The 71,002-nt window shown below is 43.9% G+C and overlaps 2 protein-coding genes across 2 annotated transcripts; both read right to left on the bottom strand.

Annotated features, from left to right (window-relative positions):
* Positions 1 to 23,390: 23,390 nt before the first annotated feature.
* On the bottom strand, positions 23,391 to 25,000 carry LOC136521314 (uncharacterized). The gene is made up of 3 exons (XM_066515027.1): positions 24,598 to 25,000; positions 23,983 to 24,455; positions 23,391 to 23,844 (listed from the first exon to the last, which is right to left on the bottom strand). The coding sequence occupies exons 1-3, from the start codon at positions 24,998 to 25,000 to the stop codon at positions 23,431 to 23,433; spliced, it is 1,290 nt and encodes a 429-aa protein (XP_066371124.1). The 3' UTR covers positions 23,391 to 23,430.
* Positions 25,001 to 34,393: 9,393 nt separating this feature from the next.
* Positions 34,394 to 41,782, bottom strand: LOC136520917 (ubiquitin carboxyl-terminal hydrolase 23-like). The gene is made up of 11 exons (XM_066514595.1): positions 41,302 to 41,782; positions 40,924 to 41,038; positions 39,511 to 39,621; positions 39,225 to 39,397; positions 38,808 to 39,134; positions 38,572 to 38,697; positions 36,118 to 36,792; positions 35,912 to 36,037; positions 35,228 to 35,789; positions 35,029 to 35,122; positions 34,394 to 34,866 (listed from the first exon to the last, which is right to left on the bottom strand). The coding sequence occupies exons 1-11, from the start codon at positions 41,563 to 41,565 to the stop codon at positions 34,689 to 34,691; spliced, it is 2,751 nt and encodes a 916-aa protein (XP_066370692.1). The 5' UTR covers positions 41,566 to 41,782; the 3' UTR covers positions 34,394 to 34,688.
* Positions 41,783 to 71,002: the final 29,220 nt, after the last annotated feature.

The following is a 71,002-nucleotide window of genomic DNA, read 5'->3' as shown; positions in this document are numbered from 1 at the left end:
AGCCATAGCAGTAGATAGAGCAGACAAAGCAGGTAGAGCAGACAGAGCAGGCACCTCAGCTTCACCGCTCTAGTCGCACCCATACTCAGGTGACACCGAGGACAGAGACATAGCGGAGGGGTTCTCATCCACCTCCTAGACCACAGGGTCCGCCTCCAGTGACTCATCTAGATTTGAGGGCCGCCATGGCCAAGCAAATGCAGCAGCTTAGATTTGTGCAGTTTGAGGAGTGGTTCCCGCCTAGGAGGGATGAGCGTGCATCTAAGGGGTTCTATACATCACTGCAGCAGGATTTCTATAATGCATATCTTAACAGTGGGGTTGCATTCTGGTCTTAGAGGGTTTGCTCCATTGAGTCCATTATAGCAGCAGTAGGAGAGTAGATTCGCCCTTACCTATCTTACTTGCCAGGGCTAACAGACTTACTCAGACGGACGTGTAGATATGTTCCATCATGGGTCCGTGAGTTCTATGCTACACTTTAGATTGACCCATAGCATAGATTTATACATTTTACATTTAGAGACAGAGACTATAGGCTGAGGAGCTTTGGGGTTAGAGAGATACTCAGGCTTTAGGAGCAACCCATCCAGCTACATAAGGCTTGCTATGGTCAGACAACGCCTCCAAGATGCCCTCACGGTGGTCTTGTGCCTCCTATAGATCTGGTCTACCATTGCTTCATAGAACCATTTAGTGAGGGGTCGAGCAGGACACCTAGAGACCTCACTCCTACAGCTAGACTACTTGATGCTATCATGAGGAGGACCCTGCTTCCGAGGATGGGATATCGCAAGGGCTTGACTCGCATACAGCTGTGGCTACTAAACTCTCTGATGCAGTAGACTGTATTTGATATTTGGGATCTCATACTATCAGAGATGGAGGATACTCTTGCAGAGGGTTTTAGGGGTCATCGTCAGCTGTCTTATGCTCACTGGATTACATTTCTAATTCATAGGGTAGTTATAGTGAGGCCTCTAGAGATGTTGGCAAAGTATTCTGGTGCTATTACTGAGTTTCCTGCATATAACATGACCTAGATGCTCCATCACAGTAGGCCGAGTGCACCTAGCTAGCCGCATCGTCGCCTAGAGTTGCCTGAGACTGCAGCCTAGCAGGATGAGACTATCAGGGGCATTGCAGCTATAGAGGAGGAGCAGTTAGATGCTCAATAGGAGGGTATGGTAGAGAGCGACCCCAATGATAGTTCAGATGATGACTACTAGGATATCCCTCAAATGCCTCCTCGATGACATGACCATGAGGCCGGTAGCTCTAGTTTAGCTCCACCTGTACCACAAATAGATCCCGCTCTACTTGCTATCCTTGAGTGGATGAGGTAGGATCAGGCTCGCCAAGCCTAGGAGACTGCAACTACATTTGCATAGTTTTAGGCCAGACATGATGAGTTCTAGCGACAGTAGCAGGCCATACAGTAGTAGCAATAGGCCATGTAGTAGCAGCAGCTTCTGATGCAGCAGCAGTTACTTGGATTTATGCAGCATGTAGTTACTGCTATTGGGGCTCCACCACCATAGCCTTCACCTCAGATTGGCCAGCCTGCCACCACTTCTATGACTCCAACTTTACAACCTAGTGGGCTTTATAGTCAGGGACAGCCAGTGACATAGTTTCCTTCACCTACAGAGCAGGTGTCCTAGTGGGTTGCCTCGCCAGTGATAGCCTCGCAGTTCACACCTCTTCATATGGGCTTCACACAGGCTCAGAGTTCGTCGTTGCTTGTGCTAGATACCCAGTCTCCAGGAGCCTTAGTGCAACATTTAGTGAGTTGATAGGGCAGCCTACTCCACCAGATCTACATGTCCCTAGTCCTTCCATAGTTGCTCCTATCACTGGGACTACAGAGATGCTCCCTTCTTCAATTGCATCATCAGAGCCGCTTGCTTCAATGATACCTACAGAGTCACAGGCCGCACCAGTACCAGATCTGACCTAGATCACTTTAGAGTCACTTCTAGTGATAGAGGGTCAAACTGCATAGAGCTCAAGATCATATGATGATGCTGCCCAGTTCCAGATCGATCATCACACCTCAGTGCCCGACTCATCCGCTGCAGCCCCACCGACCGGCCCTTAGGATTTGGTGTTTGACGCCAAAGGGGGAGAGGGATCGAGTATGATAGACTTAGGGGGAGCAACATATCTAGGGGGAGCTTAGCTTATCTATTATATTTGGCTTTTTATGTGTGGTACACTATTATGCATTCATGTTTACTTTCATGCATCGAACGATATTTATGTGATAGTGATATCTACGTGATGTGATATTTATGTGATATGTGACATGTGTGCTCTCTACTTTGAATTATTTATATGTCATGTCACTTGGTTATGCTCATTTGCTTTGCTTCCACATTTTACTAAGATGCAAATGAGCTTTATTTCTTGTACTCACGCTTATTTCATATCTATTGAGTACATCATGTTGGCTTGGGTCATATATGCTTGTCTAACTCTTTTGTTCTTATTGTCAAAAGCTTATATGAACCAAGCATGTTGAAAACCTTATCTCTTTTACATACTTGAGGTTGTATTGTCATCAATAACTAAAAAGGGGGAGATTGAAAGCATCTAGGCCCCTAGTTGGGTTTCGGTGATTAATGATAATATGAGATTATTGTGACTAACATGTGTTTTGCAGATGCAATTAAGTTAGGTCATGGTAATAGGAATTGATTGGGCAATCATGGTTGTCATGCCCCTATGATGCAAATTATTTTGGTTTTCAAAGGATGGACAACAAGGTTAAGGATAGACTAATTCTAAGTGTCGTTTGGTGTTGAAGAGACACTTAGAGTAGTTTAGGACTTTGTTTTTTTCCTTTGGCCATACTATTAAGGGGGGTATGGATGGGTAGCTTGACCTAGGTGAGTCTAGTGGGTTAGGTGTGGTGCACACTTGTCAAATCTAGCACTAGGTAGCTCCTAAATAGCCCTAAGATCAATTGGAGCAAACTTCATTCACATATGATTGCGAGTTGGAAGTGAATGAGAGTCAAATGTTCACTAGACGTTGGTTCTAGTATGACCGAACACTGGCGTAGAGTCCGATCAGTTCATTTGATCAAGGTGAAGTCGTCTGGTTGCGACCAAACGCTGAGAGAAATATGACCGGACGCTGGGTGCCAGAGTCCGGTCAACTCTAGTAAGGTTCCAAAGAGGGAGAATCCTAATCGGACGCGTTCGGTCAATGCTGATCGAACGCTGGTCAGGTTTTGGCTACTGATCGAACACTGAGCAGTAAAATGACCGGACACTAGGTGCCAGAGTCTAGTCAACATTAGTAAGGTTTCAAAGGGCAGTTTTCGTGACCGGACGTGTCTGATCAGTGCTGACCGGACGCTGGTCAGTGTCCGGTGACAACTTAACTGCTCGGTGGCGGGGAGAATTGACCGAAGCATCCGATCACCCCGCAGAGGCACATAATGGTTTGTTTTGAATGATGGGTTATAAATACTTCCTCTATTCATTCAAGGGATCACTTTTGCTCATTTTAACAGCTGAGAAACACCCTTGAGAGTACCAAGGAGAGCAAGGTCCTAGTGAGGTGATTGAGATATGAGAATCCAAGAGAGAGGCCTCATTAGTGAAAGCAAGAGTAGCAAAGTGTGCATCCACCCTTCTCATTAGGCTTGTCATGGTCAAGTGAGAGTTTGTGCTTGTTACTCTTGGTGATCGCCATTACCTAGATGGCTTGGTGGTGATTGAGAGTTTGGTGATCATCCGACGGAGCTTGTGGATGACCCAACTCAAGTTGTGAGCGGTTGTGGGTGATTCACCGCGATGGAGTGTTGAAGAATCAACCCGTAGAGAGCACTTGATCCTTGCGTGGATCAAGGGGGAGCTACACCCTTGCGGGTGCTCCAACAAGGACTAGTGGGGAGTGGCAACTCTCCGATACCTCGGCAAAACATCGCCTCGTTCCTTCTTCTCTCTTTACTTTAAGCATTTACTTTGAGCAATTTAATTCTTATCTTTATATTCATAGAATTGCCATGCTAGAGTAGGATTGGAACTTAGGTTGTAAAACTTTTGTGCGGTAGAACATTAGAAACATATTCTAGGCACAAGGGGTGAAGTTGGCTAAGTATAGGGTTTAATTATTGCAAAGAATTTTAGAATTAGCCCAATTTACCCCCCTTTTGGGCATTTTGATCCTTTCAGAGGCTATGAGAAAGGAGATTGCTAGGCTCAATGAAATCATTGGAAAAGGATGGATGGGTGGGACCCAATCTAATGACAAGAAGAATGATGAATCAAAAGGGCCACAATTCAAGCAAGGAAGGCATTCCTCAATCAAGCATGGGCTTGGACACACAAAAGGAGCCAAGACAAATGGAAGAAGGATAGTGAATGGCTATGAGTGTGTGTAGTTTGAGAGGAAGGGAAAAATTGGTACAGATCAGCCTACATAGATCATGGCAGTGTAGTGTCTCTGAGCGGCAGTGCCACGCAGTGGTAGTACCATGGTGAAGGGCGGCAGTGCCATGCCCCTCAAAAATGGAAAGGCTACCAATTTTGTTCCTGATAAAACTAAGCCCAAGAAGAAGGTGTTTCAACAGAAACAGATTTTCCAGAAGCCTAAGCAATCAATGTGGGGCAACAAGAACAAGTATGCCTATCAACCAAAGATCTATGCGCCTTGACAAAGCTTGACATCATGCTTTGTTTTGAAGAGCAACAACCGTGGAAAAGTGGTTGCCAAATATGTTGGAAAGGAAATCAACATATATAGGAATACTTTTACTTGGGTTCCTAAGTTTCTTATGACTAACATGCGAGGCCCCAAGTCAAATTAGGGACCTAAATCTAGCAACTAAACTTGTTTTGTAGGCATACTCCTCCGGTGAATCAAGTTGGGTGCTTGATAGCGGATGTACAAATCACATGACCAGAGAAAGGAGTATGTTCTCATCATATTCTTCGATGACGCACTCAAATGAAAATATTGTCTTTGGAGATAATTCAAAGGGGGGTGTGATTGGTCTTGGTAAAGTTGCTATAACCCTTGAGCATTCAATTACAAATGTATTACATGTTGATTCATTAAGTTACAACTTGTTGTCCATTTCTCAATTGTGTGAGATGGGCTATAATTGTCTCTTTACTGATAAGGGTTTGGAAGTCTTTAGAAGAGAGGATTCCTCTATTGTCTTTATGGGCCGATTAAAGAACAAACTTTACTTAGTTGATTTCAACAAATGTAAAGCTAAGCTTGAGACTTGTTTAGTGGCAAAATCTAGCATGGGTTGGCTTTGGCATCACCGACTAGCTCATGTTGGGATGAGGATATTAGCCAAACTTCTAAAAGATGAACACATCCTTGGACTAATAAATGTTCACTTTGAGAAAGATAGGATTTGTAGCTCTTGTCAAGCCAGAAAGCAAGTTGGCGTACCTCACCCACCAAAGAGCATCATGACCACCAAGCAACCATTAGAGCTAATACATATGGATCTTTTTGGACCGATCTCCTATCTAAGTATCGGGGGTAACAAATATGGTCTTGTTATTGTTGATGACTATTCCTATTTTACTTGGATATTTTTCTTGCATGACAAGTGCCAAGTTCAAGAGAAGGTCAAGATATTTGTTAGAAGAGCTCAAAAGGAGTTCGGTCTTCCCATCAAGAAAGTGAGAAGCGACAATGGGACCAAATTCAAGAATACTCTAGTTGAGGAATTTCTTAATGAAGAGGGCATCAAGCATGAGTTTTTAACTCCATACACCCCTCAACAAAATGGTGTAATAGAGAGGAAGAATCGTACACTCATTGACATGTCAAGGACAATGCTAGATGAGTACAAGACGTCGGACATCTTTTGGTGCGAGGCCGTCAACACCACTTGCCATGCCATCAACCGCCTCTACCTACACAAGAAGTTGAAGAAAACTTTATATGAGCTTCTAACCGGTAACAAGCCTAAGGTGTCTTACTTTAGAGTGTTTGGGTGCAAGTGTTTCATACTTAACAAGAAACCCAAAACCTCTAAGTTTGCACCTAAAGTTGATGAAGGTGTTCTTCTTAGTTATGGATCAAATGAGCATGCCTACCATGTCTTCAACAAAACCTCTAGGAGAGTTGAGATTGCGATAGACGTGACATTTGTTGAATCTAATGGCTCTCAAGTGGAGCAAGTTGATTCAAGTGTTGTAGGAAAGGAGGATCCACCATGTGAAGCAATCAAGCAATTGGCTATTGGTGATATTAGACTACAAGAAGATAAAGTCACTGAAGTGGAGGTTCCTCAAGTTGCTGCTACACCTATTTCCGCTGATGTACCAGATGCTAAAACAACAGCAGACACCTGCTGCAACACCTGCACATGGTAGTGCCACACTTGAGAGCAGCAGTGCCGCACCTACATAGTCAGCAGCAGCTGATTTGACTCTTGCTCGTGGACAAGATCTACAACCCATATTTTAGTAAGAAAATGATGAAGGTCTAGAAGATGAACAAGAGGTCTTTGAGCATCCAAGGCTAAGGCAAATAATACAATGGGATCATCCCATTGACAACATCCTTGAGAGACTTCGAAAGGGGGTAAAAACTCGTTCATATTTAGCAATTTTTTGCCAATATTACTCGTTTGTTTCCTCTTTGGAACCTCTTAAGGTAGAACAAGCACTTGGAGACCTAGATTGGGTGATGGCCATGCAAGAAGAGCTCAACAACTTTGAAAGAAACCAAGTGCGGACCTTGGTGGAATGACCCAATACCAATGTCATTGGCACCAAGTGGGTCTTCCGCAACAAGCAAGATGAGAATATAGTGGTGACAAGGAACAAAGCAAGATTGGTTTCTCAAGGTTTCACTCAAGTAGAGGGCTTGGACTTTGAAGAAACATATGCACCGATGGCAAGGCTTGAAGCAATTTGAATGCTTCTAGCCTATGCCACCCATCACAACTTTAAGCTATATCAAATGGATGTGAAGAGTGCATTTCTCAATGGCCCTATCCAAGAACTTGTCTGTGTTGAGCAACCACTGGGCTTTGAAGATCACAAGTTTCCTAGCCTGTCCACACACTCCAAAAGGCGCTCTATGGGCTTAAGCAAGCACAAAGAGCATGGTATGAATGCTTTAAGGAATTCTTGCTTAAACAAGGCTTTGAAATAGGCAAAGCCGATCCTACCCTTTTCACTCATAAAGTCGACAAAGATATATTTGTGTGCCAAATATATGTCGATGACATAATATTTGGTAGTACTAATCATTATTTTTGTGAGGAATTTAGTAGGATCATGATCAAGAGATTTGAGATGTCCATAATGGGTGAATTAAAGTTCTTCCTCGGATTTCAAATCAAGCAAGTTAAGGATGGAACTTTCATTAGTCAAATGAAGTACACCCATGATATGCTCAAGAAGTTTGACATGGTGAATGTCAAGCCTATCAAAACTCCCATGCCAACCAACGGACATCTAGATCTCAATGATGAAGGAAAATCCGTGGATACTAAGGTATATCGCTCTATGACCGGCTCTCTACTTTATTTGTGCGTATCTAGGCCCGATATTATGCTTAGTGTGTGCATGTGTGCTAGATTTCAAGCTAACCCAAAAGAGTGCCACTTAGTGGCCATTAAGAGAATCTTGAGATAATAGTACACACTCCTAACCTTGCTCGTGGTATCCTAAGGGCTCTAAGTTTGATCTACTTGGGTATTCGAATTCCGATTACGCCGATTGCAAAGTAGATCGAAAAAGCACCTCAGGGACATGTCAATTCCTTAGATGGTCCCTAGTGTCTTGGAGTTCTCAAAAGCAAAATTGTGTATCCCTTTTCACCGCCGAGGCTGAGTATGTTGCAGTCGGTGCATGTTGTGCTCAACTACTTTAGATGAGACAAACTCTTCAAGATTTCAGATGTCACTTCACCGAAATCCCACTCTTATGTGACAATGAAAGTGTCATAAAGCTCACCAATAATCCCATAAGCCACTCAAGAACTAAGCACATAGACATCAGATATTATTTCTTGAGAGACCACAAAACCAAAGGAGATATCGAAATTCATCATGTGAGCACCAAAAAGCAACTAGCCGATATCTTCACTAAGCCACTCGATGAGTCAATGTTTTGTGCTTTGCGTAGTGAGCTAAATATACTTGATTCTCGTAATGTGGTTTGAACTATAGCACACCTTGATTGATGAACTAGCATGGATAGGAGAAATGAATTAGAAAGGTTTAAATATTGTGCTTCAAAATGATTTATCATAAGAAACAAGTGCATTATGATCATTGCTTGTATTGATTACTTGCTGCTGATCATAATGTGCTTGAGATATGTGCCCATATCCTATATGTATATAGATATTTAGTTAGTAGCTAAATCTTGCTGTTTTGGGGAGTGCGGCTGTATCGCACTGTGGCAATGCCATGTGTGGCGAGCGGTAGTGCCGCAATTTGAATTCCAACTAGAATTCGGCCCACAATAGCCTATTACCATGGGGCCATCTCTCCTTCTCTTTTCATCTGGCCCCAAAGTAACCCTCTCCTCGCTTTTCACCCGACACTATCGCCCTTCTCTTCCTCTCACGCGCGACAGCGCCGCTGCCGCCTCTGTCCAGCGCCGCCGCTACCTCCGGCTATGCCGCGCGCCGTCCACCGGTTCCCTCCCATGTCATCGGTGGCCGCTCGAAGCTCTTGGGTGGAGCTGTTTCATCTCTTTCCTCCTCAATCTGCGTAAATCAAAGGTGAAACCCTAATCCTTCCTGATCTATGCAATGTGTCGATTCTAGTTATCATCAATGGTTGATTGGAAAGTAGATAGTAGTTTGGATGGTGCTTTGAGGATTGATTGAAGTTGAAATTGTGATTCAACCTTGGAGCCAAATTAACAGCTGTGGTAGTGCCGCACCCTCAGCGCGGCAGTGCCGCACCTCTGTGGCAAAGCTGGCAGTGCTAAACTCTTGGTTCGATGGTTGACTCACTTTATCTATTTCACTCAGCTCCCAATGCTAATATTCATGATTACTAGGCTTTCTCTCAATCATATCTAGATGAATCGATGACATAGACATGTTTATGCTTGCTAAAATTGTATAGTGGGCTGGGAGTTAAAATATAAAGTAAGTTCAGTAGACAAGAAGATACAAAATGCAGTCTTCTTGAGTACTTAACTTGCTTTATAGGGTAGTGCCACATGTCTAGGGGTTGTACCAGCTGGTGCGACAGTGCCGCTCCTAGGCGCAGCGGTGCCACATGTCTAGGGTTAGTACCACATCAGCTACTTTCCTCGCTTGCATGTTGACTCTTCTTGAGTACTTAACTTGCTTTATAGGGTAACTTCTACTCTCTATTTGTATAGTTTCTCATTTTGGTCTATGTTTTTGCGTAGATGCCTCCAGAGGTGAAGATGACCGGAGGGGGAAGAGGAAGATGACCGAGCCTCGTGACAAGCAAATGCCTCATCATGGTCGTGGCAGAACCATAGGGGGCAGTAGTAGTGCAGTAGGCAGAGGGGATGCTAGTGATAGGGGGAGAAGGGATCAGTTGATCCAGGAGGAGAACTTGGAGAGGGCTAGCCGCACCATTCCTCTAGGTGCTGGCCTAGATACTCCACCTCACCTTGAGGAGTTTTACAGAGGTTACATCAGAGAGTATTCTAAGGAAGTGATCATGAGGCGTCCCATTGACACACATGCTCATCCCATGCTCAACTATGCGGGAAAGCTAAAGATGGTAGAAGAAGCATGTGAGAACAATCTTTATGAGCAACCAAAGGATTTGGGGGTGGACTACAGGTTTTGGAATGAGTTTCATTCCAACTTTTATGCCTCAGTGATTTTCAACTCCAAAAAGTAAAAGATTGTCAAGATGTAGTATGTTGACTGGGAGGAGATGAAGGGGAAGAATGAGCCTGACTTCAACAAAGTGATCAAGGCTTGTGAGCTATTTGGCCTCACTGATATCATGAGCTTTTGGTATAATTGGAATGAGGAAGTGCTAGCCTAGTTTCATGCCACCTTCGTCTATGACATCTACACTGATGAGATTCACTGGATGACTAAGGGACGTCATTATAGGATTGACTTTGTGACTTTTAGCCAGATCCTTAGTTTTGGAGAGGAGAAGCGGGGCTTCACTTATATTCATGATGAGGCTAGAGCTGAGATCCATGACATTGCATATATGTGTATTGACAGAAGAAGTGTAGATGGTAAGGTCAGTGGCTTGAAGAGCTACTACTACATTCTGAACAATTTGATCAGGCACACAATAAATCCCAAGGATGGAGTAGCTTCAGATCTTAATGGCTATGTGAGGAATGTGCTTGCTAGGTTTGCTCCTAGAGGTGATAGGTTCAATGATCCTTGCTTCATGTGGCGTGAGCTGAGGAATACCATGGAGGATGGGAGAAAGGGGATGCCCCATGCCCCTATCTCATGTTTATGATTGAGAGGGTCTCTGGTTACAGGTTTGATAAAGATGGTCTCCACACCGTCTACAAGATTGAGAAGACCCAAGCCTCAGGTGCTAGCAGGGCAGTGAGACACTCTCCATCAGTTGAGGACGTGCCTGAGTTGTCTCGCTCTAGGCCTCGCAAGGAAAAGAAGATGGAGAAGTTTGGGAAATAGATCAAGGCCATTTTCACCATATGCACCTATGCAGTGAGGACCGCATATGAGGACTAGTTGGAGAACCATGAAGCCAAACGAGAGGCTAGAGAACATGCAGGGCTACCACCTCTTTCTCCAGTACTATCACCGTCGAGGTTTGACAACCTCCCTAGCCTATCTAACACATATTTAGAGGATGAGGAGGAGGAGGAGCAGGAGCAGCCAGAGCTTGACCCTCACACGAGGTTGAGCTCCACCTTGTAGTCCATGAGGAGAAGCACTAGGCATGAGTGTCACACTTCTACCACACATCGCCAAGGGAGGGCGGTGGTGTCCTCTTCCTCCTCTGATGATGACGATGATGATGGTGGTGAGGAGGATGTTGTAGGTGCTAGTGGAGCTGTTGGTGCAGATGATGTCGATTGGGACACCATCCAAGAAGATGAGGAGTGAGTGTTGGTCTTTCTTCATTTCTTCTCTTTTTGGTGCTTTATGCCAAAGGAGGAGAAAATTGGAGGGGTCAACAACTTTTTCATCACCATGGAGAGGAGGTTGCTACACCTAGAGCTTCATGTTCTTATCCATTTAGAGTAGACTTCGTTAGGTTGGGAGTTTGAGAGACAATTCAAAACTCTATTTATGTAATAATGCTACCTAAGTACTTTATATGTGTGGGATATGGACATGAATTAATCTGCACTACAGCTAATGATAAAATTGTGCTAGAATGTATATCTTTATATGTGTTACATGTTGTGTGGTGCCTGTTCTTATCTATGCTGTTACAGCAAGTGCGGTAGTCCCACACCTAGCTGTTATAGCAAAACTTGTGCATGAACTATCATTCACATCACATCTACATACCTGACACAGTATGCAGCATTCCACAGGAGCATGGATGTATGAGGAACCCCATTACTTTCACTAAAATATGAATCTTGGCTTCTTATGACAATTTCAAAATTCAATTCTCTATTCACATATTTAGGGGGAGGCTCTACACCCATGGCTTCAAAATCTCAGTATTCATTTCATATCTTTTGTAAGCTCTAATTGGGTTGTCATCAATCACCAAAAAAGAGGAGATTGAAAGTGCAATCAAGCCATAATTATGGGTTTTGGTGATAATGACCACACAATTAGAGAAATAATGAGATTTATCAAGATGACAAGCAGGGAATCTATATTTAAGGATGTTACACGAAACGGAGGAGCCCCCAATTACAAATGTTGATGGCTTTAAACTCAAAGGAGGTTTAAATTCTTTTATATTTTGAATTTGGGTATAAGAAAAGCCGTACTATAAAGGGTACACAATGCTTAAGCTAACATGTGCTACCAAGTGCTCAATATTACACATACATCCTTAGTTACTCAGCCAAGATAGCCAACACTTCACTCTTACCCTTGCTATCTTGCCTGGTGCGGCAGTGCCACACCTAGAAAGAGGCCCTGCCGCACTTGAGCCGTGACTTAAGTGACCGTTGGGGCTAGGGGTACTTATACCTTTTCCCTTCCTCTCCAACGTCTCTCTTCTCTCCCCACTCATTTAGCTCATCTAAGAACAGAAGAGTGCCCTTCTCTATCTTCTCCATTGGTGACCTTGAGCTCCCAAGCATTCTCCTTTGATTTCCCCATCAATCATTGAGAGAAAAAGGTCCCAAACTCAATTGGAGAGCAGATCATTTGATTCCCCAACTCAAAAGAGCACTTGGTTCACGTTTTGGCCAACAGTTGTGTTTATTACTCTTGAAGCTTTGCTCCTAGCCGGCTAGAGTGTCACCCATGGAGCTTGTCAACTTGTGTGGCAGCCTCGAGAGGTTTATAACCACCTCTTGAAGCTAGTAAACTCACTTCTCATCTCAAAAGTTGAGTCTCTTGACTTAAGAACGAGGAAGGGTTACAAAGCCCTAAGCCTTAGTGGCTAACCTCAACAACATGGACGTAGGCAAGCCTTAGTGGCGAGCTGAACAACAGATTAAATCATCATGTCACCTTATGCTTGATTTACATCATTTTCATTTCATATTATTGTTGAGGTTATTTCAAGGGTTTGTGGTCGATCGACTTGTGTTGTGTTACTATCACTTCTAGTTCTCGATCTATGAATCTCATACCTATAGGAAGCTAAGAAATTTCTTTGATTCAAGTTTACATTCACTGATTTTGAACTATGACTCAAAGTTGTCTGCAGGTGCGGTAGTGCCGCTATTCTGGCCCGGCAGTGCCGCTGTTTGATAGTGCCGCGAGGTCAGAGCGGCAGTGTCGTAGGTTGAATTTGATGAAAGTTTGAGTGTTTATTTTGACAGGCCTATTCATCCCCCTCTAGGCTAACCAGAGATCCTACACTTGCATATGATGTACTCCTAGAAGGATTATGATTACATATCACCACTATGAAGTAGAGCATGCATGAAGCTGCTAAATGTCAAGCATAGAAGCTAAGACATGTAAGAATGGATAATAATTAGAATATTTAAGGTTTTCTTGAAGAACTTAAATCATGTGCTTACAAACTTGTTTTGTCTTTAGAATTACTATCCTGAAGTATTAGTGGTGGCGGTGCTTTAAGTTTTGATTCTCGTTAAATTAATTGGATAGATTTTGTAAACTTGTAGAAGAGTTAATGGTTATTTTATTAGCTTGAAGACTAATATGAAGCATTTAATATTCTTAGTTGCAATTCTTACTTGCAGTAATATGTGTTAACTTTGCATGGAATAAATAAGATTATATGTTTTGCATATAAACAATTGCCTATTTTTGCCTATCTAAATAAGTTTTGCATTAATTTTATGTACAAAGAAGTCTTAGTTAACCATGAAGGTTATAGTTCTTCGTGTACTACTACCATGTAGGTAGAAGGGAAAATGAATTTCCTAAAAGCACATGAACAATTGGACTATATTGACATATGAATTGATCTTAGAAGGACCAGTTTAGACAAGAGATAGTATAACCCATAAACTAATTATTTAATACTTTAGCCCAGAAACTATAAGTTTATGCCCTATCCTGAATTGTTGTACACTGAATAGTGTGCTTGATATGTGAATTTCATGCCACAACCAATGAATACTAGAAGTATGATTGGATTCTATGGAACATTAGAAATGATTATTCATAGATGATGCATGAAGCGTATTACTACCTGAAGTAATAATGGCATGAAAAGGGGGAGGAATTTTAGGTAAAGGCATAAGAAAATGTGGATAATATATATTTAAGAGGAATAGCCTTCCTAAATCTATCTTTAAGTGCATGTATTAGGATTTGAAGTCCTAGCCACGGCCCTTTCGGCCAAGTTAACTTTCTCTACATTGCACTAATTTTAAGCAAGCTTGTAGCTTTGAATTTTGTTGTTATCTATTATGTTGGATTGAATACCAACATTCCACATTACACATGAATGTGTATCACTATGTTATGCTCTCGTCGAGGTGCAACTACATATCTCCACTCCTACATCAATATTAACATAGAACCTACATTCATAGCTTGTAGCTACTACTTTTTCCCCTCGTAATCAAATTGGTTAACTAGCATGTTATGCCAAAATAGTTTTTATTGAAGTAATAAATATGTTGCTTTTTAATGCATTGTATGGATAAGCAATACGATTGGTCTAAGGTCCAGTAGCTTACGATTAGGGGGAGTGAGTTAATATGAAATTAGCTCAATGGAGACTAACTCAATTAATGGGATGAATAATTGGGAATTAAGATGGTGAATAACACACTTATGATGATTTGGGATTTAAGAAGAAAAGGTATTTAGGGATTTTTGCATTAATGACAATTAGAAAATTCTAGAAGAAATTCCATGTGAGTTTGAATGTTGCGTATTTTATACATTTGAAGTATATGATCTATTTTTTTATTATGTATGAGTAATTGGATCAATTTTTGGCTAAACTATAAAGAAGCCAGATAATAAAATAGTTCTCTAAACTATGATATGTGCAAATTAGGGGGAGAACATCTCTGAATTTATAGGAATGCTGAATATTCTTTAGTGCACTTTATGTATTCTAGCTCGCTGCATAATAACCTCCATATTTAAATATGTGCGTGGATATTTCCCATAAAATTTCATCATAGCATACAAGAATGGACCTCCGCTTGTAGTTGGAGATGCATGAATTTGATTATTTTAAGCCCATGATAGAGGATATCTTTTGAAGTATGCTATAAAGATCTAATATTGGCATTAGGGGGGAAGAAAGCCTATTTTAAATGCCAAATATTATTTCCACAGAAGGGAAATGATCTAAAGAAAATATTCCTCAAAGCTTGAAGCAGAAATATTATCACGCACTAAATCAAATAATAGTTTGACAAATGCTCTTGAAGCATGAAGAGGAGCATATGCCAGATATTTTTGAAAAATGAGAGGAGTAACTTGAAGTTATAAACCAAAATTTTTTACTAGTAGTAAACTAAGTATTATATACTATTAAGCTAAAATCTATGGGGACGCCTGTGGATTCTAGTTTAGTGTATACTTGTCAAATGAAATACGAACAAACTCCTCCATTCTCATGAAGAGAATACCTCATGAAGAAGATTAAGCACCTCATGAAGAGGATCATCATAAAGATGAATTCTAACACACTAAGCGCGCGCATCATTAGTGTTGGGTATTGTGGGGGATATACCCCCAGGTACCACAAGATGGTACATGGGCCGCACCATCCGAGGTGGCCCGGCCCGTGAGATCTAGGCATACATGGCAAGATTACAAGTTGTGCTAGATATTGTAATAGTACCAAATAGGATACTTTACTTGTAACCCTCCTCCTCCAGAGTATATAAGGAGAGGCAGGGGTCCCCCTCAGGGACAGATCAGACAGTGTACATCTCAATACAATACACCAAAGACACAAGACGTAGGGTATTACGTCGATCAGACGGCCCAAACCTGTCTAAATCGCTGTCTCTGCGCCTTGTGTCACCATCTGGTTCCAGATCACGCGCACCATCTGCCGATAATCTACTACCTTGGGCATACCCCTAGGTAGACTGCCGACCATATTTCGTCGACAGTGGCGCGCCAGGTAGGGGATGTGCGTGCTGATCCCTGGCGAACCAGATGGGATCTCACGACCAACGTCGTTTGCAGCAACTCATCTTGCTGCGACGGCCTCCTTCAACAACATCTATGACAAATCGGCGGCGGCGTTTAACATCGTGCGTGGCAACCGTCATCAAATCCATCTACAAGTCGGAGCTTGTCTGGTGGTCGACGAAATCATCGCCCGATTGCGCACGTGGGGATTGATCGGTTCAGCATGGTCGCCAGATGGGATCTCAAAATCAACATCAACATCATCTGCGACGACCTGACGCTACGGCGCAACTTGTTGCGAATTCGTGGCAGCAAGTTTTGATACGTGAAGTCAAGCACCGGATCCTGTTCGGCGCACATGGCTCCACGGCACGGATCTTGGCGGCTGCACGCGGCAGCCAGCAAGGACTTGACGTCCCACGGCGACATCCTCCAGCAACGAGGAATAACGCCACCATGGGACCCCATGGATCTAGGATCGGCACAGTGCCCGCCGGCTCTCCAGCGTCGAATCAATCTCCGAATCAATTTCGTGCACGTGCTGGGGATTCGTGTATGTGCTGGCTGGGTACTAGCGCATCGGCACCGTGTACGATTGTGCACCTACGTACTACAGCAAGCTAGCAAGAGGAAGGCATGCATGATTTACGCAAGCAACGTGTCCGATGTACACCGCCATGCAAGTTACCAAGACTTGCCTGTACACATGCATCCACGTATGGGGAAGGAAGGCTGCACGTGTTAATGAAGCAGATCGATGACATGTCTTCGTACGCGGACCGACACCGCCAATCTCCAACTACATCGACCACGGACCACGTCGACCACGTCTCGAGCGGCTCCGCCGAGCTCCGACCACCAGACCACGTCGCAATAATGATTGCCGCGAAGAAAGGCGCTACGACAACCGCGACCATCGTCATGACGACAAGTCGGAAAGCTCGAGGACCGGACAACTTTGTCGCCAACGACACGTCAAGCCATCTCTCGAACATCGCAACACACCGACTACACCCACCGGTCGTCAATAAAGCTAAGTATTATTTTTAATTGAAAATTTCTTCGATCATCGTACACCTCCGCCGACCACCCTTAGGGTGCGCTCCGCGTCGAATTTTCTCCATACATACAGTCCAAAACATGTATAAGTTTTTACAACGGTTCGCCGATACGTTTTCCTTCCTGCTTGAGAATCCCAGAGCCGGCACTGTCTCCGGCTCCACCCCACGCGTGCATGAGAGTCTGCCCTCTGCGCTACGGGTAGTCAGCAGTCGCTCCCTGGTAACACTGGCACTCTATGCGCGGCAGCGTTCCGTGCCTCGCGCTATGAGATGTTGGTCAGCCCAGGGCTGGCGCATTCTTCAGGACAGGTTAATACATCGCGCTACGCCTCTACATAACAAAAGGGCTAAAAACAGCTAATGTTATTTTTTGAATATTACACCAAGTATAATTCATCGCCAACCGAACACCAAGTGTTTACTTCACCTCCTATAGAGAGGTCAATATATTTCGTACACCATCATGTATTACCGCTCTCGGTGTTTATTTTTCAGGAACACAGTTCGATCAGCGAGCTCATGCTTCAGGGTTCGCCAAGACTACTACGGTGCTCGAGGACTCTGGCCAGACCACGCTCGTGCTCGGGGACTCTGGCCAGACCACGCTCGTGCTCGGGGACTCGCCAGACCACTCCGAGCTCCGACCACATCGACCACATCTTGAGCAGCTCTGTTGAGCTCCGACCACATCTCGGGGACTTCATTGGTCGCTCCTCGACCTGTGCTCGGGGACTGCCTCAACCACGGCTCGGGGACTTCGTCGCTCGCTCCTCGACTTGTGCTCGGAGACTGCCTGCCTCGATCACTCTCCGACCACGGCTCAGGGACTTCATCGCTCGCTCCTCGACCTGTGCTCGGGGACTGCCTCGACCACTCTCCGACCACGGCTCAGGGACTTTGCGTCTCGACTACATATGACTGGCAACTCGCATACAGTTGGGATATTTTTTTTTCTTACTTAGACCTTGCTACAAGGCTCGTACCTCGCCTTCCAGCAAGCTCGGGGACTACATCGGTACGATGCACCTGTCGGTGCATCTCGTATCGCTTGTACGACGATTGGGTTCTCAATTTAACTGGGAATTCTTTTTAGACCCTGGCACCACGTGCCTAAGTCACCTACTACCAGGCTCGGGGACTAAGTGGGCACACTTCACCTTGCGGTGAATGTGCTTGTTTTTCGACCACTACGCCTCTGATGATCAAAGATGCTACGCTTCAAGGCGCACTTACATTTCTTTTCAGAAATACAAGTGGGCACACTTCCCGGGACGGAAATCTTTTTCTTTCTTCTTAAGAGCACCATACATTCTTTGGACAACCTACTTCTCCAGCGACAACGGTGGTCGGTGATGTCAAGAACTCAAGCCTCACTATTCGGAGAAGGTTGAAACGGCGTGTCGCATCAGAATACATGGCGCTCGGGGACTAGCTGTGGGGGATATACCCCCAGGTACCACAAGATGGTACATGGGCCGCACCATCCGAGGTGGCCCGGCCCGTGAGATCTAGGCATACATGGCAAGATTACAAGTTGTGCTAGATATTGTAATAGTACCAAATAGGATACTTTACTTGTAACCCTCCTCCTCCAGAGTATATAAGGAGAGGCAGGGGTCCCCCTCAGGGACAGATCAGACAGTGTACATCTCAATACAATACACCAAAGACACAGGACGTAGGGTATTACGTCGATCAGACGGCCCGAACCTGTCTAAATCGCTGTCTCTGCGCCTTGTGTCACCATCTGGTTCCAGATCACGCGCACCGTCTGCCGATAATCTACTACCTTGGGCATACCCCTAGGTAGACTGCCGACCATATTTCGTCGACAGGTATACAGAACAACAAATCATCTCTTGTTTGGGAAATAACAAAGAGATAGAATAATCTCATATTGTGAGAATATTGGGAGAAAATAATAGTTGTCGACAATGCTACCTCTATAATTGCAAACGTTTCTCTTATGAGAACCTGGATCCAGAAAATAAAGTCCATGACAAAGTCGCTTGTAGTGATTATATTGGGTCAAAAGAAAGCAATTGAGGTTGAATCTCCTACTAGGAAGAAATAAATGTTCTGCTATATCTCTAGTAAATGAATTGGATGAATATGAAATATGCAGTTAATAAGTGGATTATGAAAATCCATATAATTCCTGAAGAATATAAATCGCAACATGTGGAAATTAAATGTCATACTAAGTGTTAAAAAGTCTAAGGTATAATACATTCCTGAAAGAGTATTAAAGTCTCAAGAAGAACATGTCCTAGAAGGAATAAAGTCATCAAATGATTTTGTAGTGAATACACTATCTTATTGTATATATCATATAATAATCTCTCATGTAGTAGAGAATGTATCTCATAGAAGAGAAAAGTTATTCATCAAAAATGAGAAAGTCCTTGAAGGAGTTAATCCATGAAGAATTTACCAGTCAATTCTTGAATAAACACCATTAATCCCTAAAGTGAATAGAGACCCGAGAGAAAGGAAATGAGGAATCTTAAATACCATGAATGTGTCATACAAACACTTAAAAAGTGCATATTGAAAGGCTAGCAATGAAGTGATGATATCCTCTAAATACCATAGAAGGTATAAGAATAATTATGACTTTAGCAATTGAATTATCCCCTAAATGCCAAATGCAAGACTAGATTTATTATTTAGTGGTACAATCAAAATCTTGAAGATTTGTAGAACATATAATTGGAAAATCCACTAATAAAGAATTATAAGTATTCAAACTCTAGTATAAGTTTGATATACTATCTAGAAGATATTGAATATTGTAACTTATTTACCCCCATAATCCTCCAAAAAGATTTATTACCCTGAAGGATAAATTTTATTTATTTTGCACAACTAATAAGTGGTCATTTATACATGAAGCATATTGCTCTTGTTTACTCACATCATAATTCATAGAAGAATTGCGAGCCAATATTTTGAAAGTTATAGTATTGTGGTACAACATACCATTATTAAACACACATTTATGAAAAGTGTGGTTTAAACAATGATGTTCAAAGGATGGCTTTATGAGGGGGAGCAATTTATTTTAATCTACCTTGAAGGTAATTAAACCACTAGAATTATCAAGATCAAGTAGATCATATTTGCTAAAAACGTTGAAGTTTATGCATTTATCATGAAGATAAATATCTATTCATGAAGAATAGAATATCATGAAGAATACACGACCAAGAAGGTTAAATGTTGTACTCTTTTTTTCCTATGTGAGTTTTTACTTGAAGATTTTTCGCACAAGGTTTTTCATGAGACAACATGTGCAATGCAATTAATGAATGTGATGTACTCTTTTCTCCAAGAACCGCTTTTTTCTACTAGGTTTTTGGATGGAGTTTTTAATGAGGCATGTGCATATCGTGGTAATCATCCAAGGGGGAGTGTTGTAAAACATATGGACTCTATCCTAGAAGGAAAGAAGAAGGAGGAATCTTAATCCTAGTTCGTTTGTATGTGGGCTCTTACCAAACTCTTAGGCCTTGGTAGAACTATATATATGTAGGAGCTCTATGTTGTAATTACCAATGTTCAGAGGAATAAAGAATAGTCTCCCTATCTTATGTCTATTTGTTCTTCTACTTTCATCTATTGTGTTGATAATGAGAGACGAAGATGAGAATGTCCTAACCGTTGGCAACATGTTTTATAACATTATTTAAACTCGCGCCAGTTAGAGCAGCGAAGTTGGTTCCCACTGTAATAAAGGCTGGTTACCTCCTGTTGACATGGCGGTAGCTCGTTTTTTTTTCTCGAATACACAAAAGATTTATTCATCATTATATTAAGAAGAAGAGTTTAACCACACAAATGACGTGCCTCTATGGAGTGTCCTAGGTGGTCGACAAAGACAACCTGAGGCTGGACTGTCCTAGCCTACGGACTCAAGCTCCAATATTACATAAATGGTATACAACCGCCGCATTTTGGTCTTTTCAAATCTTTTTTTATCTATAGAACAAATAATTAGGGGGCTAAGAAAAATTCGAATCTTCAAAATAGATGTAAAAAATAAGCACAGTCCATTTTACTAATATCTAATATCATAGCTTTTGCAGTATTGAAACTAATATTATTAGTAGAATGTTATATTTGAGTTTTCGGTTAAGTTGTTTAGCCCTAAAATGTTGTTCAACAATTTAGAAAAAAACGTCTAAATTTATGGTTGAGAAGTAGTATTTTATCATGTAATTTCTAAGCTTATATGCTCAAGTGAAGTTCAAACTTTTTTAATACAATACATGCTGAAAATTAAGCTTTGTTTTGATATTAAATTTAAATGCTTTCTAAATAAGCTAAAAGTTTTCATGGATTCTAATGACAATGGACATGTGTCATAAAATTTGGAGAGAGATGACAGGTCTCAAAATTTTGAGCTTGTTTTCAATTCATTTAACTTTAATATCAAAACAAAATCTAACTTTGTGCATGTGCTGTACTAAGGAATTTTGGATTGTACTTGAGCATGCATGCTGATAAATTACATGATAAAAATACTACTTTCCATGCCGATAATTTAGATTTTTTTTTAAAATAGTTTGGGGCTAAACAACTCAACCGAAAACTCAAATATACCCTCTCCGTCCTGTAATATAGTGCATTCTAGCATTCAAAATTTGTCCTCAAATATAATGCATTCTAGAGGACAAAAATCAATTTTACATTAAATATTTTCCATTTATCGATCAATCATCATCAATCATGTTGATGAGAGTGTCTGATTAGAAAATAAAATGATGGTTCATGCAACTTTTATATTCTCTCTTAATTTGTCCTAAAATTCTTTAGAATGCAATATATTACAAGACAGAGTGAGTAGTATTCTGTGAAGAATATTAATTTTAAAACTGCAGAAGTATGATGCTAGCTGCAAGTAAAATGGTGATGCTTGATTTTAACATCAATTCGAATGATTACAAGATTTCGAAAGATTACAAGAACAAGTAGAGCAGATGTTAAAATCTTGTAATCCTTTAAATTGATGTTAAAATCAAGCATGACTCATTTACCTATATCCCGCATCACAGTTGCTGCAGTTTTGAAATTAATATTCTTCACAGAATGCTATATTTTGAGTTTTGGGTTGTGTCGTTTAGCCGTAAAACGCTTTAGTCTTCCTTAGATCCGGCTAAAAAGAACGGTACTGCATTCTAGTCTTAGATCCTGAGTGCTAATCCTTAATTTGTCAGATGAGTCCAGGGAACTTGTGACGTTCTAGTGCTATAGTCCAGGGAATTTGTCAGATGATAGTAATGCTGCACACGCTCTGCTCTGGGCACCGAAACTACCGCCGCAGGCCGCGCCTGCGCAGGCCTTCTACTCGTGCGCTGCTGCCCTAGAAGAGAAGACCCTGGTGCGCCGCAGTTGTTTGCTCTTTTCGTTTTTACCAGTGCCGCCCGTTCGCCAGTTTTGCGGCCCTGCCGCCAGGCATTAACTGTAGCGCAGGCCGGCCCTCTTCGAACTGCAGTGCAAGTAAATTCAGTCAGAAGCGGGGCCGGTTTTACTGCTGATCGAGCCAAACGCCTCATGGTCCCCCCCGGTTTCTATTCCCTCTCCCTGCATTTGGAACGAAGCAGAAACTGAGAGGCAATACTTTTCGATAAGAGGTGGAATGGAATCGTCTCACGGACACCTTTTCCTTCCTGTGTCACTGTGTGAAAGCAAATCATCTTTGATTCAACTGTTACTCTTTCTCTCTCTCTCTCTTTCTCCCGCATTTCTAGTTCAAACCAAATTCAAGAGCCTGAGTACCGCATCTTTTCGATTTTCGAATTTTTCATCCACGCAGGTTATCAGCATTTATTTTGGTGTACATACAAACAAGCAGGGATCCACATCAAAATGTGGCGACAGGCAACATCACGGACCCAAGTACAAACTCTGCTCGGATTCACAAAAGGATTTCGTCAGAACCGGACAACAACACGACACACACCACCACCCCAGTGCTTCCGCTGCACTGCAGGCTGCAGCCCAGAAACCCGCGGCCTCAGCTGCACGCGCGCACGGCGGGAGCGCGACAAGACGCCGCGGGTCGCGTAGCCCCAGCCCCCCGCAGGCCGCAGCAGTTACACCGCGTCACCCGCGCAGCGTGACGACCCCCCCCAACCAGCCTGACATCTGCAGCAGCTGCAGTGCGAGGCCGTCGGCTGTTTGGGCACGTGCCAGCCGGCCACCCACCAAGCTTTCGCGCGCGTTTTCGCGCCATCTTTCTCTTGTTTCTTCTGCCTGCCGATACCAACGGGAGAGCCACGAGGCCCCACTCCATGGTGCTCCTCCTCCGTCACCATCACTGCCTCCAATGGCTGAGATGTGGTCGAGATGTTGGTTGCTCGTCGCGAGTCAAGCCATGCCTTAGAGATGCTAGCATAGACTATTGGTGGCTTCTCCCGTGGAGGACCCGGTGGCAATGACGGGAACGAGGGTGGTGCCCGCGGTCCCAAGAGGCCATGCTCTTATCATGACTTCTTGGGGACATACCCGCCCACGTTCACGCCGACTGTGGAGCCTCTGGACGTGGAGCATTGGCTTCAGATTCTGGAGCAGAATTTTCAGATGCTCAATGTGACTGATGAGCAGAAGGTACGCTTTGCCGCACAGCAGCTTCTGGGATCTGCCAGTGCTTGGCGGGATACTTTCAACACCACGTAGCCTGTAGACCACCATGTGACTTGCCGAGAGTTTACCACTGCTTTTCACCGCGGCGGTGGGAGACGAGCTTGGCGGCGTCGCGCCACCACACCACCTCGCGCTCCTTCTCGTGGAGCCTGCGCTGCGCGCTGTCCAGCGCCGACTCCAGCTCCACTATCCGATCCTGCTGCCGCTTCTGCAGCAGCTCGTGGAGCCGCCGCTCCAGCTCGCGCGCTGACACGCCACCGTGCGGGGGGCTCATCCTGTCCTCGCCGTAACCCCCATCTTCCTCGTCGTCATCCTCCTCATACTCCTCCTCCTCCTCGTCGTCGTCATCCTCACCATTGCCGTCCACTTCATCATCATCTTCGTGCTTGTTGGCACCGTCGTCGCCGTTGTCCACGCAGCTACGCGACGTGCTATCGTCGGCGTCGCCCTTCTTCGTCTTCACCTTCAACAGTGGCAACTGCCGGCAACGGCAGACACATCAGCAAGACGAACACGCGTCGCGTCACTCGGACGTACGGTGTTTTACGTGTGGTATGGTACGTGGCGTACTGGTGATTCGTGGCAGGGTGGGCAATTCAACCCGTGCGGCACGTACCTCGAGTCCTGGCATCGGGGCGATCCGGCTGTCGCCGCCGTGGCCGTGCACCGTACCGCCGTGCTGGCGCTGCTTCATGCGGCTCAGCTCGGACTGTAGCTCCGCCTCCATGAGGTCCATGACCACGGCCGCGCGGCCCGAGACGACCGCGGTGTCGGCCGCCGTGCGGGAGCAGTTGAACGCCGCGTCGGCGTCGGCCGCGGGGAACGCGATCGGGTCCTTCACGGCGGTGGTGGTGGCGCTCCTGCCGTCGGATTCCTGCGAGGTGGACGGCGCAGCGGGGTGGTTCGCCTGCTTCTCCTCCTCCGCCTTCCACCGCGCCGCTTGCCTGATCTCCGACACCAGCGCCTCCATCTGCGCGCGCAGCTCCACCATCTTGTTCAGCTCCACGGCGCTCTTGGACAGCAGCAGCACCAGGCTCGCGCCCAGGCCCAGGTTCATGGATACCAGCTCCTCCTCCGGCTTCTTCCTCCCTGCGGAATCCATCAAAGTTTCAGCATTAGCGTCACTGATCTCGATGTTTCCGTAATTGAAGCAAGCATTATATATTTTTTTCCTCTGTTCTGAATTAGTAGAAGATTTAGTGTATGATCCTCCTGCCTCGGCATGCCGAACCTAGAGAACTCCGTGGCGTCTCGAGGGGCAGTTCCGGCGGCGGCGGTGGCGGTGGCTCCACGACCTTAACCCGGGGAGTCTCCCCCTGCTCGGCGCCGTCCTTCCGTTCCTCCCTCAGGCCGCCGCCGTACCGCCGGGGCGGCCGCACCCGGCACCCGAACCCTCCCGCGCCGTCCCCGCCGCCGCGCAGAAGGATGCGCGACAGCAGCGACCGCGGCGACGGCTGCGCGTCCACCCCGCTCGCGGTGCGCGCCAGGTGCGCCCGGATGGACGCCGCCGCAGCAGCCGCAGCAGCATTCGAGGAATTCGAGGCCGCGAGGCGCGGCGGCGGAGGCAGGGGCAGCGACGAACCCGCCTCCTCCCTTACCCTTCCTCCCGCTCGACCTCTCACGCAGTTCTCCATTGAAACAGCGATGGAATGGAACAAGCAAGCTAAGCTAAGCTATAGCCGCCCGCCGAGGAATTCGAATTCTTGGACACGCCTCGTGCTCCGGCGGCACGCCGCGTATTTATAGGAGAGGAGAAGGAGAAGAGGGCGAGGTGGCGAGGAGGAACAAGAAAGAAGCTCTCCTCTTCCGGAAAGGCGCGGCAACTTTGGAGGGAAGCTCAACAAGTTTAAAAAGCTGAAGGGGGGTTTAAATGCTGGTACTAATCAAGACGATGAATGATCTTGGAAGCTTGCTTGGGTTGCGCTAATGGCGGGATGGCCCCACCGTCCCAGGCAATTGGAGGCGCAGGGGAGGGAGGAATTAACTGCGGGGGCGAGCAACCCATGTTGATGCTGCTGCTGCAGCCTGCAGGCCTGCAGGGGAAGAGAAGCTGCTACTGGTAACTGCGCGCTCTGCCGTGCTGCCATTTTTACCTTCTGCATGCAAGCTCTTGAATTGGAACTGTGAATTTCTGAGTGGTTACTGACGGCCGAACCAAGCAGAGCAGAGGTTGGGCAGTGCCAGGGCCAGGGAATTTTCTTCAGGAGACTGGAGGGCGTGTCCTCATGTCAGCGGCTGCGGTGCTGCTTGGGAGAGGGAGCTGCAGCCTGCAGTTGCAGCCTTGCAGGGTGCCTAGGCAGGCAGCAGCTAGGCATAGGCATTTTTGTGGGCCGGAACTAGGTGGTCGGAGCCGTTGGATGGAGCATCGGACGGCTGAGATTGAGGCCGGCGAAACGAGTGGTGTAGCAGCATCGTGCAGGTGAGCCACCAGCAAAGCAATACGGCCATACGGGTGGTGTAGGTGTAGCAGCATTGTTTTTCACCACACAGGATTAAAATTTTGAAATGTCAAGTTGTGTTACGTGAAGTACCGTGTGCTTAAAGGAGACAATTATGCATGCATAGCATTGGCAAAGTTCTTTACAAGACACAACTTGACATGACACGGTCTTCCAAAGTTACTCATCCCATACTAAAAAATAAAGTCGTTTTGGACAAGGTTTGGGTCAAACATTGAGAATATAAATCATGAATAACTTTTAAGTTTTTGAGTTTGGAAATGTGAAAACCATATGTATAGATTTGTCTTGAAAAATACTTTCACAAAAATTTACATATATCACTTTTTGATAAATATCTTTATAAAAATAAGTAGTCAAAGTTATGCTTTGGAGACCGTGTCGCTATCCCAAACGACTTTATTTTTTAGTACGGAGGGAGTACAATTTAACCATATGTTTATTTTATTTTATATTATTTACATTTACAAATCTATCCCTGTTAGGTTTGTGTTATAATAATTAAAAATTGTTAGCCAAATTATTGGTCGAAGTTTTCTTAAGTTTGAATCTTGATATGCCATTTGCGCCTTATAAATAAAAAAGAATGGAGGTAGTGATCCCTCCGTTGATTGCAAGAGAAAGAGTAGTCGATTGCAGTGCACCTGTTGTTCTAACCAGTAAAAGTTTGTATTATTAGTAGATCGGTTCATTGCAAATTTAAACGCTTTTGTTTTCGGTTTTCCTGATCTACTCTAAAATACTATAATTATGGCGTAACCTAGTTCAATCCTGCGTGTTCGTCTCTGATCGAAAGACATGACATACATGATCATGTCCCTAGCTAGCTGGTTGGCTCTTCCGTTCTTGTGGCCACATGATGGTGAGCTACGTTACCTAGCCAGTCAAGTGTGGTCATGTGTCATGACACCACATGGCGATTAGAGGTACAATACAACGCGCTCGTACTAACCTCCGTGTTAACTGCGAATTCGAATTGAAACGTTGAAGAATTAAATGGAAGCTCCACGGATTTACTCGATCCCAGGTTAAAAACGTTCCAGACGATAGAACCGAAGGGCTTAGTCTTTGACCGTTGAGTTCAATTCAAATTCGTTCGTCAACAGTAGTCGTCGCCATATTTCAGTCAGCTGTGTAACGCCAAACTTAAACCAACTGTTGCGCGTACACGATTAGGGCGATAAATACTTGCGGTCTGACTGACTGACTGACGACACACTGTAAGTGATTAAGTGAATGCTTGCGTACTGCATCCTCAAAAAGTTACGGTTACGGCCTAAACACAGCAGTAGGGCGCAGTTCCAGTTCGTACGTACACTTTCTCCGTAAGATCGTCATGTAAAGTCGTGTATGTATGTGTAGTAGTCTTGATTAGCACTAAACAAGGGAAAGCGAAGTGAACTGTACAGTACTTTGGGAGAGACCAGTGTACAACAACTTAATTGCATTTGCAGCTAGCTGTGTTTCAATCACACTGCTCACTGCACGCAGAATGCATGCAAGCGCTACGACGAAGTCGTTAAATTAGAGTTCGATCTCCTAATAATGCAGTTACTACCACATTATATTAGGAGTAAAGAATTGAAGAAGAATACTAAAATAGCACGTACTCAGATGCAGCTAGCTAGTCAGAACCGATCGGAGTGTCATTTACTTTCCTAGACGCGTACGTGAAGTTAAAATTTTGAAAAAATTAGACGCGGTAGTATATATATTACCGTGTATATTTGCAGGCATTTTTTTTTACGACAGGAGCATGCCAAATGGCGCCATTCATGCCTAGGCGACGGTACAGTCCAGCAGTCGGGAGTGTGTACCGTGTACCCCCCAATTAACGAGGCGAGGCTTAATAGTAACAAAACCAATCTCGGCCCAGAACCTACGTGCGTACGCGCGCGAGTTCCGTCCGTATGGCGCGCCGTTCAAATTTTTCCAAACTCTCCCATGCTCCATGATGATGCACGCATGAGATATGCATGGGCCGGGTCCCCTGAATATATGAAGCCAGCAGATAGATACTCGTATTCATGAATGCTCGCTGACGATGATTGCAATTGCAATTGCAACCCGCAAGCCCTGGCTCCGAATCAAGATCCTGTGTCGGCCACGACGGATCGGAATCCATGCGTGGCATTCGTGCACGGCTCCACAACTTCCATTCTTCCAACGTGCTTCGTTCTGGTGTGCATGCGCGTACGAGTACCTCGGCATGGAGCGCAGCGCAGCAACACCGCGCGCGTCACGTGCATGCACTTCAATCCCGATCGAGGATTTTAATTCTACTACGAGCGGCACAAGAATTTTGAAACCACCTCCGCCGGGCTCCGATCCGGCATATCAATGTTGCACTGCTCGATCCCCTCCCCCGGCCTGCGTCATTGATCGTCGTCCGTCGAGCCGGCCGGCCGGCAATCGTATGCATGGCAGCCAGGCCGATTCGCCATCGCATGGATCATGCATGGATGACGATGGTCACTTCCATCAATGCGCCCGTGAGTCGACCAGCTTCGCCGTCCCAAAGTTCACTACTACAGGATGGACTTGTTGTCCCGGACGGTAACGACCTTTAGTCCCGGTTACCGCGCCGGAACAACGATCCCAGGACTAAAGGTGAAACCTTCAATCCCGGGTCATCGAGCCGGGACTAAAGAGGGACCTACCGGGACTAAAGGTCCTCCAGCCGAGTAAACGTGGCCGCACCCTTTAGTCCCGGTTGTTAACCCAACCGGGACTAAAGGTTTTTTTTTCTTTTTCTTTTTTTTGTTTAATTTGTTTTCAGTTCAGTTACACATATTTATTTAATATATAATATGTTTTTATGTACGTATTCTACGCTGCTAATATAAATACACGCACGCATATAATTACATCTAATTCTCATCTCGAGCATTATTATATTCGAATAAAGTATGAAACTATATATATTATAGATATATATGTATATATACAACACTTTCATAATCTTGTTCTCGAAAATAACGATATCAATAAACATTTAATTTACATCATTAGTTCCTTAGGATCAAAGTAGAACTCGCCGTTGGGATTTAGCACTTTTTCTAGAAGATATCCTGCTATTGACTCTTGAACTGCTTTTAGATGGTCTTTTTGCATGACCCTTAGTTTCAACCATTCAGTCTTGCATTTGAAATAAAAGGAAAAGTATTAATACATATATATATATATATATATATATATATATATATATATATATATATATATATATATATACACACACGTACTCTGAGGACATCTTTAGGAGTTCTTCTTATGTGTGCAGTGATAAATTCATAAACGTAGTATCCACACAAGTTATTACCTGATTCCTGCCGCAAACACCACTATACGAGAAGAAGATTATTCTCATCATCTCACACGTAAATTGAAGTACGATATAGTAATTAAACACGTGGAGAAGTATATATAGTACAACTTACTGGTATTTCAACTACATTAAGTGGTGCCTTGCAATCCTTGCGGTGTTGCCGAATAAACTCTTTCCAAACCCTGTGCGACCAATAATGTACGATCGTTAATAAATTATGGCAAAGTCTATTCAATAATAGTTGTGCGCGAGAGATCAAAATTACCCCTGGATAATGTCTATCATATCTTGGTATAGTGCTCGCTCTTTTCTCAATGAGTCCAAGATTACTAACTGACTTGAGTTTAACTCAATGACAATGAGTATCCAGTGAAACCTGCATTGGTTTATACACACACGTACACGCATATAAGTTGTATTGATATTACATAAAATGTGTAGACTACATTATTATTAACACTTACTCAAAGTTGTACGGGAAACGTATTGTTGTCTTGTCGTGCTGCTTCACAAAGAACTTCATGATATTCGTCTATGCTTCAGATACCTAGTGCTCCTTAACAATAATATCAGTTTTGAATACGATATAAGGATCAATGAAGCCAACACTGGTGTCTTGTATTCTTTGGAGCTCTGACATCTGGAATCTGTATATAAATATAAGTTACATGTGAGGATAATTATATACACGTACGCATGGAAGTGAGTTTATTAAATAAAAGTAAGAATCACTTACAAATAAAAGGAACTAATGATTGATTTGTCCAGAGCGTCCAAGTGGTATAGTTGATGCAATTCTTCAAAACTAATATGTAAGATGTTATCGCCACGAAAGTAATGATGGTCTCTAAATCTGACAAAGATCTACTGCTCACCCCTGCCACACGCCTGCATGTACCACTTGTTGAGCAAGTACATTTGCGTACCCAATTTATTCAGAGCCGCAGGGTTGTATAGACTTTTGCCAAATTTATAAGTCTTCCAGGTATCAACTTCCAGGTTCTGGATTAGAACTTTGCCCGTCACTTGATCCAAGGTTAAACCAGTTTGTTCAAAAAAAAATATTAAGGTCTTGAATTGACACTTCTCTAGAGTTGTCTGGTCGATAGACTTCTATGTTGGAACCATATTTATTACCATCAACAAGATTTTACATTGGTTGCTTCTGTTGTCCGAGCTGTGGGACATCCTTCCCTGATGATCTTTTCCTTTTCTTATGTGCATCATGTAACTTCACGAGGAAGCGGTCATAGTCTGATAGTGGCGGAGGCTTACGAACTTTAAGCATCTTTTTCTTGTGAGCTTTGACCTTCTGCCTCAACTGATCTCGTGGTATGTAAAAGTACGACTTCTCCTTAAGCTTCGCTTGTCTCTGCTTTTGGATATCTATAAAAAAAATCTTTCACTTTTTGTCTTCTTCAGCTGCTATTTGCTCATCTGTCTTTTCAGGAAGTATTTCTTGAAAAATAACTCTTTTTTTTGGGTCTTCTTTGCCGTCGGGACCTTAGATGTCTTTGTAGTGCGTCGCTGTGGAGGGGGTGGGGCGGTGTTGGACACCGGCGTGGAGGCGATGAGGCCGGTGTTGGAGTCCGGCATGGAGGCGTTGAAGATCGTTGTGGAGGCGGTAGGGCCAGTGTAGGAGTTGGAGATCATTGTAGAGGCGATGGGGCCAGTGTAGGAGTTGGAGATTGCCGTGGGGATGAAGTCGTCTCGCCCCCCGCGACGCTGTGATGAGATGAGGAATGAATGATTGGGCTAGGCTGGGAGAGACCCTGCTACAAAAACAAATTGTGGGTCAATTATTTTTGAAGCCAATATAAAATTAATGGAAAATAATATTTCATTCATACATAGGGTGAGGTAGGGGAAGCGGTGGCGCCCCAGAAATAATGATGAAGCGTTTGCGCCATTGAATAAATGTCTTCTCTGCTTCTCCTAGTGTCTTCTCCCCATCATCGCCTTCAATGTCAAGAGGAACATTGCTGTAACCTTTGAGCACTCTATCGACCGAGACGCTAGCATATCCAGGTTAAATAACTGACCTATGGATTTTTGGTGTCTTCGTTCGGTCTATTGGAGATACAACCCCGACAGCCACCATAATTGATGCATTATTACCATCTGGAATGTGTAGCTCACATGTTGTTAGAGGCTCGATAATGTCATCAACAGGGAAGCGCAACCCAGCGTCACCTTGAATAACTGGCAGCTCCGTGGAAGCACAACTGCTTTTCATCTGACCAACGGGGCTAATGGGGACTCCCGGCGTTGATTGCTATACACCATTCTTTGCCTTTCACTGTAGCAATTCCAGTGTTGTACCTAGCTTTTTTTGCGCCTCTTCGGCCATGGGGTATAGCAACTTCCTATGATCCTCAAGCATGCGCTCGAACTTAACTTTCTCTTTTTCACTTTCGCATTCTTGTTGTGCATCATGAATGGCATCGCCAAGAGCATCACCGAGATCATCTTCTACCGCTACCTCTTCTTCATCTCTCCCCATTGTAGTATCATCAAAGGCACCATACTGAGCAATAATGTCATCAATGTCTAAATCTTCTCCTTCACATTCTTCCATCATGACCCCGCTTTCTCCATGCTTAGTCCAACATATATAGTTTGACATGAAACCTGACTTAAGCAAATGTGAATGAAGACTCATTGAGCTTGAATATTCCTTTAAATTCTTACATATGGCACATGGACAACACATGAAACCATCCCGCTTATTTGCCTCGGCCACACCTAAGAAATAGTGCACGCCCTCAATAAAGTCTTGGGAGCGGCGATCGGCATTGTACATCCAATGGCGTGACATAATCTGTATTACACGACAAATTATGAAAACCTTGAGCATAATTAAGTATTTTATTACACAACATAGATGACACATACACGGTTGATTAATTAACTAAGCCTGACTACAACGTAAACAATCCCAACTATCACTAAACAAACTAAAATTACAATGCACTTCAGTAACATAATTATTTCGTGACAGTACGCAACTAAAACAGACAAATCATTCTTCAAACATATATGCAAATCATCATGTGATTTTGAGCGAGGCATGATTTTGTTGAACTAATTTAACTTTTGTTTATCCAAACATATATGCAAATCATCATGTGATTTTGAGCTAAAAATGACATATAAAATCATAATAAAGTCCAACATATAAAGTTACATATGCATCTACATCGCAAAATGAGATAAGCTACTGATAAAACATAAGAGGATTAAGTTTGTTACCTTCAAAATCGAAGAGCAACACCAATGGAGAGGGAGAGAGCAAGAACAACAGTAAGCTGAAGAACAGAGACAATGATTTTGAATGGAATGGCTCGGGCTCGGGGAGGAAGAAATGAGCCGGTGTATAGGCCGGGATAATTAGTCCCGGTTAGGGAGCTAAACCGGGACTAAAGATTAATATTTATTCCTGGGGCATCACCCAAACCAGGACTAAAAGCTTTAGTCATGGCTGGTATTACCAATTGGGACTAAATGTAAACATTTAGTCCCAGTTGGTAATACCAGCCGGGACTAAAAATCCCTACCCCGCGGACGACCGTTGAGTAGGGACCTTTAGTCCCGGTTGATATTATCAACCGAGACTAAAGGATCCTTTAGTTCTGTGGACAAAAAAAAATACCGAGGCTAATGCTAAATTGAGACATCGTTCAAAAAGTCTCTGGTAGTGGTTTTTACGACGCGGGTACGCGTAGCTTTGGAAATGCTGCATGCAGTAGAATAGTAGATGGACAGGGACAACGGATAAGAGAAGAATCATTTGCAGTCACGCAAGCGTATGCAAAGGATGGAACGGAGGCGCCCGATCCCGATCGATGCCTGGGGCGGCGACGGTCGGAGGCCGTGCGTGTCCCGACGCCGCCAGGCCAGGAGACGGAGCGCGCGCGCGCGCGCGTGCCCAGGCGCACGTCCGTCGTCGGTCATAGGGAACGCGTGAGGCCACGCTGCACTACATTTACTCTACTCGTGCACTGGGCGGTTTAATACGCCCCCTACATACCACTGCTACATGCCTACATCCATCCTGGACGACGACGATGATGCGCGTGCTACGTACTCAATCAGCTGGGAGCTACTCCGTAGTGGACTCATGCATCCATCATCAGTTCATCACCCCCGGCCGCTTCATTTCTAGTACTAAGCACTAGCTGTGTGCACGTGCCTTCATTGGCTGGGTCACGATCTGGCCGTTTGGCTGCAGGATCGCGGGCGCACCACACATGCGTTCAACTTCAATTCAACCCATCACTTGTTGTCAAAAAAAAAAAAAACCATTCGCCAAAACGTCTAGTGATCGAGCCGATCGAATTGTTGTTGGCGATCCTCGCGCCACGATTCAAATGGTCGATAGGGTGGGGCCTGTCTCCGGGAATCTACAGCTGATATATTCGACTAGTACCTATACACGGATATTTGTTCAGTGTACACTGTACACGCTACACGTATGTACTCCAGCGCAAGCATTAATACGCGCAGGAGCAGGCGGCCGGGCCGGGCGGCCCAATAAAACGTGGAGGGAAAAACGAAAACGTGCCAGTGCAGATAGCGCAGACGACGCAACTCTGCAAGCAAACACGTACATAGTTCAGGACTCAACATTTCAGCGGTGCCATTAGCTCTCGCGACTCGTCATCAGGGAAGTTCAAAACTTTCAGGGCTACCTGGGCATACTGCTGTGTGTTGTCGTACTGTTTATCTCTTCTCGCCCATCCATCCATGGCCGGTTCAAAATTCCCACCACAATGCAAGCAGCAGCAGGTCTTGGCGCTGCTGGCCACGCCGGCGACGCCAAGCACTGCACCGCACGGCGGCCGGCGGGCCAGAGTACCGGAGCTGAATCCGAGACGGATTCCCTTCCCCTCAGCCCTCAGGCTCAGGGACCAGGACCAACGCGCCGCCGCGCGGTGTCCGTCACGCGACCACCGTATCACTGCCCGTTGCCGCAATTACTCCCCGGTCGAGGGCGGGACACCACACCATGCAGCCATGAAGCATCCAGCTTGTGAACTGCATCGTACTCCCCCGCTCTCCATTAACAAGTGGCATCACCTGTTATTAAAAAAAAAACAAGTGGGATCACCAGCTACAAGCCTACAACACCGGTCTGGTCCCGACAAGATCAACAGGAAATACGGTTGCAGCATCGCCGCACCGTCTCGTTTCATCTCGACAGCCTTGCAACCTCTATTACAGTTACAGTTACAGCACAGACAAAAGAAAAGGAGAATTACATTCCAAATGCAACGAGTATTTTATTCTTACAAGATAAGATTGCATTGCAACAGGTGCAGTAATTAAACAACAGCAGGTGCTGTAAAATAATCTCACTTCGTTTGTTCCGCTAAACAGTCCGTTACAACCGAACACATGTTCAAACTATCAAAACTGCTAAAACAGCATGGCAACAACTATGGACTATCGACGACGAATGATGTTTAACATAATCTCTTTCACCAATGGGTGCTACAACGAAACAACAAACAGCATGTGCGTCCCGGGGATCATCTCTCATATTCTCAACACCTCTATGGTGTTAGGCTGGTTCCAAGACTTGCCTTGGTAGGATTTTTGTTTCACCCTCCGCTGCGATATGTAGTCTGCCTCCTCCTGGAAGGGGTTTGGTCCACCAAAGTCTTGCTTTGATTTCCGTAATTTCTTTGTCTTCCCTTTGTCATACTCCTCGTCCCTGTAAAAAGAGGCCAAGCGAACATAAGCTCAGTTGAGTATTTGTTCCATTCAAAAGTGGTTAGGTCTGAAGTCCACTCTGACGTTTCAAACATGAATACAAGACATGGTAGAATATTAGTAGAGGTATATTCACAATAAACTGCAAAAGATAAAAACCCACCACTCATCTAGGACGTAACCAATGCTCTTGCGTTTGGAGTGTTGCCACACAGCAACCTTTGTATTTGGCACGTCTACATCATCCCAGCACGGAACTGAAAATCAAACAAACATACAAATCACAGGTTAGAATTGATGACACAACAGTATGTTTCATCTTTAAAATAGAATGTGCATCTGCAAAGAGAAGATGAGCTAACCAGTAGCTTCCATCAGGTCCGTTGCGCGAATACTGACAGGTTGGGTTACCACCAACTTAGCATCTACAGAAGAGCTTGGATCAGACTTTGGAATGTCAGCACTGCCAGAAGGTGCACTTGTGCCAGAACCAACACGAGCTCCATCGACCTTCTGCTTGTTTTTGGAGGACTGGGTATCATCTTTGGACCTTGCACTACCATGTGATCGTTTCTGACGGCTGGAGGTAGATTCTATAGTTTCAGAGCGTGCAGTGTCCGATGTTGATGTCAACTGCTCATTCAAACAAGATATATTTGCCGTGTCTTTACAAGCTACAACACGCCTTATAGTTCTACTTCTCTTATGTTTCGCTTTCTTCCCTGGCTTTAGTGAAGCTAACAACAGTTGTCTGGACCCTAACCACATGTTCACAACAGGATACCTCACAAACTTCTTTGACTTCAAATTCACCTTTTTCGCTGTAGTTCCATTGCATGAAGCAGCCACAGCAACATGCATAATACCACCAGAGCTGATCTCTACACCAGAATCTGCTTGTGCAATTACTGGTGCAGTATTGTTCTGTATACAGACACATGTACCAAATATAGACAAATCAGCTCATGTTTAACAAAATTGTGGTACTATTATGATTTAATTCATCTACAAAGGAGCACAGTGAGAGAGGAAAAGTGGGGCGCTACCTGACTCATAGGAAGTGCCTTCGAGATTTCATTAGCTTGATCCACGGATTCTGGAAAGTTCCTTGCTTTCTCACTGGAAGTGAGACATCCAATGCCAGGCACAACACCATTTGAAACAACAGAATCCTGGAATTTTCACGAAATAAAATAAGCTATGAATCCTTCAAAAGTTATTTAAAAAAACATACAGTGACCATCATACAAACCTTCTTCGATAAAGACCGTGCAGCAAACTCTGCAGCTGTGCCATTTACTTGGGGAGCTGGCTCGGAAAATGGAGCTGTTTGAGGCTGAGAAGTCAGTTTGTCTGCCTTGGACAATGTAGCGGCACCATTTGCAATGGCAGAGACAACAGAAGTATTTTTTCCCGCGCCAGCCTTAGGTTCCATTTCCTGCAAGGGCTTCCCAACAACTGTTTGTTCACCACAAGTATTTGTAAATGGCGCAGGTTGGTGGGAGGAAGCTGTCTCCTGACTATTTACAGCAAACTGCATTGGTTTAGTTGGCAAGGTACCACCATCATTTTGAGCTCCAGGGGCTTGTCTGGAAGGCAGGGCATTGTTTTGAGAGGCTGGAGCATCTTCAGCTTTGACCTCATTCTTTGAACAATGGCCTGTTACAGTCTTGCTGAAAATTGTAGAGTAGCCAATGATTGTGTTGTGCGCCTTATCACCAAACGGAGACACACCATTCAAATTTTGTGCTTTTACACTGCTTTGGGTAATACCATTCAGACTTGAGATCTTTTCAGGGGTTTTCTTCATGGGCACATTAGCAGTGATGTTCTCTTTGCAGGCCACTGACTTACCAATACTGTTACGTACATAAAATAACATATAAGCCTTTTGCTTCAATACGTCTGCCTCACGAACTTGGCGCACCTGCAGTTGATGCCATAAGAATCAGTGTGAGGAAAAACTAGAGTCTGCCAAAGTAGCCAAAGGGCACAAAGTGAAAGTAGCACACATGACACAATGTAGCTCAACATATGATACAATTATTCTCTCTCATTTGTTGCCAATCTAGCCAATGGTTCTTCTCCATCAAAATGAACAAAAGTATGTATCAAAACAGGATAGTAAGTGACATCAATGACAGGCAACCACGAATAAATCTACGGTAACACTTTCTAAAACCCCTAAACCAACAATTTGGCTAACTTGCATGAGCAACATTAAATCCCATGCAGATCCGCTGGTCTCTAATCCGTGCGGCCTCGCCTCTCCGCCAGTCTCAGCACGTCCGCGGCTCTGCTTCTCTCCTCCTCTCTCCAGTCAGCACCTGCTCAATCCACTTCATCACCCTAGTGCTTCCTCTACTCATGTGCATCTTCACGTCCGCGGCTCTTCCCTTCCCTTCCCTTCGCTCAGCTCTGTTGCTAGTGCTTCCTCTACTCTAGTGCTTGTTTGAGTGTCTTGGCTTGGCTCTGCTTAATCTTACAGCTTGACTAGTTGTGCTTGGCTCTTCTCTGCTCTGCAGCCAACAAGGCAACAACAGAGTGGAGAGTCCAGCTGCATATGATCCAAGATGCAAAACGAAGACCACTGAACTCGAAAGATCCAAGATGGGATTATGGCTATTGGGCAGACCCTAAGGAGCAAGATAAGGTAACATGTAAGCTTTGCAACAAGAGGATTCTAGGAGGAATTAAAAGGTTTAAGAAACATCTAGCTGGTGGCTTATGGAAATGTGATTCCATGTCCAGAGGCTGGCAGAACTAAGGAAAAAAAGATTGGAGAATACTTGGGTGCTGCTAAAAATGCTAATGAGTTTGATGACGACGGCGGATATTGAGAGATGAGAGCCAAGAGTTGGGTGCTGATTGTTGAAAAATTCCATGTGTCCTGTAATAGAGGGCGCGGTTCACTTCACTCCTTTTTGACGGGCATGCAAACACGCACCATTTATTGTTGCTTCTACCATGCTGTGTGCATGCTGCTGCACCGTGGAGCGAGCGTTTGATTGGCCAAGCGTGGATGAGAGATGGTCGAATAAACGTGTGAACAAAAAAACAGCTGCACTGCCATCAACGCATGGTAAATTAGTTGTTAGATGGAGTAAAAGTCCTTCTTGGTCTTTCTGTGGAAGGGAGTTGCGCCTTCTATAGCGGGACGGAGGGAGCACTTATAAACTTATTTTGTAATGTGGTGTGAAATTGTGGACTACTATTAATCTTGTGACTACTTATTACCTTAGGTTGTTTTATGGCGTCGTTTCACCACGTGCCGTATGTGGCTAGGCGTCGTGAGGGGGTGGGTCACCACTTGTCGACTTAATGCCTTAAGAACCATGGAGATAATAGTATATTCTTGAAGAGCAACAAACTGAAGAACACTCGCTGCTTTGAAGAGAACTTGGAGGATTCAATAACAAATTAAATTGGTGTATGCACTGTGTGAGACATCGATAAAGCTTTTAAAAGGTAGAGAATAAAATTCTAGAGCAGATAAACTTTGTAGTGTCCATGGAGCTAGAGGACTTAACATGAAAAAAAAATCTCTCTTTTTTTTGCGATAAACATGAAAAAAAAATCTCTTGAGTAGTTTGATAAATGTTAATTACATGGATACTAAATGAGTGTGCAAAGTAGAATTTAGTAGTTGCACTGGGAACTAAAAACAGAATGAGCAAAACTTCATAAGACTAATGTCATACTAGACCTTGTTATCATCAAGATTGTGCCACATCCCGCTGGATGTACGAACGAAGCAATAGTAATGACCTGATTGAGTGTTCCAACCTGTATGGACTAGGACACCATAAAGGCTGTATTTAAAATCTGTACCCTGCACCAATAATCAAGATGAATGATAATACTATGAGAAACAAGATGAAAATGCTAAAGTTAATTGAAAGCATACAGCATAAAGCGAGAATTTCAAAACAAACTACTCACTTTAGAGTCACTAACAAATGGTTTCAAATCGAGACTTGGTTGGAAGTCCACTTTTTTGTCAATCTTCTCACGAGGATTGAAAGGGCTGAAGCGCTTCAGATGGATTGTCAAGACATTGGGAGCCTTATCAATTGTAAACCGTTTCTTTGCTACAACTTTCTGCCTGCAGCGTTCACACTGGTATTGCTTTTGACCCCCGTCTAGTAGCTCATCCACAGTGAAATTTTCAAGTGCCCGCACTAAAGTCGTGGCCTTGGCAATATCAAGACTGAGGTCCAAGAAAGGATCAAATTTATTGGAGCAATGTGAGCAACGCGTGCATTTGACCTGTAACAGATAAGGTGACCAACTAGTGATAAGGGAATGCGGTCTCTTCTGCCAGCCAAGGGATTAACTTCAACAATACACAGAGCATACCTGACTTCTAAGGCGGCCACCAAATATTTTGTGAACTAAACTTTTGTCATAAGCACTTTGAGACTCACTCGGTACCCCAGAAGGTAAACAGCATTTATGCATGGATTCAAGCAAATTAACCATTAACTCATGTGCATCTTCTTGTCTTGAATTGCGGAAAGTGCGAGAAATGCCTATTTTGCAGTTAAAGATACCATTCTGGTTATAGAATAAAAGCAAGACTGCAGAATCACGTAAATTAAAAATGATTTCAGTCATTTAATTCACAGAGAATATAAAAGGATACAGCGCAAGTTCTTGACAATACGAAATGGTGTCACTATTTTTCCAGTTGATTCTAGAGCAGTCTTGACATGGTTCTGAAGAGCACATAATGCACAAAATCCAGATGTGCGACCTTCAGGGGAAGAGAGAATAAATTAGCAACAGCAATAAAACAAATACCTCACTGTGCAAAAATAAGAGTAGATTTTTGCTTGTTTAACATGCTTCAGGGTAGAGAAGAACTTTAAGTTTCCTAAAAAGCCTGTGTCATGAGAACGTACTTAATCAGTAGCATGATTTCTACTCCATACAGACATGCATCATGGTCATGGAACAGCTGCTCAATTGTAGCAGTTATGGTGATTTACAACAGATCAGTAAGAGTTTCCGTACTAGTGGTATTTTTCACTATACAAACATACAAGAAAGAATACTGTTTGTCATACCATGAGAAATCTGTGCACAGAAATAATGATTAAGCATCAGATAGCAGATTTCCTATCAATTTCCACAGTGCAGATACAAGTGCATTGTCTGGCTGCCTTACTACCTCATAACTAAATAGGGAACAAGTAACAAGTTTACAACGAATAACTTGAATACTTGATGCATCATGTATATACAAAAAATACCACCCCACTAGTGAATACACATATGCAGTCAGCTTCAAGAAATAGATCTTGTATTAATATGAACAATGTCAAATACGGTACTAGCGGGATGACTGATTTGGAAATACAGGAAGAGCAATCAACTCATCACACATGAAACTGGGTCAACTTTGAATCCTGAACATTGAGTACAGTGGATTGAATACATCCAACTAGAGGGAACACAAAAAAGTAACATTCCGGTATGAACTTACTTAATACTTTGTTCATTGTACGTGGCTCATCAGATAGCCAGAAAATACAGATTCGTGTAGGACTGGGGATCTCAAAATGTACTAACTACGATTCATATTACGTACAATGTTCAGGCTAGTGAACAACTTCACGGTAGTCTTTTTTGAAGAGTGGGCTTCTTATCCATCATTGTCATTAAAAGACAACTTTTCAGTTTTCACCCCAAGCTGCAAAAACTTGCAGCTCTAAACTTGGATCAACCATTAGAGAAAGTTCCATGCATGATATGGGATGCATCTTAGTTGGCTGGACAAGATCCAGGCTAAAGAAATGGTGAAATTGGGCAGTGGAGTAAAAACGAATAACATTGTCCCATTCGAGTCTTGGCAATGAAGGATTAGAGGTACTCTTGTCTTTGGTGTCACACCAATAAATGACAATAGTACATGAAATTGGTTTAGCTTAACTTCCAGCTGCGTATAATATTCAGTTCAGTTACTGCTGCCTCTGAAATCCACAAGCTCATATGTAACATTGTCATCTGACAAAATGTGTCGAGCCGGTTAGTTGACAGTACCAACAGCACTTACATGAGGACTTGTGCTTCCCGCTCTGTAAATAGGCTGCGAAAGGTTCCGTGTACGTCAAGCATTGAAGAACTGAGTTGAGGTAGCAGGTATTCCCAAGATTTTCCAAACCAGCACCCTGCAAGACATCAAGGAACTACAATTTACAAACCATTCTCCACCACATTAAAACCTGACGAAATGACCTGAGCAAAACAAGCACTTTGAATAACTAAATAACCAAAAATCCCAGCTACTTTTAACTTCAGTTACCCAAATTGACAGCTCTAGTAGTCTAGTGGCAGGCAAACCAGGCACTGCTACTGTGCCGCCCAAACCCCTACAAAAACTGAAAGTTAAACAGTCCAAATCCTCAAAAAGACTACAACTTTGGGCACTCACAATTCTCCCAAGGTAGATCCTGGCGACGCTGAGCTCTGGATCGATCCCGCCGGCGTCCCCCTTCTCCGGCCTCCTCGCCTCCCCCTCGTTGCTCCCAACCGCCGCCCCGGCCCCCGTCTTACCAGCGGCGTCAGGGTTCAGCGTCTCCATACGGAACCCGCCTCCGCCCACCGCCACAGAGGCATGCGGCCACCGCGCGGGGTGGAACTCAATCCGCCGGTGCAGCACCCCCTCGGGCGCCGCCGCCGTCGAAACCTCCGCCATTCCTAGGGTTTCTCACCACAGCGGAAGCAGCGCAGAGCCACGAGACCGGGCAGGCAGGCGATTAGCACTTCACTGAATTTCTGGTGGAATTCTGTCGGATTAAACCTTGCAGGGTCGATCGATAGGGAAGGGGAAATTGGTGCGGCGCGCTGTCTTTTTTTTTTCTTTTTTTTCTGGCCGCCGTTCGCGACGCGATGGCGGAAGAGAGGAGGAGCTGGAGGTGGGAGGCGGAGCTAAAAACCCTATACCCCTAGCGAATGGACGACTGAGATCGGAGGGACGAGGGAGACAGGACGATCTGGACCGTTCAGATTTGAAGCACGTGGTTTTGCTTCGAAAATACTGTGCAGTGGGCCCGTAGAGGAACGCGGAATGTGAAGTGGGCTGCAGCCTGCAGCTGCGGGCCCGAAGCTTCCAACTAAAAAAACTTTGGCTTGAGGGGATATTAACGTAGTGTATTCTCTTATAAGGGCGCATATTTAAAAATCATTTTACCAAATATTTATATAAGGGCGCTGCGAGAGCATACACGTGCAGGATTTGGAAGTTCGACGCGCACACCTCTCGCACAGCAGTTTTTAGTGGCAAAAAAACACACACACAATAGCTCTTCATCCCCGACTCTGGCACCCTCGCCCCGCCGCCACCACCGCCCCGCCGCGGCGAGCTAGGGTTTCGACGGAGCTCTATGGCCGCAGAAATCCTAGCTCGCTCATGGCGCCATGTTCTCCCCCCTACCCATTGCCACCGCCATGACCGCCGCCGCCACCATGGCCGGAGCTCCCCCGCGTTGACCTGGCCCGGCCGCCGATGCCGCCGCCAGCTCCCCTAAACCGTCCGTCGGCTATCCCCACTTCCTAGCCGACCTTTCTCCCTCGGTCGGCCCCTTTTTATACCCATCGGAGTTGGGAAAGATAAGGGAAGAGCTCGCGGGAACCCTGGAAAGCAGATCTGGAAGGAGGAGAAGAGAGGGAGAGAGCAGGAGGCCTACATGGCGCAGATCCGCCGCCGTTGGATCCGACGGATCAACCACCGCTGTCGCATCCGCCATGGCCGCACGCGGGGAGGCGGTCGGAGAGAGAGTGCGTGGGCGTGGGCGTGGGCGGCTGAGTGCGGGGGGTGGAAGGCGTGCGGGCACGAGCGCTAACGCATGCGTGCCCGCAATAAATCATTTATGTTTATATAAACTACCACTAGAGAGAAGATTTCTAACATTCTTATCAATTTCGTTTGCTTGGCATGACATGTCAACATATCAATGTGTGGGGTCTATGTGAAAAGACAAGAATACCTCTCTCGACTTTCATAGACATCCACCGCGTCGTGCTTTGTGAATTGCAGCGTCTACAACAATAGCATGTTGTCGTTATCGCTTGTAGGGTCGAGATGGCGGACTAGATGAGGGTGAATAGTATTTCTAAAATTAATCGTGACGGCTAACCGAAACAAATATAGAATTAAAACTATCGGTCTAGCCAAGACTACACCCCTCTATCTAAGTTCACAAGCTCATTATAAAGATCCTAATTAGACAACAAAGGTGCCGGGCTAGTTAGGGCTCACCTAAACAATTCTAGAGCAAGGTCACACAAACCTATGCACTAGTACATCAAGCAACGGAAGAGCTCCTACACATGCTAGTAAGCAAAAAGCACAAAGCCACCTAAACTCACTAGCAATGGTCCATAACAAGGCTACACAAGCCTAATTATAGAGTGCAAATTACTTAGCTACACAAACTAAGCAATTTAACTGACAAGGTTACTCAAAACCGAATTAGTCATGCAAGGGAGCTGCTTCTATGCTACACAAGCAAGAAGGTAACTAGCTAGCTACACAAGCTAACTAATTACTAAAGCAACTATACAGGCACAACGTATGAAATGTATGTGTGAAGGGGAATGCAAACCAACGGGATGACAATGTTGAACGGTGATTTTTATCCCGAGGTTCACGTGTTTACCAATATGCTAGTCCCCGTTGAGACAAGCTCCAAGGTTGCCGTCGGTCCTATTGCTAGCGGAGACCCATAAGTCATACTCCCCCATGTGGAGTGCTTACCACAAGCTCTAGCACTTGACCCGATAGGACCACTTGTCGTCCTTCACATCTTGCTCTACTAGAGTTGCTCTTTGTGGCTCCCGTGGGGTGAGCATAATCCCCCTCACAATCACTTCTCCGAAGCACCGCACAATCTTCTTTGCGTGCTTCGACGGATACCACCACCAAGCCGTCTAGGAGGTGGCAACCTCCAAGAGTAACAAGCACCACTGGCTTGCAACTCGATCACCTAGTGCCACTCGATGCAAACTCTCAATGCAATCGCACTAGAATCACTCACTCGCAATTAATTCGCACTCTTTGCAAGCACAAGTGAGTTAGAGGCTCTCCTAGCACTCCCCAAGCAAAGACACTAAGTCCCAAGGCTGGCCACACACTCCTTTCATAGCCCCAAGGGCTAAACTAACCGTTACCCCCTTTACTGGGCTAAACTCGGGACGACCGGACACTCAGCACAACACAACCAGACACGCAGGACCCTGTGTCCGATCACTCTCCATCGTCCACATGTCGTCTGTGTTTAACATCGAACGCCCAATCCCAATGGTCGGCTCTGCACGCCAACGGTCAAAGAATGATTGGACGCGCCGAAGGACAACCTAATGCACGCAACCTGTGTTCGCTCGCGCGCCACAGAGCCAAGGACCAGGCGCGCCTCTACCTTGACCTGACGTTATGCCACACGGAGTCAGGTCGACTCCAAAAACTACCCCATGAGGGATTTTGACGATCGGACGCGTCCATTCGCGTACGATCGGACGCACCACGGCGTCCGCTCCTCTCAACCTCGTGCGCCAGGCCTACGTTAGCGTATGTCAGCAACGAATGGACACAGGAGCATCACGTTCGATCACCTCTAGGCTCTAGCGTCTGGTCATCAAGACCGAGGCCACGCCACTTCAGCTAACACTGACCGGATGCGTAGGTCCTACTGAGGCTAGCATCCAGTCACCTTTAGTGACCTCTTTTCACCTCCTTTTCTTCATCGAGTTGATCCACATCAACTCCAACTTCTTCTCCTTTGCAAATGTGCCAACACGACGAAGTGTACACCACTATGTGCATGTGTGTTAGCTTTTCACAAACATTTTTAAGGAGTTAATCACTCAATTCACCACATCACTCGATCCTAGCAACATCACAAAGTTAGATTACTCAAGTGGCACTAGATGACCGATATACAAACAAGTTTGTCTCTCTTAATAGTATGACCATCTATCATAAACCTGGTCATAAACTTCTCTACACACCTATGACCGGTGAAATGAAATATCCTACAAATATACCTTTGCCTTGGGCATTCCATTCCATCTCTTCCAATGTTGATGCAATATATGCACCAACCAATCATAAATGATATAATCCACTTCATATCATCATGTGACCATATTGATTCATCGATCTTGACTTTACTTGCTCTTCACCGTTGCTTCGGTCCATCGGCGCCAAGTCATCACTCAACTTGCCCTTCACAATTGCAACTGGTTCGTCGATCCAAGCCTTATCTTGATCTTCTCCACCTTAGTCTATTGACTCAATGTCATGTCTCATATGCAATGAGCTCTTTCATCACATATGTGTGCTTTGCAACATCTCCAAGCCATTTTCACCTCCGTGGCATATGTTGCTCACACACATGTACCTGTAGACTAATCACCTGTGTATCTCACATTAAACATAATTAGTCCACCTAGGTTGTCACTCAATTACCAAAACTAAACAGGGACATTTCAATCTCCCTATTTTTGGTAATTGATGACAACTCTACAAAGATATAGAAAGTAAGCTCTTTTGGATTCATGTTGCTTGCCCAAGCAATTTTACCAGGTGTAAATGATTTTGGACAAGTACCACAAACCCTAATTGGTAGTATTAGCTCCCCCTACATATGTGCAAGAGTGTTTGGTTTGAAACTCACACATATGTATAGATTGGAATTGTAGGAGAGTAATTACTACTAATGATGCTAAGGTGTAAAGAATTAACCTTTGATGCGTGATACCAATTAGAGTGCATATTTTAACACCACCCTTAGCATCATAAGTAGCTAGACAACAAAAACACTAGAAACCTCGTGAGATCAACATTATAAGCAAGGTTCTAGTTTTTGCTTGAAAAACACAAGTCTAGCTATACCATCCTATGCATGCTAGTTATCAAATCATCAATCAAGTTCTATAACTAGCATACAACACACAAGCATACATATCAAATTTTAAAAACATGCAATGCAAGCAAGCACATGAATATGCACATATCAAATGCAACCAATCAAAGTGCATATAGTACATGCCTACTTGTGTGCTTCTCTTATCCAAGAATTTTGATCCTTTTCCATTCTTCAATGTTGCTCTCTCTTTGTCCATGTCTAACTTCTACTTCTCCCCATGATGCATTTACATATCTTTGTTCCAACTTCTCCCCCTTTGTCATCCATTTTCATAAAAGGTGTGCTTCTTTTGATACAAAGAATTGCATTGGGGTAGATGGTTGATACTTGAATCTTTTATTTTTTATGGATACCACCACATATGTTGGAATGACACCACTTGTAGCCCTTGAGATACCTCATGTAGGATCTTTGACCTTGATACCAATCTGTGGGACACCTCCTCCTATGTTAGTCTTCACTATCATGTTGTGGTTGGCTTACATATTCACTTCATCATTGCTTGCTTGAGAGCATCATTTATGAGAATACCACTTGAATTTGCATGACTAGCTCTTTTTTGGGTGTTGCTTGCTTTTTAGATCAACCCTTTTGATTGCTTTAGCTAAGCATCTCAAATGTCCCTTAGATCACCACTTCTATGTTAGTCTTCTAAGTACCACACTTGGTTTACCTACAAAAGGCGGCAAACCCCTACACAGGGAGAAGTGATCTTTCTCTAAAGAACCATTCTTGACACTCACTTGAAATATCTTGATTGATTGATCCAAGTGAAGGACTTAATTTAATGAGTAACATTAATTCCTTCTTTAAGTCCTTTTCTTTCTACTTGTTTAAGTCCCTTTGTTTCTACCAAATGATTTTCAATTGTCACTAGAACTTAAACTTCGTCTTCTTCTGGAGTTTGATCTTGATCTTCAATTTGAGTACCAAATGTGTGCCAAGTACACTCCACAATCAAATGGCCTTATACTCTTTGCTTGTCATGCTTATAGATTAATCCAAAAACAAGCTTAGGTACTTCAAACACTTATAAACATGATTCCAACTTGAGGACCTTTCAATCCAAGTGACTCTTGATTAATCCAATAACTATCACTTTTCTAGCAAATTTTGTACCCTTCATAGAAATACCTATAACTCTCAATGTACAGATCCAAATACCACAAAATTTGTTGGAGATGTGATTCACTAAGTTATCTAGCATCTATAAAAAATTGAGCTTCATTTGACTTCTAGATTGCTACCAGAATTCAATTCTTCCACCACTGCTACATGCTGAAAGCTGCTGCACTATAGTTGACAAGATCTACTCCAAAATTGAAGCATCTCTTATCCAATTGTTATGAAATTCACACATAATCTAATACCATAAGTCTAGAGCATGCATACCAAATTTCAAGCCAATCCAAATAGATTTGATCACTCAAACTCAGACTTGAACTCAACTAGCTCAGATTTTCAATAATTGGTAGATTTCAACACTTGAGCTATTCTTCATCAAAAGTGAATCAAACTTGAAATCAATTTGTTTGAATACTTTCACAAGACATATATCCATGCAATCCACTTAATAAAAGTCATCTCATGAACTTATCCATTCAAACCAACTCAAATTTGATTTCTAAGCGTTTAATCCATTCAATCCACTCATAGCAAGCAACATATGCATATTTATCCAATTCAATCAACTCATATACACCCAAATGATTGAGATCAACTAGAGATATACCTTGGTTAGATCATGATTATCCATAGCAAGCTTCAATTCAAATATTTGCAAGCCATCAAATATTTCTAATAAATTACCACAACTTGAATTATAGCACTTGTATGTTGTAGCACATTTGGACTTCTTTAACTTGTCATGGCATTAGGATAATAATTATCACTCTTCATTACTTGGCTCAATTATATGATCTAAAATAAGAATACCACTTGAACCAAGTCTCCAATGACGATGGTATCTACAAATATTCATCTACTTTTTGATGGTACCCAAACTAGTTTGGGTCCTCTCAAGTTAGAAGCAACATACTTAGGCATAGCCTTAGTATGAGTAGTGGGATGTTTTTCAATAGCAATCATAGAGGTACCATTACCATCCTTCCTAAGATTAATATTTGCATTAATAGAAATATGCTTAGGAGTGTTACCTAGGGGACATGAATGTACCATGTGTCTCCTTTCCCGGCATGAGTAGCAATTTCTCTTGGTTAGAGCCTTCTCTTCATTGCTCATGTGGTGCTTCTCATTGCCTTGCCTCTCATGAGTTGCTTGAGCCTTCTTCTCAAGCTTGGTAGTACACTTAGAGGCAAAGTGTCCTATATCTACACACTTGAAGCACTTGATGTGAGCATAATCTTTCTTCTCATCTTCATTCTTACTCATCATCTTGGCATCTTGATCAAGCTTTTGATGCCTTGCTCTTTCACCACTTCTTGTTTTCTTCTTCTTCATCATCAAGTCACCACCATCTTCATGGCTGATCTTGATTTGCTCTTGGGGAGTCTTTTCTTACTCACCTTGTGGCTTTGATTGAGGCTCTTCTTGTTGCTTCACTAATTGCATGGTTGGGCACATAGAGGTGAGATGACCCCATGTGCGGCACTTGAAGCATTTGACATGCTTTAGCCTCTCTTCTTCCTTCTTTAACTTGAGCTTTTCTTCATTGGGGCAACCATTTGTAAGATGACCCACTTCATGGCATTTGAAACACATGAAATGAGATAGTCTCTTTTATTCTTGCTTCTTCATCTTTCTTTCTCTTTTTCTTTCCCCCTTCATCATGCTCTTGTTGAATCCAATGTCACTCATATCACCATAGCTTCTTTTGTTGTTCAACATATGCTCAAAGGTGATTTTGGTGTTGTAGCACCTCTCTAGCTTGTTGCTCAAATTCTTCACTTCATTTTTGAGCTCATTGTTCTCCTTCAAAAGGTTAGTCTCACAAGACATAGAAGTAGAACAAGCATCTATTTGTAAAGAACATGGCATTTCTAATAAATCATTACAAGAGGTTGATACATGCTTCTTGCCTACATCACAGGGGTTAGCAACAATATATGATTAATCAATTGACCCATGTAATGAGCTTTCACTAGTTTTAATTTCTTCATTGAAAAGCTTATTAGGAGAAAAGCATGGTCTGGTACCAAGTTATCATGAGTAAAACTAAGTTCCTCATGAGCCAATTTTAGCTCCTCATGTGAACAAGTAGTAACATGAAGTAGATGCTTTTGTTGTTCATATGTGTTCTTTAGAAAAGAGTTTTCATTTTTCAATTTCTCAGTTTTAGCCATATCTTTTTCTAAAGCTTTGATCATGCAACCATATCTATCTAGAAGCTCCTCATATGAATCAAGATCAATCACATTTGCATTAAATACCTTAGTGTCACCTTGTGACATGGTGTAATGTGATGTAGTTGGAGAGCTTGTGACTGGATTGGGATGCGTGCTTATGTAGGATGGATGTGTGACAACATATGCTTCACTCCAGCTAAAAAAGTATGAGGTGAATTATCCCACCCATGATTTAGAGCTGGCTGTTGTGGTGTATGCTCTAAAAATTTGAAGGCATTATTTGTTGGGAAATAGCATGCATATTTATATAGATCACAAGAGCCTCAAATATATTTTCACTCAGTCCGAGCTGAACATGAGGCAATGGAGATGGCTGGAGCTAATCAAGGATTATAATTTGAAGGTTCATTACCATCCTAGAAAAGCTAATGTGGTAGCTGATGCCGTGCGCGTGTGCGTGGCAGCACACTGGCCGACCGAGGCGGCCCTTGGTCTGGCCGTGGCCTAGCCACGGCTTGGCCGCTCTGGCCGCACCGCTTGCAGCTAGCTATAGGCCACCGTGCCCTACCAGCCCTCTCTGCACCCAACCGCCACTACCACCACGGCTGCCGTTGATGCTGCTGCTGCTCTCCATGTTGTGCATCGTGATGCAATCACGATCGTAGTCACTGCTAGTGCCATTATGTCACTCCCGCACTCGTGTCTGCTCGCTACATCGTGCTGCCCCTCCTTGGCCTGTTTGGGTGCCATCTGCACATGGCCGTGCATGCTGTCGTCATGCCATTAATGGCACTGCAGCGTGCGGTCCATCGCCGATCGTGGACGCTCGCGCTCGTGCCCTTGTGCTTGGACCTAGGTCCCTCGGCCATGACAATTGTGCCCTGCCAAGGCATGTGCTAGCCAAACCACTAACCGTACCCGCCGCCCTTTTTTCCCGCAGCGCCTCTGCTTTCCGCCGCCATCGAGTCATGGTCACAGCGAGCCAGAGAGCGAGCACCTCTCATCAATTCTTCATGCTCGTGTCTCTGCCTTTACATCCTCTTACCGACCGCCCCTCTATGCCTTGATTGCTGCCTGGCCAAGATCCATTTTTGGAGCTTTGCTTCTACCACCGCGCCATTAAGGTCCAACGGACCTCACCATGGACAGCTTCCACCTCGCCATCTCGAGCTAGACTGACTGCACCGCTAGTCCCATCTAGAACCCTTCATTGCCATGCGTACCTAAGCCATACTCCTACCACCATCTCTACGCCGCTCATGCGGCCATGCCACCGTGACCCGTCGTCGAACTTGCTGCGTGCACGTGGCTAGTCTCGCTTAGGGTATCTCCGACCGAGCCATCACCACGGGTGTAGGGTCGAGATGGCGACTAGAGGGGGTGAATAGTCCTTTCTAAGATTAATCACGTTAGCTAACCGAAACAAGTGCGGAATTAAAACTATCGGTATAGCCAAGACTACACCTCTCTATTTATGTTCTCTAGCACCTTCCAAAGATACTAATTAAGCAACAAAGGTGTCGGGCTAGCTAAAGCTCATCTAACCAATTCTAGAAGCAAGGTCACACAAACCTATGCCGCTAGTACTTTAAGCAACAAGGGAGCTCCTACACATGCTAGTAAGCAAAAGCACAAAGCCACCTAAGCTCACTAGCAATGCTCAATAACAAGGCAACCAATACCAAATTAGAGAACGCAAATACTTAGCTACACAAACTAAGCAATGTGACTAACAAGGTTATACAAACCAAATTAGCCATGCAAGGGAGCTACTTCTATGCCACACAAGCAAGAAGGTAACTAGTGAGCTACACACGCTAACTTTGTCATCTTTTTCTTGAAGCCAAGGCCACACTTGTCACCATAGTTTCTTTGAGTCTTCAACATATACTCAAAGGTGACTTTTGAGTTGTAGCACCTCTCTAACTTGTTGCTCAATTTCTTCACTTTATTTTTTAGCTCATTGTTCTCCTTCAAAAGGTTAGTCTCACAAGACATAGAAGTAGAACAAGCATCTATTTGTGAAGAACATGGCATTTCTAATAAATTATTACAAGAGGTGGATACATGCTTCTTGCCTACATCACAGGGGTTAGCAACAATATGTGATTGATCAATTGACCTATGTAATGAGCTCTCACTAGTTTTAGTTTTTCCATTAGAAATCTCCTTAGTGAGAAAAGCATAGTCTTGTACCAAGTTATCATGAGCAACACTAAGTTCCTCATGAGCCAATTTTAGCTCCTCATGTGAACAAGTAGTAACATAAAGTATATGCTTTTGTTGTTCACATGTGTTCTTTAGAAAAGAGTTTTCATTTTTCAATTTCTTAGTTTTAGCCATCTCTTTTTCTAAAGCTTTGATCATGCAACCATATGTTTCTAGAAGCTTCTCATATGAATCAAGATCAAACACATTTGCATTAGATACCTTAGTGTCACCTTGTGACATGAAGCAATGTGATGTAGTTAGAGAGCTTGAAGAAACATCACTCACATACCCCGAGCATGATCCGTCATTATCACCATCAAGTGTGCATGGAGTAGCATTATCATTGGCATCACTTGTGGCATCATCATCAATCTTGTCAAGTGATCTTGTGATATGATTATTATCATCATCACTTGACCATGAGGTAGAGCAATCTTTCTCAATCACCACATTATGATCATGCTCGACACACTCATGCACCTCCTTCTTAGGCTCATCATCATCATCAAAGACCGTCCCATACTTCTCATTGAGATAAATCCAAATCTCATGGGTGGTCTTCATATCAATGATCTCTCCAAAGATGTTATCATGCAAGGATCTATACATGATGTTAGTAGCTTAGATATCGAGATCTAGGCATTTCTCTTGTGCTTGAGTTAGATTATCTTCATCCAACACATGAGAAAAGCCTATATCTATCATCCACCATATTTGAGGGCAAATAAACTTAAAATTGCATATCATGTAATTTTTCCATCGTGTAAAGTGTGTGCCATAAAAAATGTATGGACAATCAACATCTAGCCCATAAGCCGCCATCCTCTCAGGTCAGTGAAGACCACAAATAAGAGACCTTGCTCTGATACCACTTGTAGGGTCGAGATGGTGACTAGAGGGGGGCGTGAATAGTCCTTTCTAAGATTAATCGCGTTGGCTAACCGAAACAAGTGCAAAATTAAAGCTATCGGTCTAGCCAAGACTACACCCCCTCTATTTATATTCTCTAGCACCTTCCAAAGATACTAATTAAGCAACAAAGGTGCCGGACTAGCTAGAGCTCACCTAACCAATTCTAGAAGTAAGGTCACACAAACATATGCCACTAGTACTTTAAGCAATAAGGGAGCTCCTACACATGCTAGTAAGCAAAAGCACAAAGCCACCTAAGCTCACTAGCAATGCTCAATAACAAGGCAACCAATGCTAAATTAGAGAACACAAATACTTAGCTACACAAACTAAGTAATGTGACTAACAAGATTACACAAACCAAATTAGCCACGTAAGGGAGCTATTTCTATGCCACACAAGCAAGAAGGTAACTAGTGAGCTACACACGCTTACTAATTACAAGAGCAACTACACAAGTATAATATATATAAAAGTAATCTCAAGCTTGTGTAAAGGGATTGCAAACCAACGGGAAGAACAAGGTTGACACGGTGATTTTCTCCTGAGGTTCACATGCTTGCCAACACGCTATGTCCCTGTTGTGTCGACCGCTCACTTGGTGGTTCGGTAGCTAATTGTCATCACCTGTCAAGTCCGCACGTCGGGCATCGCAAGAACCTACCCCGAAAGTGAGGGTAGCTCAATGACACACTCAACTAGAGTTGCTCTTCGCGGCTCCCATGGGGCGAGCACAATGCCCCTCACAAAGCTCTTCTCCGGAGCACCGCACAAGCTTCTTGCGGGCTTCAATGGAGACCACCACTAAGTTATCTAGGAGGTGGCAACCTCCAATAGTAACAAGCACCACCAACTTGTAACTCGATCACCTAGTGCCACTCGATGCAACCTCACGATGCAATCGCACTAGAATCGCTCTCTCATATAATTGGATGATCACTATCAAGCATATGTGAGATGGAGGGCTCCTAAGCACTCACAAGCATGGACACAAAGCCCCTCAAGGTGCTCAGCTCTAGCCATGGCCGAGACACCCTTCTATTTATAGCCCCATGGGCTAAACTAGCTGTTACCCCTTCATTGGGCAAAACTTGGGGTGACCGGACGCGCTGGTCGAAACGACCGGATGCAGGACCTCAGTGTCCGGTCAATGGATGCTCACCATGTGTCGCCTCTATTCAAACATAGTCGCTCGATCGGACACAGCTGGTCAAAGTGACCGGACGTAGGATCCCAGCGTCCGGTCATTTCTAGTAAGGTTCCAGTTGCGACCGGACGCGTCCGGTCAGTCACGATCAGACGCAACATCAGTGTCCGGTCCTTCTCCAACTTCTCTGCATCGCCTACGTCATCGTACGTTAGCCTGATCGGACACACCATGCTAGCATCTAGTCACTTTCAATGCCAGCATCCGGTCGAAGACCGACGCCTGCGTGCTCTCTGCTGCCACTGACCGGACGTAGGACCCCAGCATCCGGTCACTACGTGACTAGCGTCTGGTCCACTCTGTGAGACCCTATCTTTTCTGTATAGGGCACTAGTGGAGTTTCGAACCCTGCTCGCCTCCGTTCCATCACCGAGTTGATCCACATCAACTCCAACTTGATCTCCTTTATAAATGTGCCAACACCACCAAGTGTGCACCACCATGTGTATGTGTGTTAGCATTTTCACAATCATTTTTCAAAGGATTAGCCACTCAACTTGCCATGCCACTCAATCCTAGCAATGATGCAAAGTTAGATCACTCGAGTGGAACTAGATGACCGATATGCAAACAAGTTTGCCCCTCTTGATAGTACGGCCATCTATCCTAAACCTGGTCACAAACTTCTCTACACACCTATGACTGGTGAAATGAAATGCCCTAGGTTATACCTTTGCCTTACGCATTCCATTCCATCTCCTCTAATGTCGATGCAACACATGCACCAACACGATCAACAATGATATGATCCACTTCATATCATCATGTGATCATATTGGTTCATCGATCTTGACTTCACTTGCTTTTCACCGTTGCCTTCGTCCATCGGCGCCAAGTCTTGCTTAAGCTTCACCGCCACATGGTCCATCACTCCAAAGCCTCCAACTTGTCCTTCACGCTTGCAACTAGTCCATCAAGCCAAGTCATGTCTTGATCTTCTCCACCTTGATCACATGACTCAATATCATGTCTCATTTACAATGAGCTCCTTCATCATCATATGTGTGAGCTTTGCAACATCTCCAAGCCATTTTCACCTTCATGGTATATGTTTCTCACACACATGTACATGTGGACTAATCACATATGTATCTCACATAAACACAATTAGTCCACCTAGGTTGTCACTTAATTACCAAAACCACACAAGAACCTTTCAACAGGTAGGTTCGTGGTGAGTCACTAGTGCTCACCAGTTGTTTCTACCACTTCCAAAAGGCAGTGGCTCATCGAAACTTGGCTACCGCCACTGCAGGGTGCCCGTCATCATGGAGAGGCAATTCTACTATGTCCCGACTCATCCAACCACTGCCCGAAGTTGTGCGTCGTCCTGTAGGTGAGGATCGACCTCCTAGGTGCGTCAGAGGGGCTCCCGGTTTGCTAGTGTGGCAGCCCTGTGCTAGCCAACGCCGCCGGCATGGGGGCGTTGGGGACCGACCAGATGTAAAGATGGGTTAGGGCGAGGGCCTATCGGCATAAGGGCCGACTATGGAAACAGGGCGCGTAAGAGTTGCGTTAATACTAGAAAGAGCAAGGACATTTTTGCAAAAGCACCACACGCGTGGGCTCCCTCCCGCCGCGGGCTGGCCTATGTGCGTGCGCGCATGCCACGCGCGAGTGGGCCACGTCCGCGTGGTTGTGGGCCACGCTAGTGAATTCGTTTTTCCTTTTATTAGGAAATAGAAATAGCATTATATTTTAGTTTCTGTGCTGAACTTTGATAATTAACAACAATTCATATAGGTGTCCAAAAATTGTGAAACTAATTTTGTTAGGCTCTTGAATTCTTTATCTATATGTTACTATAATTATTTCATACATATATGTGATGAAACTGAGGTCTATTAAATTAATTAGAAATACTTAATATTATTAGGTTAATAATTATAGAAATTTTTGTGGCAAAATGGTAATAGCTTTAGCTCTAAAAATTTTATGGTAGTTTTTTGATATTATTATGTGCTCGCTGTAATTTTTATAGCCTTAAAATAGGCTAAGCTTTAGGGTAGTTAGATACTCCTTGTTTTAATATATGTTAAATCGCTAGTAGAAGCAAGAATATATTTTAGTTGTAAAGTTAATACGTGTTAGATGAATTTGTTTCCTTGTTTGATGAAAATACTAGTTAGCTTAGTATGTTAGTCATTAGAGTTAGCTTAGTAGATTAGTAGATGTATTCTTATTTTAAGAGCTGCTGTTGCTAAAATACTAAGTGTTGCATCATCGTTGCATGCATGTAGAGAATGAGCTGATGGAGTTCGTGACCACCGGAGAGCAGGAGTACAAGGAGGTGATCGAGGAGTATGAGGAGGAGGTCCTCGTACAGGAGGAAGCCTCGGATCCACAGACGACTGACATATCTGACAATCCGTCTGCCCAAGGCAAGCCTCGGTGCATAACCCTTATTTTGAATAATCACTATATATATATATATATATATATATATATATATATATATATGCGTGTGTGTGATGTGCATTTACGTTATAGGATTTATATTGAAACTACAAGTATAGATAAACCTACCTATGAGTCCTACTAGCATAGGTTGAGTAGCTACTATGTTGAGGCTATTGATAGCGTGAGTAACCTGCCGTTACTCACAATAGGTGATTATTATTATTACTCTAATGATAAAATGGTGAAAGGAAATGGAGACAGGGCAGGGATATGGTACGGGTATTGGTGGGTGTTGAAAGCATCTAGGCCTCTAGTTGGGTTTTGGAGATTAATGACGATACGAGATTACTATGACTAACGTGTGTTTTGTAGAGGCAATTTGAGTTAGGTCATGGTAATGGAAATTGATTGGGCAATCATGGTTGTCATGCCCCTGTCGATGGAAATCGTTTTGGTTTTTAAAGGATGGACGACAAGGTTAAGGACGGACTAGTTCTAAGTGTTGTTAGGTGTTGGAGACACACTTAGAGTAGTTTAGGACTTTGTTTTTACCTTTGGCCATACTATTAAGGGGGTATGGACTAGTTGCTTGACCTAGGTGAGTCTAGTGGGTTAAGTGTGGTGCACACTTATCAAACCTAGCACTAGGTAGCTCAGGAATAGCCCTAAGATCAATTGGAGTCAACTTCATTCACATAAGATTTTGAGTTGGAAGTGAATAGAGGGTCAAATGACTGATCGGACGTAGGTCTGGTTGTGACTGGACGCTGGAGGGTGAGTTCGGTCAGTTCATTTGATCAACTGTAGTTGTCTGGTACTGACCGGGCGCTGAGTGGAGGAGCACCGAACGCTGAGGTGTCTGCATCTGGTCAACTCCAGAGAGGTTCTAGAGAGGGTTTTTCTTGACCAGACACATCCGGTGTGTGCTAATCGGATGCTGGTCAAAGTCCAGTCAATCAACTACAATCGTCTGGTACTAACCGGACACTAAGTGGAGGTGCTGACCAGATGCTGGGGTGCCTACGTCTGGTCCACTCCAGAGAGGTTCTAGAAAGGCTCTTTCTTGACCAGACGCATCCGGTGGATACTGACCAGACGCTAGTCAGAGTCCACTCAGAGCTTAATGGCTCTTTCTGACATAGTGGCGGGTACAACTGACTGGAGCATCCGGTCAGTCCATAGAGTGCTGACTCAGCCTCCAAACATTATGTTTTGAATGAGGGGCTATAAATACTTACTCCACTCGTCCATAGGAGGTCTCTTGCCTATTTGTTCAGTTGAGAAACACCTTTGGAGTGTAAGGGAGAGCAAGAGCCTAGTGGGGTGATTGAGATTTGATAATCCAAGATTAAGGACCTCATTAGTGCATAGGGAGTAGCAAGTGTGCATCCACCTTTCTCATTAGACTTGTCTTGGTCAAGTGAGAGTTTGTGCTTGTTACTCTTTGTGATCACCATTACCTAGATGGCTCGGTGGTGATTGGGAGCTTGGTGATCATCCGGCGGAGCTTATGGATGACCCAAGTCAAGTTGTGGGTGATTCACCATGATGGAGTGTCAAAGAATCAGCCCGTAGAGAGCACTTGATCCTTGCACGGATCAAGGGGGAGCTACACCCTTGCGCGGGTGCTCTAATGAGGACTAGTGGGGAGTGGCGACTCTTTGATACCTTGGGAAAATATCGCCGTGTTCCTTTCCCTCTCTTTACTTTGAGCATTTACATTTGAGCAATTCATTTCATGTCTTTACATTTCTAGAATTGCCATGCTAGAGTAGGATTGGAACCTAGGGTGCAAAGCTTTTGTATGGGAGAACAATAGAAACACATTCTAGATACAAGGGGTGAAATGGGCTATGTGTAGGGCTTAGTTATTGCAAAAATTTAGAATTAGCTCAATTCACCCTCCCCTCTTGGGCATCTTGATCCTTTCAATTAGTATCAGAGCCTCGTGCTCCCTAAATTAGGCTTAACCACCTAGAGCAAGATGTCCCACGGGGATGGACCCCCTCCTATCTTTGAGGGAGATGATTTTCCTTATTGGAAAATTCGCATGGAGGCATACCTAGAGGCTTTAGATGTTGGAGTTCTTAGAGCCGCCTCACAAGGCTTCCCAAAGCCAAAGGATCCTGCTAACCTTCAAGGCGATGAGGTTAACTATGATAAGTAGAATACAAAGGCTAGAAACACCCTCTTTAGAGGCCTTTGCAAGGACGTTTTTAACCATGTGCGGAACCACAAAGACGCCCATGCACTATGGTAAGACATTTGTGCACTCCATGAGGGAACCAAGAGTGAGCGTGAGGAACGCTACCACCTTGTGATGAAAAAGCTTAATTCATTTGAGATGTTTCCTAGAGAAAGTGCCAATGAGATGTATTCATGCTTGAATGTTCTTGTAGAGGAAGTCAATAGGCTTGGACTCACACAAATGCAACACTCCGATGTTGTAAGAAAGATCTTGAGTGTCCTCCCCATTGACAAATATGGGCATATTGTGATGGTGCTTCATCAAGGTGATCTTTTCACCGCTACACCAACTCAAATATTAGGGAAGATCAATGCACATGAGATGTATATGCACATCACTCCACAAGATGGCTCTTCTTCCACCAAGAAGAAAGATTTGGCATTCATGGTTAGCCAAGAGAAGAGGGGCAAAGCAAGAGTTGATCATGATAGCTCATGTGATGATGAGATAGATGATGTAAGTCTTGCTCTCATAGTGAGAAAAACTACCAAGATGCTTAAGAAGCTAAACAAGAATGGTGTCAAGTTTGATGGCAAGAAGAAGAAATTCTTTAGAAGTAATAGAAGGAAGCTCATCTCCAAAATGGATTGCTATAATTGTGGAGAACTTGGTCATCTAGCTCATCAATGCCCCAAATCTAAGAAAGACAAGTACAAGAAGAAGTACAAGGGCAAGAAAGATGACTCAAGTGATGAAAATGATGATGAGAAGAAGAAGAATAAGCCATACAAGAAGAAGGATATCAAGAAGAAGGAATTTCATAAGAAGAAGGATGTCAAGAAGGAACAAGAAGAAGGATGTCAAGAAGAAGGAATTTCACAAGAAGAAGAAGAATAGCAAGGCATACATTATTGGTGATTGGCTCACGGATATTGAATCATCAAGGGCGCATTTGCGACCCTGGCCCGGAGGCCTGGCTACACCCGTGGGCTGCAAGTTGCCATGTTTGTGGTCGATGGCCCGCAAGCGAGCCTGGCTTCCTAGAGCAAAAATCAACCTCTCCACCTGGCTCTCTGGAAACGACCAAAACCCTCATTTCTTTGGAGCCGAGCTCATCTACGACACATGCGGGCGATTTTGGGCGGCGGCGGGGTGGCTTGCGCAGGCTCTGGCAGGAAGGGGAAACGTCTTCGCATGCATCCCTGCTCTCTGCTCCCGCTCTGGCCGCCGTGCGCAAAGCGAAATGGCGGTGATTTCGCCGGCCTTTATATACAGGTTCCCACTCTCCACTCTCTCCTTCTTCCACTCGGTGCTTGCTCTTCCACCTCCCTTGTGAGAGACCGGCGGTGAGTTGTGGTGCGTGGTGGCGGCGGCGACCTCCGGCTGGTTATGGGTTAGGTCACCGGTGCCGAGGTTCTTCGCCGCATCCCTGCTTCGGCTACTGCTGGGACTCCGTGGCAGTGGTGTTCCTCTTCTTCTCTATCTACATCTACTTCGTCTTCTTCCCGATCTGCATCCTCTACTTCCAGATCTGCCTCCTCTCCGTTGTTTGGACCTCGAGCCAAGGTGAAATCGACCCCAATCTTCTTTTTTGTGGTGCTTCTTGAAGTTCTTAGGGTTTCTTGTTCGTTGCTATTCATGATCTGGTAGGGTTTCATACTTGTTATAACTACTTCGTGCTCCTATTAGGGTTACTTGTACCTTGCTGTTCTTGATCTATTGGGATTGTGATCTGTTAGGGTTGTTGATCTGTTTTAGATTAGTATTGTACCTTGCTGTTCATAACTGTTTGATGTAGTTGTTAGTGTTACTTGTACCTTGCTGTTCTTGATCTGTTAGGGATGTTGATCTATTTCTAATTACTATTGCTCTGAGTTTTTTGTTCCATCATTGGTTGATGATGTTGTCCAAATTTAGTACTGGGAGGCATCACATACAAGATGTAGCCGTGCTTTTGTTGGCATGCATTCATTTCACATTCATGTTGATGCCTAGCAGGGTACATTAAGCTGAAATCATGTTACATTTTTACATGCTTGTAGATGGATCTATCTTTGAGCCGTGACATGCTGTGTAGGAAGGCAGCTGCCTTGACTGTTGTTATGGTTACCTTTGTATCCACTAGGCTGAAAAGGAAAACCCTTGAACCTGATACCCCACTGCCTGATCCTATAGCACTAGCCCTGATTAGGGATGAAAATGAACAGCACAGACAGAGAACACTGAGAATGATATACAATTCCACTGATTCAGAGTGTATTTCTATGATTAGGATGAAGAGTTGCTTTTTTTAAGTTAGTGAGAACTTTTAGAGAGAGGAGTCTTGTCACTGATAGGGAGGGCGTGTCAGTAGAAGAGCAGGTTGCCATGTTTTTACATGTTGTAGGGCACAACCAAAGATTTAGGGTTGTCCACCAGTCCTTTAGGAGGTCCATCCAAACTGTCCACAAGCACTTCCATCAGGTGTTGTATGCTGTGGGTGAGCTTAGGAATAAAATGATAAAGCCAGCTAGCACTACCACTCACCCAAAGATCCTTGGAAGCCATACATGGAATCCATATTTTAAGGTAATTGTATACCCTAGGTTCATTAGTTACATTAGACCTGTTGCAATGACTGACCCATGCTTTTTAGGATGTCATTGGCTTTATGGATGGCACTCATTTCCTAGCAAGGGTTCCTAGGCGCATGCAACAAGCTTTTAGAGGTAGGAAAAAGGATCCCACCCAAAATGTGATGGTAGCTGTGAATTGTGATCTGAAATTCACTTATGTCCTGGCTGGCTGGGAGGGCTCTACCCATGATGCAACTATTTTGGTAGATGATGTAGCCAGGGAAGATGGCTTGAGTTTGCTAGAAGGTAATTGCACACCAACACTAATTACATATTCCATGGCCTATTAACACACACTCTCACAGTAGATGTCTTGTGTAGGTAAAATGTTCTTGGTAGATGCTGGGTATGCATGCAAAAATGGTTTCCTACCTCCCTATAGGGGGGTTAGGTACCATTTGTCTGAGTATGGCCCAAGGAATAGGCCCACCAATGCAAGGGAGCTCTACAACCTTAGGCACTCATCACTTAGAGTGACTGTGGAGAGGGCTATAGGTGCACTAAAGGGTAGGTTTCGGATCTTGGACAACAAACCCTTCACAAGTATAGGACACAAGTGAAGCTTGTAGTTGCTTGTGCCATTTTGCATAACTGGATCCTAGGTTTTGGTATTGATGAAGTAGTGCCTGATGAGGAAGGTTTCACTACTTCTGCTGATCCAAACAACCTACCCCCAACCCATCTGGACCAAGACTCTGTTGACATGGCTAAAATAAGGGATGCCATTTGCAATGCTATGTGGGAAGGGAGGAGAACAAACACTAGTTGATGTAATATGTTCTTGAATTTAGTTTCTATACCCTGCTATGGAACTCATGTGTGTGTCATGGTGATTTAATAATTTGGTGGACAAAGCTGAGACCAATTTTATGCTTCATTCATTCTGTTCTTAAATTATTCTGTTCTTTATGATCTATTAGTCTGTTGTTTATTCATACAACTGTTAATATTGTTGTCAGTCTGTTCTTGACTAATTCTGTTGTTGATTTCATTACATGCCAGTCCTAGGATGGATTCAGGTGCATTTGAGGGTGGGTTTGTTGCTGGTACTTTAGTGATGGAGCAGCTCATCAATGGTGGTTCTGCCCCTATTGTAGCTGGTGCTGGTGCTAGTGCTGCTGCCCCTGTTGCAGCTGGTGCTGGTGCTAGTGCTGCTCTAGGTGTAGCAAACCCTATTGATGTTGCTGCTCCTGTAGCTGGGAATGGGGCTGTGAGGGCAATGAGGTGGACCAACACCACCTCTGGCTTTGTGCTAAGGAGGATGGCTACCCTTGTTAGTGATGGTAGCAGTCCTGACAAGGTTTTCAAGGACAAAGATGTGAATTCTGTGGCCAAAGCCCTCAAGCTGTTCTGTGGGGAGGTTGTTAGCCCAACTCAAGTGTACAACCACTTGAGGAAGTGGAGGCAGAAATGGGCTAGGGTGAGCAAGTTGAAGAACCTTAGTGGTGCTCTTTGGGATGACCAGGCTCATGCTATCATGCTTGAGCAAGAGCACTACCTTGCCCACTACAAGGTAGCAGTTTGATCTCGTCTTTGCCTTGACTACCTACATTTGCCTTTCTTAAACTATATTTGCCCAACTCTGCAGGACCATCCTAAAGATGCAGAGTTTCTTAACTACCCTATTAGGTTCTACACTGAGATGGAGGCTATCTTTGCTAATGCCATGGCCACAGGCAAGTTTGCACTTGGGTCTGGTGAAGCCTTAGGGCATAACTAGGCTGACAGTGTTGGTGCCAAGGCTAATGGTCCTCCTTTGACCCACACCATAGTTCCCAGTGAACAGGGAGGGGATAGCAAGGCCACTGAACTGCTTCCTACCTCCTTAGCTGCTGGCCCAAAGAGGAAGAGAGGGAACTTCTCTGAGGAGGAGATGCTCATGTTGACTAACATGTCAGATGCTGTGAACAATGTGGCCAATGCTCTTAGGGAGACTGGACATGCCCATGTTGATGCCAATCTGTACCTTGATGTGATGGAGATGCCTGGCTTCAGTGAGGAGGCACTTATTGTTGCCTACACCTTCCTCCTAGACAACAAGGCCGAAGGCAGGGGCTTTGTGAACATGAGTGATGCCCACAGGGCCCTTTGGCTTAGGACCTTCCTGGCCAAAAACTACTATGTGTAATTCCACTACACATGAAGGGCTAGAAGGCCAGGAGGGGGTTGACTATAGAGATGTATAGTTCCTCCACCCCCCTCACCCACTCTCTCTTCTTTTGACAATAGGACCTTTTATGCAGTCTGCTTGTTCTTTTGACACCTGACCTTGATGGTGTAGTTTGCCTAGGAGGGTGGCTAACAATAGGCATAATTTGGGAACATTTGAGCCCTTGGCTGTTGGGCTGAACTTGGTATTGTAAGAAACTTATTTGTAGCCTCTGTTGGCTACTTTTTATTTGATAACTAGTTGCCTATTTGTGTTGTTTATGCCTCTGGTGGTAACTGTGGGATTTAAAGGCCTATGATGCATAAAACAAACTTGAGGTGGCTACCTTATTCTTGTTTTGATGGTTTTGTTGTTGTGCTTTCTTCTTTATTTGCCTATCCTTCCATTCTACACTTATGCTTAGTTGTACTCCACAGCAACAACATCCTCTTGTGATGGCTGATGGCAGTGAGTGCAACTGATCAAAAGGTCTATATGGTAGTGAGTGCAACTATTGTTTATTTGCCTCTTTATTTGGTTCTTACAATTCTTGGTAGCCACCAATGACTAAACAAGGAAAAAAAACCACCAAACTACTAAGCTGAGGCTAATTTTTTATCAAGTAGCCGATGATGTTCACCATCATTCAAACTGAATGGTCGATTGAGGCATGTCATTCAGACCACTTACATGTTCTACATTTGGTTGATTTCAGAGAATGCCTCCCTGCTATGTGGTCTTTGAAGGGAAAAACCTAGGATTTATTTTACATGGTATGAGTGTGCTAAGCAAGTGCTTAGGGAAGAAGGGCCTATCTATCAGAAGTACAACAACTATGATGATGCTCTTAGAGATTTTAATGCAAGGGTACCTCAAGAACCCTTGCTGTTACCAATTGATGCCCCTCATGGGGATGCATCAGCATCCCATGAACTGGTGATAGCTCAAGGTTCTAAAATCTATCCTCATTCACCTAGGTTGTAAGGCTATTGCAAAAATGCTGTCATCTTGATCTTGTTTATGGTTGTAGTTGGTCTATCACTCAAGCTGTTCATGTGCCATAGCTGTTGTTTTAATTAGTCCAATGATGACACAATAGGATGACTGCATTAGCTGGCTACATGCTTTCTGTTAACTTGTTGCCCTTCTCGGCTTGCCAAACCTTCAGTAGATGTATGCCTGGGAGGGTGGCTGACAATAGGTAGCAATTTGGTGTAGGCTGTCCATGTGCAAGAATGGTTAAATATTGTATTTTGGCCAATGATGACACAATGGATCGATGCATTAGCTGGCTACATATCATTTTGCTGCCTCTTATCTATTTTTGTGAACTTTTTCGTTTGTTGGCTTCAAAACTTGACTAGCGGATGCTGCTGTTCTTCTTTACTGACTTTGATTATCCCATGTAGCCAGTAATGCCATGAATTGTTAAACTAGCATGTATGAGGCCAACTATTGCATGCTGAAACTTTGATTTATTGTTGTAACGGTTATGGAAGAGCAACCTCATTCTCCTTTCATTCATGTCCATTTCTGTTTGTTGTTATGGGCCTGGCCGACCACAGCCAAATGACAAACACTATCTTGGTGTGGCAGTTGGTGGCGGTTAGCCTCTCAGCCCGGCTGCCTCTTCGATGACAAACACAGCCTCGCCTGAGCCGGGCTCACTGGGTACACAGGCGCAAACAAGAGCTGTTGCACCACTTGGGGCAGGCCTACCCAGGCCTAGGCCAGTTGGGCTAGCCAGGCCGGCCAGGTACAGGGTCGTAAACACGCCCCAAGTGGCTCATCCGATGATGAAAGTGAGAATGAGAACGGGAAGATGGCCGCTCTTGTGATTGATTCTTCACTATCTTCACCGACGCCGCCGCTGTCATCCTCTACACACCTATGCCTTATGGCCAAGGGTGAACGAAAGGTACAAAATGATGATGATAGTAGTGGTGATGATAATGCTTGCAATGATGAAAGTGGTAGTGATAGTGATGAAGAATTTGAATCATCTTCTTATGATGATCTTGTCAAGTTGCTAAACCAATACACTAAAATCATTAGAAAGACAAGAGCTAAAAATGAAAAGCTAGAACTTGAGAAGGACTCACTCTTAGCAAAGTATGACACAGCCAAAAAAGCTTGTGTTGAGCTTAGAGAAGAAAATAAAATTGTGTCATCCAAATTCAAGGAGCTCAAATCCTCTAAAAAGGAGCTTAGAGAAAAACATGATAAACTTGAGGGGATACATAATGAGCTCACCACTAGTTACAATTTGCTAAAAGAAGAGTACACCAATCTCAAGATTAATCATGGCAATCTTGTTCTTTCTCATGAGTTATTATTCAATGAGCCATATGATGCTACTAACAATGTTATTAAGATTGATATAGCTACATCATGTGATGACTTGATTGTTGAGAGAATTGAGCAAGGTTCTAGTAGCAAAGGCAAGAAAGTGGTTGAATCCAACAACTATGATGAGTATGTCAAGCTCAAGAATGAGAATGAAAAGCTCAAGAAAGATCTTGAAAAGCTATCAACCACCAACACAATTGTGATAGAGAATCTTGACAAAGATTATGATATTGCTCTTGAGAATGAGATGCTTAAAGAAGAGAACAAGAGACTCAAGGTGGAGAAAAATCATGATGAACTTAGAGAAGAAAACAAGAAGCTCAAGTTGAAGAAAGAGCATCTTAAGACCAGTTTGAGCAAGTTTACAAGAGGCCAATATCTTCAAAGTGAGCTACTCAAGAACACCATGATGAAGATGGATAGAAGTGGTATTGGGTACTTGGAAAATCAAGAGAAGAAAGCTCAAGCTCAACATCAACAACAATATAAGTCAAAGCCTAAGCCAAAGAGATGTTTTGAGTATGGACAAGAAGGTCACTTTGCTCATGAGTGTCAAACTCCACCACCACAACCCTTGTCCAAGCATGCTAGACTCTTTGCCTTCAATGCTCACTATGTGCTAAGAAAGGATTCGAGTGGAAAAATGAAAGTCATGTTCTTAGGTCCACCCAACAAGAATAGGCCTAAGCAAATTTAGGTTGTAAAGTCACTAGTTGAGAAAGTCAAGGGCCCTCATCAAATTTGGGTCCCTAAACAACAAGCTTGATCTCTTGTGTGTAGGTGAACTACTAGACCGGTGGAAGTCATTAAGTTATTGATAGTGGTTGCACTCAACATATGACCGGTGATCCTCGTATGTTCACCTCACTAGATGAAGAAGTAGATGGTCAAGAAAGGATTACATTTGGTGATAATTCAAAGGGCAAAGTTCAAGGATTGGGCAAAGTTGCAATATCAAATGATCATTCAATATCAAATGTGCTATATGTTTCCTCATTGAGTTTTAACTTGCTATCCGTTGGTCAATTGTGTGATCTTGGCTTTCAATGTTTGTTTACCGAGAAGGAAGTGGTTGTGTCTAAGAAAGATGATAATCAAGTTATATTCAAGGGTTTTAGATACAACAACCTATATCTAGTGGATTTCACGTCCAAAGATGCCAACTTGAAGACATGCTTATTCACCAAAACATCACTTGGATGGCTATGGCATAGAAGACTTGCACATGTTGGGATGAGCTCACTCAAGAAGCTAATGAAGAATGAATTAGTAAGAGGTTTGAAGGATGTGAAATTTGAGAAAGACAAGCTTTGTAGTGCATGTCAAGCCGGCAAGCAAGTTGCAAACACTCATCCAATAAAAGCTTACATGTCAACAACAAGAGTGCTAGAGCTTCTTCACATGGATCTATTTGGACTAACAACTTATAAGAGTTTGGGAGGAAATCTCTATTGTCTTGTGATAGTTGATGACTACTCTAGATATACTTGGGTGTTCTTCCTTCATGACAAGGCCAAAGTGGCCACATGTTTCAAGAAGTTTGCCAAAAGTGCACAAAATGAATTTGAAGTGAAGCTCAAGAAGATAAGAAGTGACAATGGAAAATAATTTGACCACATAAACATTGAAGCATATTGTAATGAAGTAGGGATCAAGCATGAGGTCTCCACAACATATACTCCTCAACAAAATGGTGTAGTAGAAAGAAAGAACCATACACTTATCACACTTGCAAGAACAATGCTTGATGAGTACAATACACCCGAAGCTCTATGGGCTGAAGCTATCAACACCGCATGTTATGCATCCAATCGCCTATTTCTTTAAAAGTTTCTTGGCATGACCCCTTATGAGTTGCTCAATGGGAAGAAGCCGGACGTATCAATCTTCTGGGTGTTTGGTTGCAAATGCTACATCTATAAGAAGTGGGAACACCTAGGAAAGTTCCAAAGACATTGTAATATTTGTTTTCTTGTTGGTTACTCATTAGAGTCCAAAGCATATCGAGTATTTAATCATGCCACCGGCTTGATTGAAAAAACATATGATGTGGAATTTAATGAATCTAATGGCTTCTAAGGAGCACATGAGAATTTTGATGATGTAGGTGATGAACCATTGAGGGAGGCCATGAAGAACATTCCGGTTAGAGACATCAAGCCCAAAGATGATGTACAAGTGATTAATCTACCTTCTTCATCAAATATGCCATAAGATAATGATAAAGATGGGAGAGTAGAAAATAAAGATACTCATATCTCCCATGATCAAATGGTGGCACAAGCTCAAGATGTTGATGCTCCACAACCTCCCTCTCAAGTGGTTGATAGAAGAAATTCACCCCTACTACAAGCACATCCATAAGATCTCATCATAGAGAGACCTTCAAAGGGTGTAATGACTCGCTCTCAAAAACTTGCTTCATTTATTGAACATCACTCGTTTGTTTCTTGCATTGAGCCTAAAAATGTAGAAGAAGCTCTTCAAGATCTAGATTGGATAAATGCCATGCATAAAGAGTTGAACAACTTCACAACTTCACCTAAAATGAAGTTTGGACACTTGAAGAGCGACCATAAGATGCAAGAGTCAATGGAACAAAGTGGGTGTTCCGCAACAAACAAGATGATCAAGGCATCATTGTTAGGAACAAGGCAAGGCTAGTTGTGAAGGGGTTCTCCCAAGTTGAAGGGTTGGAGTTTGGAGAGACCTTTGCACCGGTTGCAAAACTTGAAGCCATTCATATCCTTCTTGCATATGCATCCCATCGTGAAATAAAATTATATCAAATGGATGTTAAAAGTGCATTTTTAAATGGTTTCATAAATGAACTAGTCTATGTTGATCAACCTTCTAGGTTTGAAGATCCTAGATATCCTAATCATGTCTATAGGTTGTCCAAGGCGCTATATGGGCTTAAGCAAGCCCCAAGAGTTTGGTATGAGCGTCTTCAAGATTTTCTCACTGAGAAGGGCTTCACCATTGGGAAGGTCGATACCACACTATTCACCAAAAAGCTTGATGGAGAGATCTTCATTTGTCAAGTATATGTTGATGATATCATATTTGGCTCATCAAATGAAGATTATTGCAAAGAGTTTGGTGAATTGATGTCGAAGAAGTTTGAGATGTCGATGATTGGAGAGCTTAATTCTTTCTTGGTTTTTAAGTCAAGCAAATGAGAGAAGGGATTTTCATCTCTCAAGAAAAGTATACCAAGGACCTTCTTAAGAGGTTCAAAATGGATGAATGTAAGCCAATCAAGACACCTATGCCATCAAATAGACATCTCGACCTAGATGAGGGAGGTAAAATGGTTGATCAAACTCTCTACCGCTCTATGATTAGTAGCTTGTTATATTTGACCGCATCTAGGTCCGACATCATGTTTAGTGTGTGTATGTGTGCTAGATTTCAAGCTAATCCTAAGGAAGCTTATTTGGTTACCGTTAAAAGAATCCTTAGGTACCTTAAGCACATACCAAGCATTAGTCTTTGGTATCCCAAAGAAGCTAGATTCCAACTAGTTGGCTATTCCGATTTGGATTATGCCAGCTGCAAAATTGATAGAAAAATGATATTTGGAGGGTGCCATTTGCTTGGTAGATCACTAGTGTCTTGGACCTCCAAGAAGCAAAATAGTGTGGCTTTATCCATTGCCGAGGCAGAATACATTGCCACGGGTGCTTGTTGTGCATAAATTCTTTATATGAAGCAAACTTTGCTAGACTATGGTGTAGCTCTAGAAAAGGTACCTCTCTTGTGTGACAATGAGAGCGCGACAAAGCTTGCTAATAATCTAGTTCAATACTCTCGCACCAAGCACATAGATATCCGCTATCATTTTCTTAGAGATCATATTGCTAAAAATGGTATATCACTAGAAGGTGTAAGGACCGATGATCAATTGGCAGATATCTTCACTAAACCGCTAGATGAGGCTACATTTTGTCGGTTGAGGAATGAGCTAAATGTGCTTGATTTTAGTAACTTCACTAAAAAATAAGCTTGTATTGTCCATTGCATTGCATTGTAATATAAAACATGTTTAACTTTTTAGTAATGCACTTAGGGCTTGTCTAACATGGTTAAGATAACTGCTGAAAAGCGTGTGAAGAAACTTAACCTTGGATCAAACTTGACAAGCAACTAGACTTACTTTCAAGTATTGCATTGCATGTGCATGTGTGTTGCTTTGTTGTTTCTTTTTTGTTATCTTTTGAGCACCCGCTGTGTTTGTCCACAAATAGGGAGAGCATTTGAAGCTCCTATTGGTCATAAAACCCTCTCGTGTGGTCACATGGTGCTCCTCGTCCCTTTTATTGCATATTTTCTTAAAAAATTATAGCCTAAGGTAAAATACTTTGAAAATTTTGAGGGCTTGAGAGAGGTCTCTCACATCAATCCCAATTGGTGTTTATTTGTGTCTTATTGAAGTTGGGACTAAATTAGGAAAAGACAGCGCGAAGGAACTTTGAAGATTTGTAAAAAAAATGGTGACCAAACGCTGAACAGTGTTCCTCCAGCGTCCAGTGTGAAGGTGGCCCTGTGTCCGGTCAAATAAAGAAGAAGATATCAGGATCGATCGGACTTTGTTGTGCGTTCAATCATGAGGCACCAGACGCGTCCGGTCGTGACTTGAGGGTTTTTGGACCTCTCTGTTGTTGACCGAACTCCAGGTGGCAGCGTCCGGTCGTTGCCACCGGTGCGTCTAGTCAGTTGAATCTAGGTGGATCTAAAATTCCTTTTCTTACCTTGTCTGTCATAGGGGGCACCATATATACTGTTCTTCCTCCGTACGCCGTGCCACTACTGCTGCCCTAACCACCATCACATTACATCGCCATAGCCCACTCCACCACATCCCCACCATCGTGTAGCCCGTGCACCCATGCCATCGCATTGCGCCACCATGGCCCCACAACCTGCGCACCTGCACCACCTGCATTTGTTCCTATGCCTCCATCGCCGCATCGCACCTACGACCTCCACCGCGCTGCCCTCGTGCTTGTGATTTCATCCGCCACCACACTGCTCTGCTCCACCGCACTGTGCCCACACCTATGACTTCATCCACCGCCATGTTGCTTTGCTCCACCGCACCATCATGCCCGCACCACCGTGGCTGCGCCATCGTGACTGCACCGTCGTGATTTCTGTTTAGGCGCCAGAACCCTAGCCCTAGGCGTATCCTTGCCGATCTTGAGTGGTGCCCCGTGACCCTCTCCTTTGCTTGTTGGTCGCTAGATCATCGAATTTCATCAGGTAGCAAGCTATTGATTTCAATTTCTCATCTACTGCTTGCTTCTTAGGGTTTCTCACCTCTAGATGAATATAGTGATTATTTATATTTCCTATCTATTCCATCATGCAGTGAGTCAGTGCTCTTGTGGTTGATTTGACAGTGGTAGTTTTACTTGGGGGCCAAGCCCACGAGTATGGATTGAGGCCAAGCCTCTTGAGTGTCAATGGTTCTTGTCATCTTCGAAGATGGCACGTTGCAAGAATGTTGGGGGTGGTCCCGGTGATGAGGATCCAAGGCCTCCACCTCGCCTGACTGCTCAGCAAAAAGGAAAGGCGAAAACGACAATAAAGAAGAAGCGTAAGAGAGATGATGTTGAGGTAGAGAGTGTAGTAGCAGTGGCAGCCACCATAGAGCATGCAGAGAGAGGTGGATCTAAGGGTGGCATTTGCCTAGGCAATCAGTTGTCACCAGCTTAGAAGGCCACCGTCGAGAGGTTTGAGACTAGTCTTGGTAGTCCACCTGGGACTATCATGCTTGGAGGATGGTGTGTCTCTTTAGAGGATGCTCTAGAGGTCTCTCGTCCATAGGAGAGTTAGACTCAGGGGGTGACTGAGTAGTAGACATA

The sequence above is a fragment of the Miscanthus floridulus genome, chromosome 18, assembly GCF_019320115.1.
Source record: "Miscanthus floridulus cultivar M001 chromosome 18, ASM1932011v1, whole genome shotgun sequence".
Taxonomy (NCBI): domain Eukaryota; kingdom Viridiplantae; phylum Streptophyta; class Magnoliopsida; order Poales; family Poaceae; genus Miscanthus; species Miscanthus floridulus.
Note: the sequence above shows the minus strand (reverse complement) of the source record. Positions and strands in the feature narration are given on the sequence as shown.

What these genes read in the sequence shown, in the direction of transcription:
- LOC136520917 (XM_066514595.1), bottom strand. Translation starts at nt 41,565, where the DNA reads ATGGCGGAGGTTTCGACGGCGGCGGCGCCCGAGGGGGTGCTGCACCGG. An exon ending in CACGGTCTTTATCGAAGAAG is followed by an intron (nt 36,038 to 36,117) that starts GTTTGTATGATG and finishes TGAAAATTCCAG; the next exon opens with GATTCTGTTGTTTCAAATGG. An exon ending in AGGCACTTCCTATGAGTCAG is followed by an intron (nt 35,790 to 35,911) that starts GTAGCGCCCCAC and finishes GTCTGTATACAG; the next exon opens with AACAATACTGCACCAGTAAT.
- LOC136521314 (XM_066515027.1), bottom strand. Translation starts at nt 25,000, where the DNA reads ATGGAGAACTGCGTGAGAGGTCGAGCGGGAGGAAGGGTAAGGGAGGAG. An exon ending in GACGCCACGGAGTTCTCTAG is followed by an intron (nt 24,456 to 24,597) that starts GTTCGGCATGCC and finishes TGGATTCCGCAG; the next exon opens with GGAGGAAGAAGCCGGAGGAG. An exon ending in CCCCGATGCCAGGACTCGAG is followed by an intron (nt 23,845 to 23,982) that starts GTACGTGCCGCA and finishes CGTTGCCGGCAG; the next exon opens with TTGCCACTGTTGAAGGTGAA.